Below are 72,089 nucleotides of genomic sequence, written 5' to 3' on the forward strand. Positions count from 1 at the left end.
GTATACTTCCAGACCAGGATCACAGCTCAAACTGCAATCTGTTAGCTCTTCTTATAATATTGGTACTTAAATTAAAGAGTGTGTGTGTTTTTTTTTCTCGTGCCACTTAATATGAAGGAAATATTTGGTCCTGTGAAATCAGAGTCTAATAAGATTACTTGGAATTCTTTTTCCAGCTGCCCGTTTCGATCCATTATGTACTTTGGGGTAAATTGCGTATGCTATATTCTTTCAACTTTTTTTTTTTTTTAGCTGGTAATATTGCCTTTTCTACTTTTCTTACCAACATACAAAAGTGATCACTAAAATGATAAGTTATAATCAGAAGGTTTACAATGGCTGCTATACCAATAGATTACAATGGAAACTAAGGATACCAGCAAGTTAGCAATTGAATTTCTACTTACAGATCAATCCCTAAAGATATATATAAAAAAAACTGATTAGAAGTGAAAATACTGGAAAAAGACATGTAAGATCACAATTAATATAGAGGTGAAAAGATAACAGTAGCAAACACATAAGGAATTTGCCACGTTCCAGACATGGACACTGGACACACATTGGCAGGTGTCAAAAATATCACTTAGTGAAAAAGAGTTGTTTCAAAGAACGCTGGATAATAGAATCTTTTTTTGTTTGTTTGTTTTTTTAAAGTAAGGCTACATAACTGAGAAAAGAGAATCTCGGGGTCCAACTACATGTTGTGACACCAGAAATGTCCTAGAATATTTCTGGAGCATCTTCTCAAGTAGGGAGTAAGACAGAAAGGCAAATAATTCAATACTACGCGATCGGTGCTGTGACAGACTATAAGAGGACAAAGCAGGGAGTAGTTTCATACATGGGGGAGTGTGGAAAGCCTTACAGAGGAAATGAGCCCCAAGAAGACAGTGAATAAACAAGGGACTTGGTTAGCCTGAATTTTGTATAAAGAATCTAAGGCAACAGAATCTTTTGGGGCATTTCTTTGAAATAGGAGTATTTTGAAAACAGTTCCCCTTCAACCCCATTTCCAAATCCAATGACATTCTCCACTATCCACGTAAGACATGCCGACTGGTGGCCATGCCATGCTCCTTGTTCATGTCTATTTGGCTCATCTCTCAGAGCCTGAGCACTTCCAACCCCCCAGCAGGTAAGTCACGTGCTTAACAAAGTCACTTTACTTTGTTCTTAAACTTCATACGGCAGTAATACTTAGCAAATGGTATCATTTGATTAAATATTCATGCCAGTTGTACTTATGTAATTATAACTTTAATTAAATATTAAGTCAATCAATGAAATGTAAGTAAAAAAAAAAAAGAAGTCATTATTCCTCTGAAAACATAATTGAATGCTTTGAAAAAAGACTCTATAAAGACCAGTCACAAAATAAAAATATCCTGATGAATTAATTGTGGATGGCCAACAATTATGACAGTTTGGGGAGGGGATTACAAAACGAAAAAGATTCTGAACTCAAATTGTGCCAAAATTGTGTGCAAAGACCCATAAGTATTTCCACTAAAATTTCTTTTTTTTTTTTTAATTTTTTAACGTTTATTTATTTTTGAGACAGAGAGAGAGCATGAACAGGGGAGGGTCAGAGAGAGAGGGAGACACAGAATCTGAAACAGGCTCCAGGCTCTGAGCTGTCAGCACAGAGCCCGATGCGGGGCTCGAACTCACGGACCGTGAGACCATGACCTGAGCTGAAGTCGGACGCTTAACCCACCGAGCCACCCAGGTGCCCCTCCACTAAAGTTTCTTGTATCATTTTAAAGAAAATGATACACAAGAGTAAGCAGTTGATTGCAAATAGCAGATTATGAATCGTGGCTGTGATTTATAGGAGAAAAATTTGGTGCTCCAGACTTTTCATGCTCAAAGGCCGTCATCCTATATCAAAAGATGGCCAATGAATGTAGACTTAGAAGTAAGCAATTTGTGGTATTTATGTGGTTTTTTGTAATTTCCAATTTAAAACTTTTAAAAAAGTTGTCCAACTAACACGTCCCAACGGTACCTGAAAAGAGACTTCATCCGGTGCCACGAAAACATTTCTTTCTCCTCTTTATCCACAAGTGGCCCCTATGAGTGTGAACAACGTGCACATATGAACAACTTGAGTAGGAGGAGTATGTGTGTTTGCGTCTGCGAGTGACAACTGATAATTAAGAGATCTGCTGAAAATCATAATTCTCTTTCTGTTGTTATCACATTCAAGTCTTACTGTTTTAACGTGAACTTGTTAGAAATTACTTTTGGTTGGTCAGTCATGCTGCTAGAATTCAAGAGGACAGGGGTGTGTGAACCTCGTAGTCTCAGAAACCCTGTACCAGGGGTGCCTGAGGGGCTCAGTTGGTTAAGCGTCCGACTTCAGCTCAGGTCATGATCTCACGGTTCGTGAGCTCGAGCCCCGCGTCCGGCTCTGTGCTCACATCTCGAGCCTGGAGCCTGCTTTGGATTCTGTGTCTTCCTCTCTCTCTGTCCCTCTCCTGCTTGCGCTCTCTTTCTCTCTTAAAAATAAATAAACATTCAAAATAATAATAAAAAAGAAGCCCTGTACTTGGTTCAAAGTTTGCTGTCCCCATCAAAGAATCTGAACGCTGTTATCCTTGAATCAATCTGGGTTCCGTGAGCGAAGTCTGATGGGACAAGGGAGCCGCAGACTAGATACGGGTAAGTATGGAGCTCCACAATTCCTAGCTGCCCCGTGCGTGTCATAGCCGCTCCGTGCGTGTGCAGCGTGTGCAATGCCCATGGGCACAGAATGTCAGTGCACCCGTTATGCACGGGAGTTCAGCACGACTAAAAGTGAGCCCAGAGTAAGTGTGTTATGTCTGTGGCCAAGTGGGCACACGACAGCCTCAAGAGGCCACTCTACTTTCCACTGGAGCCAGAATTTGCTGTGAACATAGCAAGAAGGCAGTGGCATTCTTAGGAACAAGAACCAACAAGGAACCCTGTGGCAGGCAGAGTGATGCCTGTTTCCATGCTGTCCCCTGCCCTCCCGACAAAGATGTCCACATCCTATTATCTGTAAACTAGACTGTATTAGGTTACATGGCAAAGGGCAAATTAAGGTTGCAGGTAGAATTAAGGTTGCTAATCAGCTGACCTTGAGATGGGGACATCATCCTGGATTTTCTGACTATACCCAGTGTAATCGCAAGGGTCCTCATGAGCAAAAGCAGAAGAGAAAGAACCTGATAGGTGGAAACTGGAAGAAAGTCTTGGCCCGATCTTTCTGGCCTGGAAGATGGAAGGAGGAGCTGTGAGCCAAGGAATGAGGGTGATCTCTGAAGCCCAGAAAAGGCAAACGAAGAGATCCCTCCCCAGAGCCTCTGGAAGGAACGTGGTCCTGCCGACATGTTGATTTCAGCCTAGTGAGACCCATTTCAGACCTCGGACCTCCAGAACTGTAAGATAATAACCGTGTTGTTTTAAGTCAGTAAGTTTGTGGTAATTTGTCACAGTAGCCATAGAAAATGAACAAAACCCTGTCGTATCCTTTTACTCCTATGACTCTCCTCCATTAGACCCTGTCTGTGCTAAAAACGATGGCACAGAAGACGGAAGGGCAGGACGCCCCCTAGTACCTTTCCAGTTCAGTCCTTCCTCACTCCGCAGCAGCTGCTGGTGCAGTGATGGTCAAACAAGTACATCAAGAAGCAAAATAAAAACAGTCAAGTGACTTATGTGAAGCATTTCCACTATGCTGCTAAAAGCAAAATACATAGACAAATATACGGGCTACCAAATACGTATTGTGGGTTTTCTGTGATTCTGCATGTGAGCTCAACGCTCCTGTGTCTGCACTTAAGACAAAATCGCAAAATATAAAGAAAAATGGCAACAATTCATGCCAAAATGGCATTTTAAATATTTCTTTCCTTAGAAGCATATAAAATAGCAGGGTTAAAGACACCACCAGAAGTTGAGAGACCACAAGGAAAGGACAATTTTTATATTTTAGTACCTTTGGCAACACTTTTTTTTTTTTTCCTGCCGTTTGCATAAACGGTCGCCGCGTTCACATTTTGCACAGGGCCCTACAATTCACCCAGCTGGGCTTGGCCCCGGGACCAGGTGCGGGGCCCAGGGTTCCGTAGATACCCCACAAGTATTTTATTAAAAAAAAAAAACAAACACAATGACGAATAAAATAATCATAAAGTACACGCTGAGTGAGCTTGGTCTTTCCAACGCCAATCTGGTCAAAAGGCGTTTTTACCCCAGACAGACACCCCACAGCAAGGTCAGAGCCGACTCTCAGGTGACGTCTAGCATTTGATAGGTTTGCCTTTGTACTTGTGGAAATGACCACCCTCGGACTCCGTGCAGTAACACCCCTGGAAAGGGATATTAAAGGGAGACTTGCTTAACGCCCCCTCCAAAGCAGAGCACCCTGTACCCTGAGAAGCTTGCAGAAACCTACCAACGCATTTATATGCCACTTGAAATACTTTTCTTAATATTTATTTATTTTTGAGAGACAGAGCACAAGCGCGGGAGGGGCAGAGAGAGAGAGAGAGGGAGACGCAGAATCTGGAGCAGGCTCCACGCTCTGAGCTGTCAGCACAGAGCTTGAAGTGGGTCAGGTCACGATCTCGCAGTTTTGTGAGTTCCAGCCCTGCGCTGGGCTCCACGCGGACAGTGTGGAGCCTGCTTGGGAGTCTCTGTCTCCCCTCGCTCTCTGCCCCTCCCCCACTCGTGCTGCGTCTTTCTCAAAATAAATAAATACACTTGAAAAGAGTAGGCTTATTTTGGCTCAGGCTACCAGAGTTAATGGAATTTCTAGATGAAAATTCTCAAAGGTCATACGAGCAGGTCGAAATGAAGAGGTCCTGGATGGTGATGGCTATGCCAGGCCCCTCTTGACCTCCCTCCATGCACTTGGCCATGCTTTAGAAATCAGGGCAGACATTCAGGTAAAACTGAAGCTGACCTTTCCTTCTCAAAGCCGAAGCTCCAGGGAAACCCAAGCCTCAACCCATATCAACACAGAACAAAGACCCCATTTTCTTTGTTAGAAGAAACAAATGTGTCTGAGAAGGATACACATCCTTGATTCCAGAAAGCAGAGACTATCCCCGTTGGAGGATGTGCTCCTGTGAGAAGTTGCTGAGGCTGGATGGATGAAACATCTCTTTGAGCAACAGGTTCTTCTCAGGTGGGGTTGGAGGAGAGCTCTCTGGTTGACAATGAAAGACACAACCCCAAAGGAAGAGACGACATCCTGAGGTTGCTGGCCGACCTCACTGGAGGCCAATAGCAAAGCGGGCAGCAAGCCATGACAAAGCTCAGCCCAGGGGCCCGTCTCTGATGGAAATGCTCCAAGTACTGCCACATGGACCAAGTGGGCACCATCCAGTGGCTTTCTAGAACCAGGGTCTAGGTTCTCCCTTTGTCCCTCGAGAATTCATTCCCTGAACCCCTCCTTGAGTGGTTCACCCAGTCACTTGGGTCCTTCTCAGGGGCAGTCCAGTGCCGTCACAAGGTAGCTTTCAGAGCCCCTTCTTATGTGATTTGTTAAGTTCTTCTCTCGGCCATGCCTGAGACCCCCCAACGGCGGTTTACATGAAACTTTTCCCGGCCCCTCACAGGGAATTTTCCTGGGCGACAATTCAATCTCCCCGGGATCCTTGCTGCTCTGGCCTTTACACTCAGATGGCCGCAAAGACCCGTGTCAGCCCTTCGGCTGAGATGTCCCTGATTTCCCCTCAAGACCACACCTGGGCCAGGGACGCTCCAGCCCTATGGTCCAGGCCCCACCAGTGTGGAACACAGCCCTATGGTCCAGGCCCCACCAGTGTGGAACACAGCTTTTGAGAAGGTGGCGCTCTGCTTGCTTGCCAACATTACTGGTTTTTACCAGTTGGTAAAACGTCCTGGAAGATGGAAGCCGGCAAACGGGTCTGGGAGGCAAGGCCCTACTGGGAGAAGACTTAAGGATCCCGGAGAATTTTAGACAACAAGCAATAAAGCCCGTGAACTCTGCAACATCTGTTGCAATAAGAACTATTGAAGATGTCCACTTCGAATGGGAGTGAGAGACCTGTCTCGTTCCATGCTCCAGAAAAGGCTACTCCGTCTGCAGTGGGGGGAGGGGTAGGACAAGCAAGAATAGGATGGAAGCCGGGTGTTGGTCATGCCTGGGCAAGAGGCGGGGGTCAGCCAACCCGTAGAGTGTCCGTGGGCCGGGGTGAGCTCTGGGTCGGGAGGGAGTAGGGATTCCTTAACCTGCGTTAGGACTGAGGACCAAGAGATGGCCCCTGAATGAGACAGAGGAGACTCTATGGGGAAGAGCCACCAAAGGTGAGGGGAGTCCTAGACTCTCTGCAGGCGAAGACCCTCTGGGAGAGCTGGCTCCATGTCTGCTGCACCTGGTGCCTCCAGGCATGGGATGCGTGGCTGCTGTGGCCTGTGCACCTGCTGTCACTTGCCCCCCTTGCTCTTAAAGCGTGGGAAGACTGGTATCCTACGTTTCAATAAGTGACTCTGAGGTGTTCCTAGACTTCGCTGGGTAGCCTGACTTCGGGAGTTGTGGACATGGTTTGTCCTTGTTCCCCTCCCAAATCCAGAAGTCCCCTTTCTCGATGATACGTATCTCCAGGTGGTCCTGGGCCTCAAGGAGGAAGAAGTCTAGTGGCCTCCATGTACTCCTTGCAGAGCCTTCCCTGAGAGAAGCCTGTGTTGAGACCAGGTCAGGGACCAAGTGTGGTTTGTTTGAATAATAGGATCCAGAGCCTGAGTGTGCTTTGGAACTGGAAAGGGAATATCAATTATTTCCTGGCTCGTGTTATGTACTAATATAGCAGTGTGGCACACATAATAGACACTTCTTAAGGAATTTCGCAACAAACCAGCCAACGGATGAATCCTTGAGCTCATAAAATGATCTGGGAGAGCGAATGAATAGTGGCTTAAGATATTTTTTGGTGGATATCACATTACTTGGGAATAAATTCTAACACATTTTCTCTCTTTATATATATATATATAGTATATGTGTGTGTGTGTGTGTGTGTATGTGTGTGTATGTATTCTTTTCTGAATAGTGCTATTCAAATTTCTTTTAAACACTAAACCAGTTCACATTGTTTTTCCTCAGACACCCATCCTTCAACTATTCAATTCTGCCTCTAGCCACGCGAAGTAACAGCTTTTTTTTTTAGTTAGGTCCTTAAGTATTGTCTAGAGTTTTTATTGGAAAAGCAAGCAAATTCAAATATGTTTTCAGATCTTCCCCTCCTTTTATAGAAAGAATGCCATATTTATTGTTTTCATGCTGCTCTTTCCACTTGGTAGCATATATTAAAGATCTTTATTATTTTTGTGTCCTTATTCCTTTTTACCAAGCTGCGTAATATCGATGGGCATTTGTTTATCCCCCCGATCTATTGTATTATAAACAACGCTGCAAGGAATAACTTTGCATTTACGTCATGTCACAAGGGTGCGGGTTTCCTTGTAGAATAAATTCCCATAAATGGAATTGCTGACTGAAAGGGTACATGCATTTATAATTTTTGTGGTTATTGCCAAAAGCCCTCCATATGGGTTGCACAAATTTATATTCACACCAAAAATATGTAAGTGCCCGCTTCCCCACAGCCTTGCCAACAGAGCATAGCATCAGATTTTTTAGATTTTTGCCAGTGCAAGAGGTAAAAAATTGTATATTATGTAATTGTTTATATATCTGTGTCATCCTTCCCCTCGACTCTCCCCTCTCCCCATCCGTGGTTCCTTAAAGATTTCTTTTATTAAAAAATTTTTTAAATGTTTATTTATTTTTGAGAAAGAGAGAGACAGAGCATGAGCGGGGCAGGGGCAGAGAGAGGTGGAGACCCAGAATCTGAAGCAGGCTCCAGGCTCTGAGCTGTTAGCACAGAGCCCGACGCGGGTCTTGAACCCAAGAAGCACGGGATCACGACCTGGACCTAAGTCGGACGCTTAACCGACTGATCCACCCAGACGCCCCTTAAAGATTTCTTCTGAAGCGAATAACCTCATGAAGTAAAGGAGGTTACTAGCCTAAGATAGTGTAGTGTCTTACTCTTTCAGGGACAGAGAAAAGCCTAATTGTGTGAAACCCACTGTTTGGAGACAAGGGGATGAATGACACGATCCATCCAGACCTGAGCATTGTGTCCTACAAATCCAGGAAGAAATAAAACACCCATCTGGTGGTGGCAACTACAAAAAAGCACCAGGTTATAAATCGCCGAGAAAGAGCCATCTCCCGTCCTCAAATCTGCAGCACCGTCCAGTTGCTTTGACGATAAATGTCTGATGTGAATCTGTTTCTATCAACAGAGCCATACATTATAAAATGAGGTTAATCAATGTCATCAAAAAAGGCCACACATTATGGCAATTTGAGGGGATAGAAGCAGTGTAATAAGGCAAACCAGAACAGATTGGTGCATTTTCAGACTGTGAGCATAATTTGCATCTGTAATTTTATTCAGCAACTCCCAGGTGGAGTATAAAGAGATTTCCGTTTTTGTTTATCTTGTCATAGATCGTGCTTTTGGTTAAATTTGCCTTGCAAAAAGTTTTCTTGACTATTTTGGTCCATCAACACCGTCTTTGGCTTACCAATGTGTAAGAAACTGCTGACATTTTACGAATGACACCTCCCTGGAATTACCCTCCCCTTCTCACTGCATTCCACCAATCTAAAGGAAGGAGCATTCATAATTTAAAATTAAATTAAGCAGCTTCCTCTGGTAACCTTAGTCCCAAGTTCCCCAAAGCATTCACGTTCTATCGAAATTATAATAATAGTTAAACTGTACTAAGCAGTTACTAAGTATCAAGCTACTCACTTTGTATAAAATTATTAACCCTTACATAATTTTATGAGATAGGAACGGTTATCATCGCCATTTTAAGGTGGGAAACTGAGGACCCCAGGGCTAAATGACTTGCCCAGTATTCCTTGCTAGATGGGTGGCATCTGGTTTTTAAGGCAGATAGTCTTGCCTCAGAGGCTGGAAAGTGAGGGTGGGGGGAAGAGAGAGATGAACTGCTTGACTTCATCCAAGGTTCGTTTAGCAGACTCAAATCTCTCCCCTCATTTTTAGTAATTTTAAAGTCACTAAAATAAGTATAATGTTGAACGTTGTACCTTTAGTCAGACTACCACGAAGCATTTTTAATCACCTTTGTATGTCCTCTTTGAGTGTTTGAACGCTTATTTTCTGTAGTTGTAATAACAGCAATCATGGTAACTTCATATTCTGCTTTTTCAATTAATAGAACGTCATAAATATTTTCCATGCTGTTACATAGTATTCATAATTATTTTTAATGACTTTATAATATTCTATGCAGTTAAACTACGAAATTGACTTCACTCTTCCCCTATTGTTGGATTCACAAGTTCATTTAAATTCTACGGCCAGAGGTAATAATGGCAGTAAATATTTTAACATTTATAGCTTTATGCTGCCATTTGAATACTACCATAGGATACATTTCTGGAAGTGGATCAGAAAGCATAAATGGCCATCCAACTGCTGCTTCCATGGCTACGAATGAGCCTGCCCTTTTCCCCACAACCTCGCCAGCAATGGAAAGTAACTGTTTTGGAGTAGGTGGGTTAATTTAGCAGATTTCAGTGCTATCTGAGTGTGAGTTATCTATTTTTATTTCATTGATAATAGGAAGCGTAATTCATTTTAGAAATAACAAGGCATACATTAAACAAATCAGCAAACGTATCTTCTGATGCACATCGTTCGGGCTTCCCTGCACCCAATCCCTGACCTTAACGCCCAAGCGAGGTCCTGAGAGGACTGCATTTGATCGGGGGGAAAACGGTTTTCTTAAGCTTTCTGCCGTCATTAGAGAGTGATGCGGCACGTTCTGACCTCGGCCCAATGCCTTCAAAAGACCCAGGTGATGTTTTCATTGCCAAGATCTCAGCGCACATTGAGTGACATCCTCTGTTCCAACCACTGAGTGAGTGGTAAGAACACGGTACAAAGGTGAAACTAGAAACTCGTTATCCTTAAATCATTCTAATACGAGAAGGTGCAAAGACAACTCCAAATTGGCACCAAAGTGAAAGTCTACACTTTCCTCCATGAAAAATCATCTACATTGATTTTGTGTGTGTGTGCCATTAAAGGTCAGAAAGAAAAATACCTCGCCCTGTAAAATTGTTCCATAAATAGGCTAGTTTTTTGCTGAGAGTAAGAATTTTCCCATACAACCCTTACAACTTATTCATTTTCTCTCCTCTGCAAACACTAACAGCTTCAAGCTTTATGAACAAGCCCACTACAAAGAGAAGACCACAGCGGGGGCCTTGAGAATATAATTCACAGGGACGAAACGCCTTGATAAATACTGTGTAGACTACGGGAATTATTGCATGAAGCTGATAGCCTTGTCATTTTGCTCAGCACGCACACCACACTACCCGAATTCCCTGTTTTTATAGGGCATAAATAAGATGTAAAATGACACCACTGAACATCGCAAGGCCCATTTAGGGATTACATTAGATGAGAGAAAATGGACGGATGAGACTTGTACCCGTGATCATTTTTCTTCTTCACACATCAAGTGAAGACGTCTCCAGAGCAGTTACTGTGTGTGCAATGCCATATTTTTTTGTAATTAATGAGCAAAGTGCATGGTCCAGAAAGAATTCTTGGGAATCTGGATGATTTGAGAACGCTTATGTGCCATAACTCACCACCTTAAATTTTCATAGGTCTTTGACATTTCCTAAGTAAATATGTATGCTGGGGTCGAGAGTTGAGTTTTTTTTCCTGTATGAATTCTTGTGTTTGTGGGTTGTAGTTTTTTTTTTAGAGTAGAGTTAGCCCAGAATGGCTGTTGTAGCGATAAAAGGCGATTTTATTGAAGGTCTACTTTATTGCTACTGAACACAATGTATTTATTATCCACTTTTATTTTCTCTGAGGAAAGTCTCAGAGAAAAAAAGGAAATCTTTGCAAATCTCTGCATTCCAAAAGTTTAGTTGAATGCAGTGACAGCACCAAGGATAGCACGTTCGCATCCATAAAGAATTTTGAACCCTACAATTGCCTAGTTAGGGTAGGTAATAGTAATTTCCTTTTCTAGATAAAGAGAGTATCTTTCAGTGATGCAACGGGGTCAGTAAAGGACTTGAGATGCACGGTTCCTTGTTCTCGCCATAGCACCATGGCTCCACTGGAAATAAAAAGGCACCTGAGATTACAAACCAAATTTGGGATAGAGGGTTAGGACCCATTTCGCTCCATGTTCTACATATCACTTGTTGCCTTGAAGCAGGTATGGCTGCAGGGTCAACTCTTCAGACGTCAGTCTATTCCTTTGTGGATCGTTCCCGCTCATTCCAAATCTTTCTAGTTTCTCCTTCTACACACATTGGGATGGTAGGAGGCAAATAAAGCCTGCAGACTAAGTTCTTGGGCAAGTTTTAGTCACTGGTTTTGTAGAACTGAAGGCAGATGGCCAAATAGGTAATATTATAGTCAGTGAAAATATGTGATTTCTAGGAAGAGTTCCCAAGACAAAAGGGCCAGGAAAGATTTGAATTTGCTTATATCCCTGCTGGCTTACGTTCATACATTTGTGTAAAATGAGCATACTTTAAAATCTCATTTTAATACTTCACCCCTAGAACAGAATTCACCATAATCCAGCTTCCTTTTGGACCTGGGTAAGATTTATTTGCTAGATTGCCAAATGGGCTCCATTATAAGAGCATTTCCTAGAGTTTACTCTTTTTTTTTTTTTTTGATTTTCCCCACCCTTTCTCACCCCTAATAATATCACCAGAAAATGTCCAAGCGAATGTGACAAGAAGTTCAGGAAATTTCTCTAAGATATTTTTGTTCATTATTCTTTGCATAAGATGTACCACAAAGGTCATGAGAGAATTGAAATGACAGTGGTTTATATTACCAGACTTCAGTGTACAATGTTTCACCTGTTTTCAGTGGGGCTCCTCTTTATTTTCATCACACTGTGGAGTAAGGCAAAGGACAAAGTTGTGTCATTAGAGGAAACTTATCTTGGCAATTAGCCATCGTAGAAAAGAAAAAGTCAGGGGGAGAAGGGAAGTGCAATAGCATTTAACAACTAACAGCAACTTCTGGCAGTGTGATACCAATTAAGCCTTGAAGGGTCTGTTTCAGTTTTTAGTACCACACGGCTAGCCCGGCCCAGGCAAAAAGAAGGGGGCAAGTTAGGTAATTGTAGGGATAATGTAAAAACTCTCTCCAGCCCCTGATTTCTTCCTTTGGGGGAAAAAAAAAAGAGAGAGAGAAGTTGGTTCTTAACTCTTTCACAAACATCCATAGTGCTTGAGTGTGTCTGAGTGTGCACGTGTGTGCGTCTGTACGTGTGTGTGTATTCCCACATAAACCGAGCATGTCTAGCCCTATTGCTGCCACGATAACAGGTGTAGGATGCATAGTGCGTGCATTGGTGACGGCCAAGCTGAGCATGTCATCTACAAGCCCCACCCCCTCCTTATCACATGCTTTTCCCCTTCTAATATGGGGAACAGGGAGTCAGTGGTGGAATGTTCAATCAGCAGTCATCCGAGAGTTGTAGCTAGCGCAGTTTTAGTCTCTTTTTTTCTGCCAAGACAACAGCGCATCCTTCAAAGATGGCGATTCTGAAGGTTTGATAAGATATATGAATAAAAGTCAGTTGCCTTTTCCAATCACTTTGAATAAATAAGTGATAACAGAGTTCATAGCTCCCTCACTGCTTAAGCTTTTAGAGGCTTTGCACTATAACGGACAGCTCGGGAACATTTTTAGAAGAAAAAAAACACCTCTGCACTTCTTCAACAAAAGAAGGAAGATGGACTGTATCTTCAGCGTATGAGAAATACCAATAGTATTTCGAGCAATGGATTTACTTCATGTGGGTGAGGATATTATTTTCTTGTTCTTATTTTTACCCATTTTTAACTGCTGAGATAAATGCGCGTTTCGGCATTATCACTCAACATACCATAAATCATATTACATTATATGTAACTGGCTGGAATTGTTGAATAATAAGGAGACATGTCCAGAATGCCAGGTGGAAGACGTCCAACCTAGCTTCTTACTTCCTGGAGCTCGTGTAGGCTGGAACAGGCAGAAGAAATGGGGGGAAAAAGCAAGATAAGTGGGATAAATAAACACCCGATGGAGTCATGGCACATTCAAGGAGTCACGATTTGTATCCCTCATGAAAGTTTCAGTATACCAAAAATGAAGGTAGAAGTGATCATATCCTTGAAAAGCCATGACCTTAGTCTATGGAGGATGTGGGCAAAGCTCTCATGGCTTCTCTCCTGTACATAGACCGTTGTGATGTGCCACCGAACAATGTGGTTGACCTGAAAAGTCAAATTAAACATCTCTGAGAGGTTTTCAGGTAGCAGAACTTTTAGAGGGCCACTCTAAGTAGGAGACTCAAATCGTGGACAATGTGTTGAGTCTGAACAACTATGAATATAAACTATTTTGGTCTGACCTGGGCTGTTGTCCATACTATTCGGCGTTGGAGATGACTTTCCACGATTAACTTGCCTCATGGAAAAAGAAAGCACAGTATTAGTGAGCACCTACTCTGTTCTAGGGACTGGGGATAAAGTGGCAAGTAGAAGACTTATCGTCCTTTACCTTTGCATAATACGGCCAGGGTACACAGGATGGGAGTTTCGTCCATTAAGGAGCAGATTTGCTCCTGAGTACGCAAGATATCAGAGTCATAGTGTAGTTTTTCCTGATCGCCTATGAGCTGTTTCCTGTTCTCATCTTTCTCTGGATTCAGTATTAGATATGATCTACATCGGTGATTATCAAAATGATCCCTAGGTCACAGCAGCAGCATCACTTGGGAACTTATTAGCCATGCCGGTTCTAGAGCCCTACCCAGACTCACTGAATCAGAAACGCCGGGGTGGGCACAAGGCAAGCTGTCTTTCACAAGCCTTGCAGGTGATTCTGAAACACGCTGAAGTCTGAGGAACACTGTTCTAGAGTAGTGCTTCTCAAAATTAATGGGCATATGAAACTCCTACGGATCTTGTTAAAATGCAGACTGAGTCACTAAGAGGGGCCTGAGGTTTGGGGGCTTTCCAACCCGTGCTTAGGTGACAGCAGGGTTGCTGGTCTGGGCACCACACTTCGAATAGCGAGGGTTTAGGTGTCTTTGTTGCTATTGATATGTGGAGTTTGGAGAATTTTAGCCTGGTGGTAAATGCCTTCCTTCCTAAAGAAAGAAACATCAATCTTCTTTCTTCTGGGCGCCTGTAGACATCCTACTGTAATTATTTGTTTATTTCTACGTCCCATTGGTCCATCAACTTATCGAGGGCAGGAAGAATACCTATATTTGCAGCAACTTTAAGTGCCTGGCATATAGAAGACCCTTTGCTAATGGGCCATAGAGCAAGATCCCGATATCTATATCCATGCAGCCTGTCGACAAGAGATGTATCAAAACTCTTTGTGAGTAACTTCTGTGTTATTTATTTGGCCACCTCCTGACACTTGTTTACTGCTAGCTTATGATAGACTAGTTAAATCCATGAGGCTGAGATCCTTCAAGCACAGCGAGAGTAAGATGAATTTTTTGTCTTAAGTGGCTATATGTCTCGTGGAGAGCGGGAGTGAAATAAAACTGATTTTGGTCTGGCTCCTGGTGAACTGCAGCTAAGGGGTTGTTAATAGCTTTCCTTTTTGAGCTACAGGTTGTTAGTCTCCAGAGGAAAACCTGGTTCTAATGTGGAGAGCCTAGCATTCTGTCTTGAAAAGACCACTCTCATTTTACCCACGACAGAAGCTGAAATCCTTTCCTCTCTGTGTTCAGAATAAAATGGTGAATATTATGGCTTATCTCATTTGTAGCCTGTTTCCCCTTAGTTAGTCTTCTTTATTTTTCCCCCAGAGGTGTTTTTCTTTATTTATTTATTTTGAGAGGGAGAGAGAGACAGAGACAGAGAACAAACATGAGTGGGGAGGGGAGAGAGAGAGAGAGAGAGAGAGAGAGAGAGAGAGCGCGAGAGCGAGAATCCCAAGCAGGCTCCTCACCGTTAGTGCAGAGCCCGACGTGGAGCTCGATCCCACGAATTGTGAGATTATGACCTGAGGCGAAATCAAGAGCTGGGCACTTAACCAACGGAGTCACCCAGGTGCCCCAGTCAATTCTTGATAAAGATAATTTTTTTTTTTACTAGCCTGTGAAAATACCTACTATTATATTCTAAAGAGCCCTGGCTAGTGGGGTCACCTCTCCATCGTAGCAAGTTGTGAATTAAAAGCAGCCAGTCGGTAAGAATTTAGTTTGAAGGCTATAAAGTAAAGTTAAGTGGTGTGAACTTACAGATCCCAAATTAAATGCGTGTCAAAGGCTCGGAAACACATCTTCACAGATACAGACAGATATTTATTACAATTAGACACTCCAATATGTCTAACAAAGATCTCTAACCTGAGAACAGTACCCAAAGTACTATTTGCCAAAGACCTAGATGAACACGTGTTTCTTCTGCACACTACAGAAAACCATAGGTCATAATGCATTTTCATGAGATGTTTAATTATCATAGGCCTTCACAAAACATTTTATCTACGACTTCTAAATTCATTTCGCTTGGGGTCACAGGAGTTAGTCTATCGGAATGATTTTTAGTAAAGTCTGGCTTTGAATTAGGACCGTCTGGGCTTCACAGATCGAGTAGCAAGTAGGAAATCTATTGTGCCATCCAGACCACCAGGACTATAAATTGATTTGAAACTCTGGCCCCATGGAATGTATTCCTCTCTGGGCAGATATCCAGAGACAGCAATAAAGAGGCCAATTACTTTGTTTTGTAGTCACTCTTTCTCATACCCAAACATGTCTTTTTCAAGTTTATATTTTAAAACAAAATTTTTCTATTAATGTAAAAGAGTCATCTGACAAAATGTTATTACAGTTGTCGAAGGATAGTGTGCTCCTGGGTGAATTATCAGTCAGGGTCTGAACCTGAAAAAACATATCTAAAATCCCTGTTATCACCATTTTTCTATCTTGACCCTCATATCAGGCAACTGATAACCTTCCTGCTGGAGTTTCTAACTAGGGTCTGGAGGGAGGAAGACCGATCTTCCTTGAAAACGCTTGCTAGCATTATATGTCATCAGGAAAATGCAAATCCAAACAACAAAGAGATAGATACCACTTCCAGAATGGTCAAAATCTGAGACACTGATGACACCAAATGCTGGTGAGAATGTGCTCTAAGAAGAGTCTTTAAAAAATAAATAAACCCAGAATTAAAAAAAAAAATCTGTGATAATTTGACTCATGGCTCAGAGAATGAAAAGTTTGTTTGATTATGAAACAAAAGGATACTAGCCTCAGACACTGCCTAATCATCACAGGGTCAAAAAGCAGGGTTGATTAAGTTTTAGTTCTTAAAAATGATGGATCATGAAGAAAGGTTAATAGATGTTCTACCTTTTCCAGAACAGGGTACAGGTCAGACTGCTGATTACCGGAGTGAGGGGAGTACATACATAAATGGCACTCAGTTCTGGAAGACATCATCTGTCCGTCCGTCCATTCATTCATTCATTCATTCATTCTTTCTGAAAGTTTTTGTTGAATAAACAAATGAAGGAATGCCATTTACATGGCGTAACCACATTCTGCAGGCATTTAGCAAACCTCCTGAAGCAGCCTTCCCCATACTAGAGCGCCTCTGCAGAAAGCCTCTCCAGCCATTAGGAAAAACCAGAAAAGCTAGCAGCTGCTTAAATTTGGGCAGGCTCTGATGATTTATTCTGATGCAACAAGCCATGGAATCTAAATGAGGGATGGGAGGCAAAGAAATAAGGCAAGAAAGTTTGGCACCTCTGCGTATCCGGAAGCCTCCTCTCATCGTTAATGTGAGAAAAGGAAATGGTATTTTTATTTTCATTAAAATGCAACAAGCATCAAAGTCAGAAAATAGATCATCTTTGTCTCATGGCAAGAAGCGTATAGAAGCAGATGAGTGGCTGCGTTCTGCTGGGTGTTGCTGGGGGTTCTCTCACACAGACCCACAGCCCTGCTGTGAGCTCGATCTTGCAGGGAGAAGGAGAGGAGGTTGAGAACTGGGTTGGTCACTTTCCAAGCCTGACAGACAAACACTCAGGTAGTTCTGGAAGACACTTCCTTCCTTCATTCTGCAAGTCTGTGCTGAATGTCTTCTATGTACCAGGGACATTTATTAGCCCTGAGGACAAGACGGTGAACAAGATGTGGCCACTACACTCATGTTACTCACAATCCAATGGAAGAGGCAGATAATCAGGTGACTGCACAGAGGGTTGAAGGATCGCCTGGAAGAATTCTAAGAGCAGATTCAGGAGGGATGTTTAGAGAAAGCTTTAGGGAGTTCAGAGAAAGCTTTTACGGGAGGCGACATCTGGGTTGATATTCACAGAGTGAATGGGCCAGGTGACACCCCAGCAGTGTGGACAGAAGGGGGGGTGCAGGGAAGCAGGGAGGAAGCAGTAGATGATGGCATTGGAAGAGCTCATGGCATATTTGGAGGCTTAGGGGAGAGAGAAGACATAGCATATTGGGAAGGAATAAGTAATGCAGCGTGGCTGAAGAATGTTCTGGGAGGAGGGGAAATGAGGTTGAAGAGATAAGAAAAAGACCCTTGGAAATCACGCTAAGGTGTTTGAACTGCATCCAAGAGTCTCGAAGGCTCCACGCTGGACAGGTTTCGAACTTCTGCCTTATGTGGATTCCATGGAAAAAAGGCCACACCGTGCACATGGCACCTCTCACTTCAAGGCACCAAAGTGATCTGTTTATGTTTCTGTTCACCCCAAATTGGTCATCAGTTTCTGAAGGGCCAAGAACAGTTTTTTTTTAGAAATGTCTGGATTTCCCAATAGAAAATAGCCTACTGGGACCTGTTATGTAGAGGCAAAGACTCATAGGCAAAAACCTCAGTCACCCCCAAAAAAGACAGCCACCAACCTGTCCGGCATTTTGTGGTTTCCATGCCATCGGTGGATAATAATCGTGGTAGGCGAACAGTGTAGGAATTGGTGCTTTGGACAAAAATGCGCACTTCTCAAGGCATTTCTCTGCCTTCTCGATACATGAGTGAAAATAATGACGCCAAGGTCAGCGCACTGATGCCAGCCTGTTTATAACAAGGCACACATTTGCCACCAAATGGCAAAATTATGAATCAAACCCTCGCACATTTTTTAAAAGGCAACTGATTACGGTGCCACCCTTGTGGTGAGCACAACATAACGGATAGAGAAACTGAATCGCTGCGTTATACACCTGAAGCTAATGTGACACTGTGTGTCAACTATCCCCAAATAAGAATTAGAAAAAATAAAACTAACTATGTGAGAACAATGATGATTTAGAGATCTTTGGCTATCATATGACCCCCATGTAGGGAAAGGAAGGAAGATGCCCAGCAACAGCCTTAAGAGAGCAAAAAGCTATTTCAGGGACAGGTTTGTTTGTTCATCCAGACATTTGCAGAGACTCCATTTGCATAGGTGATAGAGACTCAAAGACAGATTAGGCACTGATGCTACCCCCCAGGACCCCACAGTAAAGACTGGTGTGATGGGGACAGGGGGCAAGTCGTTATAACACAGGACGGGAAATGCCGTGATAAACGCATGCCAAAGGTACTGAGAAAGCATGGGGACGTAAGTGAAAGAGCCCGGGGTATGTAGTGGGTTGAATGATGCCCCCCCCCACCCCCACCCCCGCCAAGGTTTGTCCACCCAGAACCTGTAAATGTGACCTTAGTTTGAAAAAGGGGCTTTGCAGATGTAATTGAATTGAGGATCTGGGCTGAGACCAGCCTGGATTAGGGCGGGTCTTAATCTAATGGCAGTGTCGTTACAATGGACAGAAGAAGGGAAGACCTAGGCACAGGGAAAAAGGTCGTGTGAAGATGAAGGCAGAGATTAGAGTTTTGTCGCCAAAGCCAAGGAAGGCCTCCGGCCAACAGAAGCTGGAAGAGGCAAGGAAGGACTGTCCTCCGGAGGGAGGACTCCAGAGGGAGTGTGCCTCTCCCCCACAGCACCTCGATTTCAGACTTCTGGTCTCTACAACTCTGAGAGTTGTTGTAAGCCACCGAGTTGTTGGTAACTTGTAGCCTGGGACACTAACAAAGGGTAGAAGCCGTGAGACGTCAAGGAACACTTCTGGAAGAGATCGTGCCTGAATGACGTCCTGAAGACAGAGTTAGAGGGACCAGATGAAATGATTCGGGGGCGGGGCGGGGGGAATCGGAGGAAGACAGGAAAGAGGTAAGAATGGAAGGGCAAATGATAAGGTGTTCAGGGAAGGCTCTAGAAAAATTCAAGGAGTGATCTAAAAAATGTGCTTGTGTCTGATTATTTCATGGTTGAGTTGACGTGGCCACGGAAAAAGGGGTTACAACACGGATATATGCCTCAAAACAGTTTCTATGACAAATAGGTTTGGAAATGATGTATATACTTTTCGCACTTTAGAGGCCCAAAGTTCACATAAGCACACCGACGGCTCAGGGAAGCTCTGCACTCTCGTTCCTCTAGAGTTTCAGCCGCCTTTGTCTTTGTGCCTATGTATGTGAAACACCTACCAACAGCTTGAGGAAAACAGCACTTCCAGAACACGTTTGAGTAACGCAGGTCATGTCTGGAGGACCTTAGCAAAGGCCCTGCACCCCTTCCTCATAGAAAACCAAAGTGTCCTTTTTCCTTTTTTGTAACTGAAAACTAATTTTGCAATTCTGTGATTTTTTTTTTTTTTTTTTTGGTAATTTTAAATAATACTGTTCATTTTTTTTTTTTGTAATTAACTTTGTAATTTGTAATGACAATTCGGGGGGTATTTCTTTTCTTTAAAAAAAAAATTTTTTTTTACTGTTTATGTTTGAGAGAGAGAGAGAGAGAACAGAGCATGAGTGGGGGAGGGGCAGAGGGAAGGAGGGAGATACAGAATCTGAAGCAGGCTTTAGGCTCCGAGCTGTCAGCACAGAGCCCGACACGGGGCTCGAACCCACGGAGTGTGAGATCATGACCTGAGCCGAAGTCAGAGGTTTCACCAACAGAGCCACCCAGGCGCCCTGATTGGGGGCGTATTTCTTTGTAGTTGTTAAAAGACTAATAGTTTGACTTTAGGAATTAACCCTTTAGGCTGGGATTCATCACTGACACCTTAGGAAGTGGGAAAAGCTGATCCTTTCTGCAAAATGGGTTTAAATCAGGACTAGTATGTGTCCAGAGAAGAGGGAAGGGTCAACCTCAAGGTGGCCATATGGTGGATGGGAGGGGAGAACGCAGGCAGGGAAGTCCCAGGAGAGCAACAATTCTTGAGTCTCCAGGGTCTGGCCTGGCTCCCAAACGTCCAAACATTCCCTAAGCGCAGTTCTTTGTGGTAGCTGTTTCTCTTCTGCCATTTTCTTTCTTCCTGTCCCTAAACTTCTGTTTTTGGGCCACGCAGGCAGCCCCCTTAGCATATCTGAGAGAGCCACGTTCGTGATTAAGTCCTGGGATCATGGCATGTGCCTACGTCCAGGCCATCTGCCCTGGCTTTTCCTGGGATGGTGCATTTTCGCCTCAGGGTGGGCAGAGGAACAGGAATGACTTTCAGGGGATGCCCTTTACACGTGAGTTCTGTTTGACCAAAGCAAATTGCAAGCTTGCGTTGATGAAACTGGAGATGACTGAATTAAAAAAAAAAAAAAAAAAAAAGCGGTTTTATTTAAATAACAACAGCAAAACCCCAAACCTGCATTTTGTGGTGGTAACTTAAGTGGCAGATCAATGATGTCTCGCACCTCAGAGCTACTCACAAGCCCTCCCAGATCGGGGTCCCCAGTTTAGTTCCCACTGGGGCTTTTGGAATCTTAACCAAAAGCAATTTACAGAAAGAAATTTCTTCTGTGACAAACATTCAAAGCTATTACAATCTGATCTGTTCTTTCTCTCTCTCTCAATTCTCTCTCTCTCTCTCTCTCTCTCTGGCTTAGCTCTAGCTCTGTGCTTGTTTGTTTTATAGATTAGGCCTGATTTTAAAGTATCTGTAAATCTTTCCCTAAGTAAAGGACAGCTTGCTGATCTGTATGCAAATGATATACTTGCCTGCCTTAAAAATTTAAGATTGACTTTGAATTGACCCCGTGCTTTATCCCTCAGTGGGAAAAAAAATGAGAGGATATTTATAATACCTATGGACATTGTGTACGATGCCAGTGGGAGTTTTCTTCAACAGTAGATGAATAACAGAAACATGGGCAGACTGAAATGGGGCAGATATATGCAAAAGGCAGACTGAAACTGAGTTACATAGCTGGCTGTTACTTACTGTAGCTTTCTGTGGTTTCTCCCTCTCAGAGACCTAAAATGCTGTAATTTTCTCTAAAAATAAAGAATATAAAACTGAAAAAGAACACACGAATAACATACCGGTTGAGCCCACAGAAGTTTATGGTACGAATTTCCCTTTCCTCCTTCTAAATATATCATAATTTTGAGGACAACTTACACAACCTTTACCATGACATTCTTCCCCCCTGGGGGCGAGCCACGAAAATCTCACTCGGGTTAGGAGTGCACGTGGTTCGAAGTACATCGCGCACCCCACGTCCATTTTCACCGTTGGCCTCCATTTCACCATTGGCACCTTTGTTTTACTCTTTGCACCCTTCCCCCCCCCCCGCCCCCGCATTGCCTTAAAAATTAAAATAGAGCAGAACATTGACCTGGGATGAAATAATGGATTTTTTTACGCTTCTCTCAAACTCAAATTTTATTAAGGTTATTGAAAATAAGATCACTTCACTTAAAAATGCCAGAGAAACCCAAGGGACAAAATTGCATGAGATTAACATACCTATTCTTATCCTACAACAAACATATTTCATTCCAAACCTCAACGATTTCTTGGACCATACTATTTCAGAGCTACATTTTTTTTTTTATAGTGTTTAGTTTTTATTTCCACGGTAGCACAGTAACTGTCCTGGGCTCCCAAAGGAGAGTTGAAATTCTCCCAAGTCACTGCCCCAGTGGCCAGAGCCACTCATATCCTCATATCCTGAGGGTCTCGAGTTAAATCTTTTCCCTAGAAGTTTTGCATCCATTGACTCCCGGTGGAGGGATCATAAATGCTGAGAGTGAGCATTCCACTAGGACCCCAGGTTCACCGAGGGAGTGATGAGAGACAGTACTCTCCTTTCTTTGCCCTTTGTCTCCCCCTATGAGACACCAGCACCCCGTCCTGAGGGCTCCCGGGCTTTTTTCTGTTCTCTTTATTTATCAGGAAGCTCTCTGATATCAGTGCCCTTCACCGATGGTAGGCTCTTAAGTGTTTTGTATTGAATGAGTAAATGAATGAATCACTTTTATTCCAGTTTGGAGAGACTCATTGGAAAGAAAGAATAAAGAAGGTGAAACTGGCCATTCAGCATGAACAGGTCTTTCTGGCAATACAAGAAAGATAATAAATCACACTTGCATTTCGGAACCCCGGTCCTTTCTTCTTCATTGGGCAGGTGGGAAAAAAGTGGCTAAGTGAAGCTGACACCTGTTTTAGAAGCAGGAGATGATGACAGGTGGCAGGATAGAAAGAACTTTCTGGCGGACATCAAATTCTTTCAATACTTCTCACCTGTTCTGGCCTGACGTCATTATTGAGGGCCCAGGAAAATGACTAGGGCATGATGACGTATCCTGGAGCAGGAAGAAAAGAAGTCCAGGAAATTAAAAAGATCAGTTTGTAGTGTAGGTAAAGGACAGGCCCCTACATTTTGTGGGAGAAAGATTCTGGGTTTGGCAAGCCTGTTACACTTCCTTGAGTGGGAAGCTCAGCCTCCTGGTTCCTAGGTGAGCTAATTTGGACCCAGCAGAGCCATTCCTCTGTCTTTGGGTGGTTTCTTTCTGTGGTGGATGGTAGAGAACAGAGAATCATCAAGGGGAGCTACGTGGCCCTCTGTGTCTGGGAAAGAACCTAGGATTCCTCCATTAATGCTGTGCCCAGTCAAGCAACAGAATTCCTTTGTGCTTCCTTCTGGAGACAGGATGACAACACTCTCTGCCCTGTGGGTCACCTGTCCTTATCGGGAGAGGTAAGAGTTGAATAATGTGTTGCCTTTCCTTGGGGAATTTGAATTCTATGCCATTTCTTTCATGAGGAAGTACAAGCCTTTGATCTCTGTTCAGGGGAGTCTGGCAGCGTGATTCAGCTGCGGAATAATTAAGGGGTTTTACCAGAGCTTTCTGAGCCCTTCCCAACCAGAATCAGGAGAACACCTTCCTACTCTGCCTGTGCATGGAGTGGCTGCTAGGAATGGAAGAGCCAGGTTCAACCCAAAAGGGGTCTGGAGCCCTCTCGCTGTGACTCCACATCTCAACCTCCAAGAGGGAAAGAGAGAAAGCACAACAAAACGCCAGCCTCTGGCATCCGGGCACCAGCGTGATGCTCACAGCCGGGCCCCAGAGTTGTTAGAAGCTGGCCTGGTGCTCACAGCGGCACCTTGTTCTCCTGTTGGACGTAGATAATCTCGGTGAATGTCAGCATCGGGCCAGATCGCTTTGAGCCTCGGATCAAGTGAGAACGCTCAGGACTCTGTGATTTTGTCGGGCACAGAGAAAAATACAATCGCTGTGCGACCCACAAAACGCCAAGCATCCCCTCTCTTCGCTAATAGGAGGAGGTGCTACTTCCGTACCGATTATAGCCTAATCCCATCCTAGTCCGCCCTCCCTGTAGACAAGAGTTATTGAGAACAGCCGACTCTAAAATTGTGGCCACTTTCAGAGAGGCTTGAATCCTGAGAGCCCCAGCTTCCTTAGTGTCTCCTTCAAAGTACCACGAGTCCTTTCTAACAGGTTCTTGTTGAGACACCCACGTTCCTCATGGTATGTCCTCTCCCTTGCTAATAGAGCCCTCAGCTTACTCATCCACAGGTATGTTCTTGGTGGCCTTTGGCTGGAGCGAATTGACATTCCACTCTTCCTGAAGTATAATAATTTTGCCTTTTGTTGAATACTTCAGGACTTTGGGTAGAGCTTTCCACGCAGCTAGTGCTCAATACAAAAATCAGAAGACCAACACAGGTTTTATACACACACACACACACACACACACGGACTCTGATTTGAAAATGAAAGAAAACCCGACCCAAAAGCTCAAAAGAGCGGTGCCTGGGTGGCTCGGTAGGTTAAGCGTCTGACTCTTCTTGGTTTTGGTTTTGGCTCTCATGATCTCACAGTTTGTGATTTTGCGCCCTGTGTTGGGCTCCGTGTTGGCAGTGTGGAGCCTGCTTGGGATTTTCTCTCTCTTCCTGTCTCTCTGCCCCTTTCCTGCTCTCACTCTCGCTCTTTAAATAAATGAAGAAACTAAAAAAAAAAAACTCACTAAGAAAATAACATAAGGTGGGGAAAGTCATTATCTCAGCTAATGAAAAATGCTAAGGATACGTCTGGCTTCAAGAAAGTCTGTGCCAAAGAAGGACATCCTGTCATTTGCAACAACATGGATGGACCTTGAGGCTATTATGCTAAGTGAGATAAGTCAGACAGAGAAAGAAAATACTAAGAGTGCCTGGGTGGCTTAGTTGGTTAAGCGTCCGACTTCGGCTCAGTCATGATCTCACAGTTCGTGAGTTGGAGCCCTGCACTGGGCTCTCTGCTATCTGCACGGAGCCTGCTTTGGGTCCTCTGTTCCTCTGTCCCTCCCCTACTGGTTCCCTGTCTCTCTCAAAATAAGTGACGTAAAAAAAGAAAATATGATATCATTTCTATGTGGAATTTGAAAGAGCCAAACTTGTAAAAAGTGAGAGTAAAATGAGGATTACCGATGGATGGGAGGGGGGATAAGAGAGATGTTTAGGGGTACAGTCTTGCAGCAAATAGTAAACCCTAGAGATCCAATGCCCAGTATAGTGAATATAAACAAAAATATTGCATTATAACCATCAAACTTGCTATAGACTAAAATTTAATTATCCAACCACTAAAAAGAAATGATAATTATGTGATATGATAGAGGTGCTAGTAATTATTATAATGGCAATCATATTGCAATATACATATTTATTTCATATAAATTTATACAAACCTGTACACCTTCAATTTTCACCATGTTATATGTCAAATATATGTCAATGAAAAAGAAAATCTGTAGTCAGGATTATAACAACATAATGACAAATTGTTTCTTTCCACCTAGTCTTTTTTTCTACTACATCGGAGATATTTATCTTTTTTGTGGGTCCTCATAAGCCGATCACAATGGATCCGGAAAGTGCGTTGCTTACTTGGCTGAGCCTAGACCGTATGGTCCACCCCCGTGTTTAGGAATGATGGGGCAAGAGCTGGGGAGATAGACACTGCCAGGCTAATGTTCAGTGCATATTAAGAGTCTCCCTGGGGGGATTTGAGAGGCAGCAACTGAAAGGTAAGGCAAGAGGATTTGTGGAAACACAAGTCTTAGATGATGCACACGGTAAAGAAATACCCAAGTCATGCCCAGATTTGTTTGTATAGAACTGATGGAAAGTACAAGTCTAGAGCTGAGTGGATGTTAAGGGGGGAAATAGCAAAAACGTCTTCAGAGAAGATGCAGAATCTAAGAGCAAGGTTTTAATGATTAAAGCATAATTATAGGGAGCCAGGGTTTTGCATTGAGGAATGAATACATACCCAATAAAATAGGTTCCATGGCAGTAAAAAGTGACCTAGTTTTTCTCTGCCTGGACCGCTTACCCTGCTACTCTCCACTGCTTTCCTAGTCATCCTTGGGTCCCCTGGGCAAGTCTTTCCTAATCCTTTAGACTAGGTTTGAGTCCCTCTGCAGTAAACTTCATCCTTTCCTTTTCTTGCATAGCACTCATCACAGTTTTGATCTTCAACGTGTTTATGTAATTGCTTGCTTGGTGCTGTCTTCCCTGCCAGACTGCAAGCCCTGTGAGGGCAAGGTTTTCTCACTTGGTGTCTTATCTGGTACATACAAATTGGATATTGATCGATAAATAAATTTATAAGCATAAACTCCCCAGTAGGGTGCTTTTAAATACTACTGTACTCTTCTAACAAAGATTGTGTTGTCTTCTTCTTAGAGGTAATAAAGGGTGAACAGATATTCATCCACATCAAAGGAGAGATCTGAAGCCTACATCATGACTTAAGAATGGAACAAAGCCTTCCGCCTTATAGTTTTGAGAATTGTTACTGAAAGACTGTTTGGAGTTTCTGTTCTTGGCAACACTGTGATGCCTAAGACACCTGAGGCCAACGTTGGCGTGTTCCATTTCAGGCCAGTTGAGCAAGAACCAAGTGAGTATCATTGACCCGACAGCATATTCCAACAGCTTCTCATATGCACTAAGGGCTTTTCGGGTTCGTTTGTCATCTCTATTGCTAGTGACACAGTTCTTTGTAAAAAGTAAAGTTAGACGCTTGTCTATGATATAATTTTCCAACCATTTCTGGGGAAGCGTGTGTTCTCGAACTTCCAAATTGTCGAAGAGTATCTTTTAAAGTACAATAAATTACTCTCGTAAACTGAAATAAACAAAATATATAAAATAGAAGCCCAAATTTTTTTTAGGTGTAACAAACATAAAATTGTTTTGTCTGGTTGATTAAAAAAAAGTTTCTGGACACTCTCAATTGTGTATTTTTTCGGTTTTTCAGGCAACCTTACTTGGTCTACAACTGATATCTTACTTTTTGCATTGGCCGACAAGTCTCAAGATGTGAATGAAGCTTCTAGCAAACGGTTGTCTCTCTCACCGAATGAGTCTGTAAAGGTAAGAAAATCAGTATTGGCAGATCAGCTTCCCATTCATACAATGCAATTTGAAAAGATAACAGAATTGTTACAGTTTAGGGCTCCATGAGACTGTTTTTAAATATTTTCTATCAAATACTGAATATTCAAAAATTCAATGAAAAATACTGAGAGACATAAAAAGGAGTGTGAAATGGGTGACACGTTCCAATGTGATCAATGTTTCCAAAAGCTATACCCATTTTAAAAAAACAAAAGATGTCTTTCTTTTAAATCCAAGCCATCCAGATTCATTACCCTAGAATTTAAGTAAAAAGAAATGGGTTGGCCAAAGCACTATCACACGTTGCACTCTTGCAATAAATATCCGGTCATAAGAATGGTAGATGTGATGATTTTAAAATGATTTTGTTAACTTGTGGCCATTATGACAGGATACTTCATTTCACATCATTTGGTTTTATAGACAAAATACACCACTGGGATGAAATCAGATTTCCTCTGACAATCCGCAGAGAAGGAAGGATCTATTGAAAAATTACATTATCATAATTGTAAGATTCAAACACACACACGCGCACACACACACACACACACACACACACACACACAGCATCCAAGTCATCCGGCGCTGGGAGACTGTAAAACTTGATTATTGCAAAGGTGCGTTGGCATATTAATTAAAAAGAAGACTGACATTTGAAGCATATTTCAGATTTCATGGCAAATTTCACCATTCTAAATATAGTTTCGGATAATTATGACACATTTGGTGCTAAGCTATTTTAGAATTCAAAACACTTCCATCTTGGAAGGGTTGCAGCAGATCAGGGTGTTTGATCAAGGCTGCAGAGAAAAGAGAGCAAGATTTAATATTCCAGGTCTCCTCATAGTCTGCTTTTAGCTTTTATTTTCTGTGCAGGTTAAATTGGTAGAGCTCTGCAAGGTGATGGCATTTTGAGTGCAAATGGATTTGACATTTTGAGTGTAAATAAGAATGGTTTGTCCTCTTGCATTGTAAGTCAGTCTCCGCCAGCAGTTAAAATAAAGTGAAAACCGCAGAAATGTAGGGTTATTCATTTTCTTGCATACACACCAAGGAATTTTATATTCAGTATTGCCATGAACATTATTTTACCCTCTTCTTTTCCAATTTATTGCCTGATTACAGGGACTGATAATGATATTTCTTCTGAATGACTCTTACAGACATACTTTTTCACCTATGGCTAGGAGCTAGAGATAAATTTTGCCTTTCCTTCAGGCGGTTCTCAGGTGGCACTCTTGTTCTTCCCAAGGTACATAAAGATCGGGAAAGTTGGTGATTTTTTGTTTTACTTTTTTTTTTTTTCCTCTTGTCTTATTGGAGTAGAGAACAAAGCATGTGTCATGCCATGTAACTTTCCCTTGAATCTTAAAATAAGGCAGAAATGGTGGGGGAGGAGCAGGAGCAAATTGAGAAAAGAAGGGTCAGAAGTTCTGAGCTGCAAAGAACACGGAAATCCAGGAGTACTGCCATAATGCCGTCGAGTCCCCCCAGCCCTGTGTATAGGTATGGAGGGTGCAGGACGGAGAAGGAAATTTAACAAAGTTTGTCAGGTTAACCAGTCAGAGACCTGGTCCTACAATATCGGTCAAAGCCAGATGAGTTGAGTATGTCATTTCACTATCCTGACCTTCATTTGTTCCATTTGTAGAACTGAGCTGTCAGATAAAATAAAACCCAAAGTCCCTTCCGGCACCGATATTTTCAGAATTGAGTTGTCAGACACGCAGGTGTAAGTCCTGGCTCTGCCTCTTTCCTGCCTGAGTGCTCAGGAGGAGGTTGCTTAAGGTTGCTACACCTCAGTTTCCTTGGCTGGAAGATAGGGGTTACGTAATTAATTCAACACATATTTATTGAGCTTTTCTTTTATGCTGGGCAATGAGAACACTGGAGAAGACAAAGCAGAAATGGCCCCTGCTCTTGCGGTGTTTACATTCATCCATTAATTCATCCGCGTATTCAACGTTTTTTATTTATTTTTGGGACAGAGAGAGACAGAGCATGAACGGGGGAGGGGCAGAGAGAGAGGGAGACACAGAATCGGAAACAGGCTCCAGGCTCCGAGCCATCAGCCCAGCGCCTGACGCGGGGCTCAAACTCACGGACCGCGAGATCGTGACCTGGCTGAAGTCGGACGCTTAACTGACTGCGCCACCCAGGCGCCCCTCATCCGCGTATTCAAAAAGTGTTACTGGGTTCCTATCATTTGCGGCCAACGTAGTAGGTCCTGGGGATACATCAGCAAATATTTATAGAGTGGAGGCAGGTGGCCAAAAAGCCCCAGCAAACAGCGATGAGTATTCTGAATGAAACAAACATGAAAATGAGAATAATAAGGTAGTAGCTAGGTCGTTTAGAAGGAGCTCAGAGAAGGCTTTCTTATAGAAGTGACATTTATGCTGAATCTCAAGGACAAAAAGAAACTACATAGTGTAGGAAGACAAGAGCCCAGGTGCATCTGAGTAACAGAAAGGAAGTAAATACAACTGATAGCGGTAGGACGAGATGCCCGTTGGATAAATATTCAAAGGCCAGGCATGCAAGGGCCTTAAGAGTTTGGTTATTCTGAGTCCGAGCAAGAGCTGCTGAACTTGACCTGGTTTATGTCTAGGACATCTCTTCAGCCATTTGATGAGCATGGATGGAGGGGAAGGTCAGTCAATAGCATGATGCAGTGGTTTAGCCAAGAGATCACGACACATGGCCTACAGCGGAGGCAAGGAAAGTGGGGACACCCCACTGAGTGGGAAACATCTTCGAGACAGAACCATCGGAATTTGCTAGTGAACTGAAGGAAAGGGCAAAATTAAGGATGGCCCCAAGCGTGGGGGACATAGATTTAGGGACAGGAATTGTGAGTTCCATTTTGGGCACGCTGTACTGAGATGTTGGTAAAGCGACAAGGCAGATCTGTCAAGTCATGAGTCTAGAACTCAAGGAAGAGGGCTGGCTGGAGAAAAGGAAATATGGGCATCATTAGGAAAGGCCACGAGAACAGATGAGATCACTAGAGACAGAAGAGACAACAAAATGGTGAAGTTCTAAGTCCTAGGGAACTCCGTTATTGGGAAGTCACGAGAGCAGGTCCCACTGGAAAAACCTTCAGCAAAAATCAGGAAGGGAAGAGGAAGCAGCGATGCCGTGATTTTAGAAGCTACCCATGAACGGTTCAAGGAGGGGAATTAACGGTGTCAAAAGTTGCCCAAGCATCATGGAGGTGAGAGGAAAACACTCACGAGCATAGGCGGTATGGTGTTTGCTCGTCATTCGAAACAACAGAGGATTGGAATCGGAGGAGAAAGGCAATTCCGGAATGGATCGAGTTATGCCATGGGAGATGAGGACATGCGAATAACACTTCTGAAAAGCTGGGCTCAGAAGGAAACAAAAACTAAGCAGTAACTTGAGACAGATGAGGGCTTGAGGAGGGTTTCTTTCTAAAAATGGGAGGTGTGAATAAAGTATTGGTATGCTGATAGATAATAGATGGTGGGCACGGGGGAGAGGGTGGTGGTGTGGACGCAGGTGTTCTAAAACATAGAGGAGGGACCTGAGAGAAAGGAAGTCCTTTTTTTTTTCCAGGCAGAAATGAGTTTATTGCATTAGAAAAAACACCAAAGAAAACCAGCAAACGCCTCCATACGAGACACAGTTATTAGCTTGACTTCAAGGGCAAAAAGGTACAATCTCAAAGGTACGAGCTTTATTTTAGGGAGGGGGTGAGAGTCTCATCCCTCCTCCTTCCCTGTCCCCCTGTCCCTTTAAACCAATGGACCTCGATGGTGTCTACTGTATGATACAATTACACACGGGGCTCATTTCTCGCTCTGCTTGCCTCGCACACCTGTGTGGAGCTAGCTGGTCGTAACGAGCACACTCCTGAGGTTCTGGGATTGACAGAGAAACGTGAGCATTGGGTTGGCGGTCGTAGCCTAAGCCCCGACTTCCAAAGTGAGTGACAGGGGAACTTGGGTGGGGGGAGAGAGCTTGCCTTCCTGGAGGTCTCCAAGAAGGCTGCTGGCTGGCTGATCCCTCCATCTTTCCCCACAAGCTCTGGGGCCCAGGTATTGGCACAAATACATGCTGGGCATGAAGGGGGGTGGGGCGGGTTCAATGAACCATGTGACTCAGTCTCTCAGGGTAGCCATTTTGGGTAACTTCTCCTGGGTCTGGAGTGACTGCTGTCAGGAATGAAGCCAGCTGAGCCTGGATATGGGGGAGAAGAGAGAAGGAGCCTGTGATGTTGCACCCTCTGGCTAGAGCTGAGAGCCCTGGGAGAAGAAGTCTAGAACAGCAGCCTGGAAGGGGGGGGGGGCAAGGCAGGCTGGAAAAGGAGAGAAACCTGGGTGGGAAGCAAAGGGCTCACTAGCAAGCCGTCTTCCTGGGAGAAACCCAGCCCCAAACCTACTCTCCATGAGCCCAATGCTGCCAGTAGGTCCACGTTCAATAACGGTGCCTGTTGGTTTCTGCTCTCCAAAATGTCACTTGACATCACAGCTGGTCACTATGGGGGGTGCCCCTGGGCAGGCCACAGGCAAATACGAAGGAAGAAAACCATCTTTTCCTCTAGCCGAGCCCCTGATGATGCCAACCGCTATGGCTAATAGTAGAGACGGGAGGAGGGGGGGATGAGGCCAGAGGTGAACAGCGCCTTTTTCAAGAGCAAAGTCTCCTGCTGCAGGCCAGACCCCAGGAAAGAGAACATAATTCAAGTCTGAGAAGCGGCAGGAGCTGTGGCGGGAGGGACCCACAGATGCCAGGGCTGGGACTCAGGTAGCTGGACAGCTCTGAGCCCCTTCTCCACACTCACTCCCCCAAATCCTAACTGAAGGGAGGCATGCGAAGAAAAGGAATCTGAAAGCCTCTCCGGGAAAGAAACGTCCAGACTGGTCCTCCCTCTAAGCTCCCAGCAGCAGCTCATTAGGAAAATGCCCAGTCAGGATCTCAACGATGCGTCCTTCAAGTCAGAATGACAAGGTGACAAAGGGTGGCATTTGGAGCCCAGAGGAGCTTAGCATGGCGGACGGTCCATAAACACAGGTGCTATGGATGGCGAAGGCTCTTAGGAGCTTTTCCCCATGTCTGGGTTGGCCTACCCTGGGAAAGGATGTAGGGAGACAGAAGACCCTTGGGAGTGGACAACAGCGTTGGGATCACCACTTGCTTGGGTCCGGCTCTCAATGGCTTCCTGAAATGTGCAACAGCAAACGTAGGGGAAAACATTCTTGGCAAGAGATTGCATCACAGAGCAGGGCTGCCCAGGGCAAAGGGGTTTGTAAAGGACCTCAGAAAAGAGTTCTCCTCCAGTCTCTGTCCCCGTCCCCCTCCCTCCCAGACACTCTGCCACTCGAAACCATTCCTTCTCTTGAGTGCAAAGTGGTGCGATCCCGTGGTGAACAATTTGGCAACATCTAACCCAACTGCGTATGCATTCGCCCTTTTCCACAGCACCTTCTCCTTTGGGAATTTGAGCCAGAAAATACACTCCACAAACATGAAAAACAGAAACACATGCAGAAGATTCATCACTGTGGCGTTATTTATACAAACAAAATATTGGAAACAATATAAAGGTCCATTTGTGAGAGATTTATTAGCTACATGATGGCACATTCACACAGTGTCGTTCTCTGCGGTTGTGAGAAAGGACAAAGAAGATCTCTGTGAATTGGTAGAGTGATTTCCAGGATATATTGATGAGTGAAATATAAATATAATTTTTTTTCTTGGTACGAAGTTATCCAAGAGTATAAACCAGAGGCAGATAAAAATAATTACAAGAGATGGGTGGGCATAGAGAGAGAGAGTTGGAATAGAAGTGAGATCTCTTTGAGATCTTTTCACTTTTTACTCAGTTTTGACTTTCTAATTATGTAAATGCTTAAAACCTCTTAGGAAGAAGAAATGAAAGAAAGGAAGAAAGGAAGGGGGGTTGGTTGGGTGGGGGGCACTGTGAAGTTTGTGGAGTATGATGCAGTGGCACTTTTTGTCAATTCTGATTGTGGGTTCTTTTTCTTGTGAATCATTTCTGTTTCATTCCCATAGCAAGTGCCCCAGCTTTGTCTCTAATTTTCTTAGCTTAAAAAGACTAGATCAGTATTGTTCTTTTTTTGTGTGTTTCGAGTTTATTTCTCTTGAGAGAGAGAGAGTGCATGCGAGTGCAGGGAGCAGGGGGCGGGGGGTGGGGAGAGGCAGAGAGAGAGAGAAAGTCGGGGAGACAGAGAGAGCAGGCTCTGTGCTGTCAGCGCAGGGACCAACCTGGGGCTCGAACTCAGGAACAGTGAGATCAGGACCTGAGCCAAAGTCAAGAGGTGGACGCTTACCTGACTGAGCCAGCCAGGCACTCTTGGATTGATATTGTTCTGCATTATCTGATGCAATAAGCAGTTAGGTTATACCCAAATTGCAGGCTGTCATTTATTGCCATATTTTACTCTAAGTTAGTGGCGTTACTATCTTAAAACATACTGCGTTAAGCAGTTCTCAACACTCTCACTTAAGTGGCACTTGGTCCCCTGGACCCAAGCCAAGCAGTGACATGGTCCTTCTGGCTCTGGTTTTCAGGGTAGCCTGTAAGAATGACCCTTGGAAAGGCTTCCAGCTATTAGGGGGACATGTAATTCTCTTAATCTAGAAGATCAAACTATCTCCCTTTTCTGAGCACTGGAAACAGTCAATCAACGTGACAGCCTCCTCATTCATCCCAGAGGTAATTGTATCAACCTGCCTGGGAAGTGGGGGCCATGGGAGAGTAATAGGAATTAAACTCCAATTCTTCTCGGCAGCTGGCTAGGATTAGTGAATGGAGATAAACAGAAGCCCATGGCTATTTTTATAAATCACAGCCTTGATAAAGGTTTAGATTTGAAACATCCGAAATTTCTCCGGAGATGACACATGAAAACTACTAGTGGAAAGGTACAGAAAACCTAGATTTGGTTAAGGAATCTGGTTCAGTTTCTCTCTCAGACAGCATTTGGGGGAATAATCTCCATAAGGTTTTATTATTACTGATCAGTCTGTCCTTCTTCGTGGGCACTCGTCAACAAATTGCTCTAATAAAAGTCCTTGTAATAAATCTCATGTGTCCTGTGGATTCATCACCTTATAAGTACCACCCTTCTTGGAGATACTGCAGTTTGGTAATTTGCAATGACTTTGTAACTTACACTGTAACCAGTGGAAGGAAGGAGGCAGCCTCATCTTCTGAAAGGAATGATTTACAGCTACTTTTCTGACGGCCTGGGAGCTCCATGGCTCTGTGGTTTCTATCTTGTTTCTGTGTTTATTAGAGTGTGCTCAAACTGGAGAGGGGATAGTTAAGTCTGAGAACCATCATCTCAAATCAAGAACTGCTGAAGCAAATGTATTTATTCACGTTGGAGAAATAAAAACAGAGGGGACACATGCTAAAAGTATTCAAGTATTGGAAGGGAATGTCATTGAGAAGGAACAGATCATATTTTCAAAAATGCTGAACTGTAAGTATTTGTGTGGGAAGTTACACGGGGGCAGGTTTGAACTGAATAGAAAAATGAGTTTTCTAACATTATCCAACACGTAGAACAGGTTTTCCAATATCAAAAATATCCAAGTAGAGGCTAGAATACTTCCTGTTGAGGTTAGGATTTGTTAATCTTTAACATCTCTTGTCAATTTTGAGCCAATTAATTCATTAATATATTTATTCTAGTATTAATTATTATTAAGAAATGATTATGTACTGCCCAGATAATTGTAGAAACAGTGATAGTCATATATGGCACATAACATCGCAGTCTGTAGGGAGAGAGACACTTACCGGATAATCACACGAGTACATGGGGTGAGGGTCATGAAGGAAGGGAACGTGGTCCTATGAGAGTATATGACAAAGGAAGCTTCCTGAACTTGGTGGGGGATGGTTGGGGGCTCTGAAGAGAGGCTTTTCTGCTGATGTGCTGCGTGACTAGAAAGTTGGAAGTCGAGTAAGAATTAATCTGGTGTGGTGGGAAGAGGGACAGGGGGAGAAAAGGAGGAAGAAAATTCCAGGACCGTGAAAAGCATTTGAAAAGCCCTGTGGAAGGTGAGATTATTGTTTTCCCCCCATATTTCCTGATAGTAAGAATGACCTGAAGCTCTTTTTAAGTCTGGTACGCTTTCTAGCCTCTTTGCCTTAAGGTATTATCTAGTGGGTTTAGAGATTTTAACTTCTCAAATAACTTGAATGATTCTTGTCATCAGGGAAGTTCAGACATGACATTAGGGAGCCTAAAAGAAAGCCACTGTGGCTGAAGCATGAGGCTGTGGGGTGATGGGTTGAAGGGCAGGCAGTTTTGGTGTGTTGGTCATTATCCTGAGAACATTCGGGAGGTTTGTAGACTTGGTGGCTAAAATTTGAGGGAATTTTCTCTTAAGGCTTCCATTTTCTCTGTGAAGGAAGGAGGAAAGATGGTTGGTTATACACAGGAGGGTCAGGCTGTGCAGGCATCATCCCAGTTTTGAGGAGAATGGAGAGGTGAGGCCAGCTGGCTGGGAGAAACGGGTAGGATTGATGGGCAGTATTGAGGGCTCATTTGAGGTCAGTGATTATGGATGTGTAGTAATAACAATTTGCTTTGTGGTATTCTTCTCTAGCAATTATCGGATGGCTTAAGCGTTACCAGACAGAAAGCCCAACAGCAGGGTTGATCCCAGGTTGGATGTGACAAAATGCAAAGGCACAAGGGAGTTTGGGATATCAGTGGGAGTGGTCTGGAAATAAGGATGATGGCATGCAAGCTGGATAAGGAAGGAAGTGAAGAAATTAACAGGCAGGAAGATTGCTTAGCACAGAGGGGTCAACAGACTAGAGCTTCTGATGAATCCAAAGTGGGAATAGTTGGAACTAGAAGGTCATGGTCAAAGGGTCACATGCTGAGATGCATGATGTAACACGGAGTGGTCTTACATAACATTGATGTCCACAGCATGATGGGGTGGAGATGGGTTTCTTGGGGTTGAGTGGAGGAAAAGTTATTGGAAAAGAGGCCGCCAAATAAATGAGACCTTAAATCCTCCCATCCCTGCCGCCATGATACAGGAGAATTAGGAATGGAGGAGGGCATTTTGCTTCAGGACATCACTTGCTTGCTTTGACTCCACTAGGTAAGGTGTGGGGGGCTATTGGTCAGGAAACTGGGTAAGATGATGAGGGTTGGGTCTTCCCAACCTACAAGAAACTTAGGGGTCGAGACAGCGATATATCAGGCCCGAGAGCCAACAGAAGTCAGCAGGGTATAAGTCCTAGAGAACAAAGCATGGCAAGTGGCCAGAAGTTGATAGAGATGATAAGCCACTGGAAGATCCGTAGACACTGAGAGAGGAAAAATCAAAAGAAAGGTTGGAAAAGAAGCAGAAGGTCAAACAAAACCAGGAATTGAGGTGAAGACAAGATAGACAGAAGGGCAGATGAGGCACCCCTGCACTGAAGAAATCGCCCTGCTGTGGCTCAGTTGGAGCTCTGTTCTTTCCTTGTGACCCTGACAAAAACCAATTCAAGACGCGTCTGGCCTGCAGATGGTCGTAAATGAAAACAGGTAGTTGACAGGAAAATGTCTGGTTGAAAGAAGTGCTTGAAAACACATGGTCCTTTGTCTTTGAAGATGGCCCTATTATACTTAGACTTGGGGATTTGCAGCCAGAAAGAAGAATTTCTTCCTCCTCTCTCTTCCCTGGTGGTAGCTTATTGGTCTATGTCGCCATTGGAAAATAGAATTGTAATGCTTCACGAGTCCAGAAATAACACATCTTTGAGGATCCATCAGGCGGGGACTAAAAATCAAATCGGCACACTCGTTCCACCCTTACACAAAATCAGCGCATCCACAGCTGGAAGGCTGCAGGCATTTTTGGATGATTCATCTTGAGAAAACACGATGAAGCAGCTTAAGCGATATTTCATTTTGACCCAAGCAAGGCAGTGACCATATGCCGGAAAACCTCATAGTAGCCCTCCCCTGGTCGTGCCTCATACTGCAGGCTAGAGTCCCTGGCACCAATGGGGTAGGCCAGTCCAAAGATGCACCGCCTCCCCACCACCCCCACCCTGCCCCCCGCACCTTCTAGACCACCCTCTGATATTTAGGAATCTGGAATATCTGTCTAAATGGCCTTGACCCTACTTGGAGCCTGTGGAGGGTCTGTTCCTTTGGGCTTTGCTCCTAATGAAAAAATGGCACCCCTGGTGGGTACAGCCTGGACAAAGTGGTGACCAAGGACGGCTGCTTGTGGAGGTTGAGGATGGAACTTATGCACGTGGCCTGGGTGTCCAAAAGCGTGGGAGCAAGTATGAAAAGGAATCGGGGGGGATAAAAAGGTGGAAAGAAAGCCAAGGGTCTCACCCTGGGAGCCACGGTCTCAGAACTCTGAGAAATCCAAACTCAGACCTGGCCTTAAGGCTTTATGAAGTTCTTTTGGTCACATGAGAAGAGCAGAGCATATTTTCTTAAGCAATCTATTAGCTTGATTTCTATATTTTAAATATTGAGAGATAGGATACCTGGGACTCCACTGGTATGCTTCCTAGGCCCCAAATATTTGGGATAGGCTTGGGCTTCTGTGCACAAATCACTCCAACTTTTTAGAGTCCTCCATTGTAGCACTGTGTCCTGCCTGTTTATGTATCTATCTTTCCTCCTGGACATTTGCTTCTCAGATCATGCCCTCTTTACCTTTGAATTCCCTAGCACGTAGCCGATTGCCTCTTGGCACACGGTAAGCACCCAATAAATATTTGTGGAATTAATCAACAAAGGATATGCAGCTATGCAAGTTCTCTGGCTAAGGCAAGTCTCTGGTAGATCCTGTCCCTGCTCTCAAAATCGCAGAGTCTGTTCCTCTTGATTAGTCCCTATGGACACTGCACAGTATATATTTCCTTCATAAAGCTTAGTATCCTGCTCTATGTTACATGCGAACCCGAGAGGTGCAGAAAATTTGTTCCTAACAGGTGATACCAGAACTCCTCACAGCAAGAGGCACTGTCTTCTTTTGGAAAAACATGATGAGGATTGACTTTGGTCTATACAAGAAAGTGTATAAGACCCAGTGGCTAGAGCATAAACGTGCTAGGGAAAGGAGATTACTTTGTACAGAATAAGATGAAACATTTGGAATTATGAGGGGGCAATCTGGCAAGGAGAGGGGGATGAAAAGAGAAGAGCCACTAAGATGATAGACCCAAGATGATGTGACCCATTTTGGCACCCACCTTCACCCATCTGACTAAAGATTGCTGGTTTCCCAAAAGCAGGTTCCATGTGACCATACCCCCCCAACTGGCCCCACCTCCCCTACCCTGGAAACTGAAGAGAACACTGCATTCTACGTTGGGATTACATGGTATAGAGCAGAGGCAATCTGTGGAAACGCAGAATCCTAGAGACCAGGATTACTCTGAGAATACAAAGTCGGCTTTCTTGAAAATTTACAGAACTCCCAGGGAGGATTTTGAACTTCTACGGGTTGTGGTACGGGCAGGAGCTCAAGTCTCATCTAGATTGTAAAGTATATTAACCATGTCTTTTATTTTCTGAAGTCCAATGCTTTGCTATCCAAGCTGGGCCATCCCTCTGGGCCATGCTGAGCCCAGAGGGATGGCGCCTCCCAGAGTTAGCCAATTCCTAAAGGTAGTCAACAGTTTGCCCATAAGTGTGTCTTTCAAAGGTGAGCCACGATAAGGGCTCTTGCCCACAGTGCCCCCACTCCCTCTGCCTCCTGTCCACCCCAGTTCTTCCCCATGTCGCCCCCCTCCATTGGAATGGTGTGTCCGCTCTTCTATGATTATAAAAACTTTCTTTTCAATGTCAGTTGTCTCTTGATCCGATGGCTTTTTCATGCTTAACTAATAATCAAACATGGAGTAACTGGCACTCTTGAACTTCCCCATTGCCTTCCTTTCTCCCCTAATCAGTGCTGCTCTCCGCTTCCCTCTGGGGTGTCATAACACTTTGCTATAAACGCTGCCCCCACCTTCCCATTGAAAACTGTTAACTACCTAGAAAAGAGGATTCCGGAGAAATTGATTTCCATCTCAGAGGACACTCCCAGTGACCTAGATTTCTTTTTAAAATTATCAGTGCTTTTTACTTACAAAAATGATACACATGACAAAAAAAATTTTCATGTGAAATTTATAAAGTAAATAATTTTATATATTTATAATAATAATATTGAGGGGTTTTAAAAGTTTTTTTCTATTTATTTAGGTAATCGCTACACCCAACGTGGGGCTCAAACTCACGGCCCCAAGATCAAGAGTTGTATGCTCTCCCAACTGAGCCAACCAGACACCCCAAATATTGAGTCTTTTATTCCAGGAACCTGGCATATCTTTCCATTTATTTCAGGGTTTAATGTCTACCAGCAATGTTTTTATATTTATTTTTATTATATTTATATATATATATATATATATACACATATACACATATACATATGTGTGTGTATATATATATATATATATATACACATTTATAATATATAAATGTTTATTACTTTGTCACTATATTTTAGGATCTCTTATATAAAAGCCATAGAAGTCTACTCTGGCTACCTTAAAAGGAAAAGTAGTTTATTGGAAACAATTTTAAGAGATCAGATCCATATGTAGGGGACATAAAAGAAAGCTCATTAATGTACTAAAGCATATTTCTTCCTTTTTTTGAGAGAGAGAGAGAGAAAGAGTGTTGCGTGCGTGCATGCACACACATGTGAGCGGAGGAGGGGGCAGAGAAGAGAGAATAAATCTTCAGCAGGCTCATGCCCAGTGCTGAGCCCAATGTAGGGCTCAATCTCAGGACTGTAGGATCATGACCTGAGCCGAAATCAAGAGTTGACGCTTCACCGACTGAGATATCCAGGCGACCCATCATATTTCTTCCTTAAGGAAGAAGTGAAACACAGGTTGAAGAGTTAGGTAAAGATCTTTGGAAAGGACAGGAACCAGTAGTTCAGGGCATTGTGGTAGCAGGAGCCCATGGAGTCTCTTCAGGGCTCTGTCATTGGCACGTATCAGCTCTGTCCCTTTTCATGCTTGTGTAAATATCATTTGAGATTCAAACTCCCAGGAAAGTGTCAGATGGTTTAGCTTGAGTCTTGAACCTACCTCTTGGCCAAAGCATCTTGACTGAAACAGGGGAATGATGGTCTCCACACAACATATATTTCCATCACCAGAAGCTGAGGGAATGGATTTGTAAAACAAAAGCAAATTCTTCACACATCAGTATGTCACGGACATTTATTTATGGCAGCACATACACATCTATCCTTTAAATAAGGTGCAGTGTGGGCGCCCCGGTGGCTCAAGTCAATTAAACATCCAACTTTGGCTCAGGTCACAATCTCATGGTTTGTGGATTCGGGCCCCACATCAGGCTCTGTGCGGACAGCTCAGAGCCTGGAGCCTACTTCCAATTCTGTGTCTCCCTCTCTCTCTGCCCCTCCTGTGGTTGCACTCTGTCTCTCTCTCAAAAATAAACATTAAAAAAAATTTAAAACTATGGGGTTTTTAGTTGGCTCTTTGTTTTCACATGTTTGCTAACCTCCAAGTCTCTAACATGGCCTATACTGCTTACACAGCATTGAAAGTAGACCCCTGCCCTAAAAACTACGTTCTAATTTGGAGCCAACCTCTTGAAATAAAAGGAGATTTGCATTTGGGTCCAGGCCTGTTGATTTTGCATTCCAGGTACAGTTGCAGTGAGCTCGATTTGCAAACTTCCACCTGCTGGCTATTTCCATAATAATAACTCCTATTTATTAAGCCCCTACCACGAGCTAGGCACATTGCCTACTTGATCTCTATTTTTTTGTAGCCACCCCAGGAACTAGGTGCTGCTGTCCTTTAGAGACATAGAAACTGAGGCTCAGCAAATGTTAACCACTTCCTCAAGGTCACAGAAAAGCTGAGCTGGGATGTGAAATCAGGTGCATTTGCCCCTAAAGCCTTGGCTCTTTCCATGCTGGCGTGCGTAGGAAGCCTAGACTCAGCTGTTTCAGTCCAGCCTCTTTTGCCAGCTTCCTCTTAGTGTCTGTGGACATATCTGCCTCCAAATTTATATGGAAAGCACCTCTGAAAGTACAGAGTGCGTTGTAATTATCATTGTGTATCCCAGGGCAGTCATCATGGTGCTTTACCAGAGGTAGATGTTCTTTCTCTCTCTCCTCTCTGTTTTATAAACACGTGTACAGGTGCATGCGTGCACACACATACACACACACACACACACACACACAGATTGTTGGGGAGGAGTGAGTTGTTTTAGATGAGATGAATGGCCTCTGAGTCTTTCCATTTTCTGATGAGCCAATTTAAAAATGAATTATTCTGCCATCTCTTCCTAGGGCAACTATCTAAATGAAAGGATTGAAAAGCTGAGTGGCTTCTCTCTAAAAAGTGCAGGGAACCAGACTTAAAAATCTCTACATCTCCGCAAATGCTCCCTCCATAGTTGATCTACTTCGCTCAGATTCAGATGGGGAATAAATGAAGCTATGAAGTCTTGAAAGGACAAACACTTAGGAGTACAGACAACGGGTTTCAAGGAGCCTGCAAAAAATTCTAATCTCTGTAAATAGAATAGGTTTGTGCAAATTAAAAATGAGGTGAGTGACCTTGGGCAGGAAGATAAGTGCTGGGAAAAGCCAAAAATTGAGAAAGAGCTGAAACGCTCATGATTTCACTCGGTCGGGTACAGAGGTACAGAGGTCGAGAAGAGCCAAGAAAGGCTGAGGAGACAGGAGACAAAGAGGATCATTTGAACAGAAGTATTCAGAGGGAAACAAAATGCCCTTAAATGTACTTGAACCCTGATTTGCAATGCAAAACCTTTCACTTCTCACCAAGAAGGAGTCTGAAATAATTTTCTTTTTTTTTAACGTTTATTTAGTTTTGAGAGAGAGACAGATAGACAGACAGTGAGTGGGGAGGGGCAGGGAGCGAGGGAGACAGAGGATCCAAAGCAGGCCTTGCCTTGACAGCTGAAAGTGATGTCATGAACCTGAGCTGAAGTTGGATGCTGAACCGACTGAGCCACCCAGGTACCCCCTGTTTTTTTTTTTCTTTTTTGATCCAAAGTGTACATAAAGAAATGGAAAGTCAGAATTAAGGGAATTTTTTTTTGGATGACTCAGACCCAAGCTTTCTGATAGAATAGTGGGATTTGAATTTGGGACAGAGAAAGAGAGAGAAGGAGATGGAATTATCCAACTTTTCTCCACTCTCCATTTGAATTTGTCAGTAAAGGTAGGTCATCGATAAATCCTCTAGAAACAAGCCCATTTCAGTACTTCAAAGGACAATTGTTGAACGGCCTTTATTTATCTAATTTTGAGTTCACACACACACTTCAATATATACCCTTTTTAAAATCTTCAACTTAAATCCCCAGTATTCTTTATTTATTAGGCTGAGGATACTTTACCTTGATTTTTAAAGACAGCCCCCAAACTGTCTCATGTGTAAAAACTAGCTGGGGGAGTTTTTTTTAAATTACAGATTCTCAGGCCTTCTCTCCCCCTCAGAGAGTGTAAATCATTTGGGTTGTGGTTTGATCCTGGACTCTGCACTTTGAAAATAATCTCTTGTGCTTCAGATGTAGGACTCTAAAACTATACTTTAAAAAATATTCATTTATGTAAAAGCACCAATAATATGATTAGCAAAACATCCAGATGTTAAGTATCTTTATAATAAATTGATATGTTTTCAAATTCATTTTTAGCCTCTATACTTTATGATTGTTAAATGGGCTATATCCATGGATATGGTATAACAGAGCAGAGGATGTTCTAGTACCGTATGGTTATAACTATCAGGGAGAGGCATCTGGATCTTAAAACATAGTGTTCATGGCTTGAATGGCTTCCCAGAGTTGGGAAGGTCAGAGAGATGTGGCTTACCTCACTTGAAAAAGAGGAAAGGAGGATCTAATTATATCTCTTTCAATCTCTTCCGCATTTTTACTTAATGATGACGTGGTTAAATGATTCTCAGAGTGTTGATGGAAATATATTTTCACTGGTAGACAATGCTTCAATCTATTTACAAATAAGTTCACTTAGTTATTTTTTAAAATCTTTATTTATTGAAAGAGAGTGGGAGAGAGAATATGAGTGGAGGAGGGGCAGACAGAGACAGAGAGAGACAATCCTAAGGAGGCTCTGCTCAGGGCTTGATCTCACGAACTGTGAGATCACAATCTGAGCCAGAATCAAGAGTCTGCCGCTTAGCTGACTGAGCCATACAGGTGCCCCATACAAACAAGTTTATTTAGTTGTAAGGAAGGTATTTTTCGCCTACATAAAGGTAATCACAAATATATAGGCTTACAGCTGAGAATATCATCAAATGGACAAATTGAGTATTCAGAAATGATATATAAGGTTTATGACATACAGTCTGAGTAGAGGGTCTCTCCTACTAAGAAAAATGGTCAAGCCTTGTAGAGATAAATTCAAACCACAGGACAACTTTCATATTTTGTAAAAGAAGAAAGCATTACGGATTCTTATGATTTTTATTATCTTGATAATGGATCGACCCACTTGGTGAAACCATTTTGTGTTTTCTTCAAAAGGATTCTTGGGGTGCATGGGTGATTCAGTCAGGTAAACATCCAACTTTGGCTCAGGTCACAATCTCATGGTTTGTGGGTTCAAGCCCCACATGGGGCTCTGTGCTCACAGCTTAGAGCCTGGAGCCTGCTTTGGATTCTGTGTCTCCCTCTCTCTCTCTGTCCCCCCCACCCCCCAGTTGTGCATGCGCGCGCTCTCTCTCTCTCTCAAAAGTGAATAAATAAACATTTTTTAAAAATTTAGAAAACAGTATTCTCCAACTTGGTGGGAGTATTCTTTACTTTAGCGTGGGTTTTCTAAATAAAGTCAAAGTCACTATAAATGTAATCTAATCTTCCAACTTACTAATAAAAGTAAAAACAACCCAATACTTCATACTAACATACTGCATACTTTAACATAATTATTTTTAAATTAGGCAAAACAGGTGCAGATTTAGTTCATGGTGGATAAAACCAATGAGGTATACAATTACAAAGGGTTAGATCTATTGGTTCAGCATGGATCAAACTGGGTTAAACTGAAAACCTGGTCCGACTCTTTTAAAGTTAATACTGAAACCAGTTCTAACCAGTCCACAAAATTACACTTTTAACCACTTAGTTACTTAACTGCCTCATCTCCCATGGCTTGTCATCCAACGAGCTCATCCTAAATCTTGCCACCATCGTAAGCTGCATAGCCTCTGAAGTTTCCATGTCAAACGAATCATTCTTGGACACTGTAACTTATTCTAACAGTTATTTCTAGTAGTTTCCTAAACTGTTAACAGTTCTTGTCCATGCCTTTGCCCCATAACTCTGCCTCCTTTTCTCTATTCCTCCTGCTGTCTCTATTTTCCCCTTCACAGCACTTGGATTCCATTCCTAATCACTCACTGTAGTTACTTTCTTGAAAACACCTTCAGCTCACTTGTCCTCACTCCCTTCTTATGTATTCATATAGCAAAATCTGAACATTGGTCAAAGCCAACGTACTTCTTTTTGCTTCTGTGTCTATACTGGAGGAGCAGAATATTTTGTGGGGGTGGGGAGAGCAGTGGAAATCACAATATGGCCGACTGGCATCACTTGAAAGCCGTGACTAGAAGCCCAAAATGGGTGCTGTCTGGAAGTTCTGTCACAATACCTTCACTGAGTATGACAGGTTTAATGAATAGGCTTTTACTTCCAGGGACAAAGCAGGAAGTTCCTTACTTTTCTCTAGCCACTGCTTTCCAGCTCAGTGACAAGGATTTCTCTTCCTTGCCCACGGATGGCATCTTAGGCATATTCTATGCTGCCTGACCACTTTCAGCCATAAACAGACACATTCTGATGTCAAAGAAAAAAGTGTAGTCCAGTCTAAATTACAACTCAAGCTTATCACCCAGTTCAAAGTTTCTCCTATTCCCCAACTCAGGACTAACCCATAGTAGGAGGATGTTCAGTGGGTTAAGAGGAGCAGAGTGCACATTTTCAATGTTTCTTCACTTTGCTTCTCTATTTCTCTCCTCTCTACCCCCACCCCAACCCAAACCCTTGTTAGGTGTCTTTGGGCTCCTGGAAGCCTCAAGATCAAGAGAGGATGAATGAATTGGAGATCAGGAAAGAACTTTTCACTCAGCTAAGGCTGACGGAAGTTGTCACTTGTCTGTCAGTTGACCTCTGTCAGGTCAGATATTCAAATTGCTGGCTTTTCTGTTGTCTGTAGTGACCCCCTCCCCCAGTGGAGAGAAACCTACCACCTCAGGTTCCGTACCCCACCACCTTCTCCACCACCTTCCCAAGAGATAAGTAAACAGCCTTTTAAACCTTGGGTTCATTGTGCCTTAAAGGGAGAGAACTCTTGGGGCGCCTGGGTGGCTCAGTCGGTTGAGCGTCCGACTTCAGCTCAGGTCACGATCTCGCGGTCCGTGAGTTCGAGCCCCGCGTCGGGCTCTGTGCTGATGGCTCAGAGCCTGGAGGCTGCTTCCGATTCTGTGTCTCCCTCTCTCTCTGCCCCTCCCCCGTTCATGCTCTGTCTCTCTCTGTCTCAAAAATAAATAAATGTTAAAAAAAAAAAAGGGAGAGAACTCTTTCAGCAAAAATGCTGTAAGAATCTTCATATCTGACTCCCCGCTTTGATGACCACTCACCCTGCAGCAAACGGCACAACGCTTGGTCTGTTGGATCAGCCCATTTCAGGATGATTCCACTAACTGAGCTCTTTTCTTGTGCTCTCATCATGAACAGGTGAAAGCAAGAAGCAAGCAACCGTAGCTCTGCATTTTATTTACTGAAGATGCCCTCTGATTGCTCCCTTGGGGCCCTCCAAACCTTCTACTGTCTATAGAGAAGGCAGTACAGGTAACCTAAATTGATTCATTCTAAACCCCTTTTCTCTAGATTCCTTTCCAAACAACCCTCCTTTGTGAATTCTCAGACCATGGTTATATAGGCTGTATAACATCGTGATTACTAGGCCATTTTGCTACCTTTTTGCAGACTCTTCATACAAGTATCCAGCAGACCCTTCAATTTCTCTCAGCTTTGGGGCTCTAAGTGAAGTTCTGAAATAATAGGAAATATCCCATTCAAACTCCTTCTACATCTGTAGTTTATTTCCTTTCGTCCTCGAGATGACTCATTTACGTCTTTTCCTTTTGCTTCGTATCTTGCGCTCATTATGTTCCATTCCCTCTCAGCTGTTGACTTTGTCTCACACTTTGTTGAAAGAACAAATGCCATGATAAGAAAACTAAATAGGCAAATGTAGCCATGTTCTCTACTTTCCTTTATGCTTCCAGGAAGAGGTCTCCCCTTTCAACTAGAGTTTATTGTGAAATTTCTGAGGTTATCAGACTGGAGGAGAAGAGCTTTTGTAAAATTTGTCTTGGAAAACAAGAATCAGAGTGAAAATAGAGGAGAGGACGACTGGGGCTGGAAAACCTGGCCACCAAAGTTGGGAGGACATGACAATTTAAACACAGATCTTTAAAAATACTCTTCTATTGTAATAGGATGAAATTATGCAGTTTCATTTTATCTTTTATTTTCATAAACATTAACACAGGCATATGTTTACTGTTACCAAAAAATGCTGAGAGACTTTTATCTGTTGTTATGCCTTGGGAACAAATGACAGTAGCTCCCAACTCAACTAGTTGGAACAAAAAGGAAATTTTATTATCTTGCATATAAATCATGTTGAGAGATGGTTGAACTGTGAGCTCGCTGACATTCCGTAAGGACTCAGGTTCTTTCCATGCCCTGCCATTGTGTGGACGTTGGCTTTTTTTCCCCTCAGACTAGCTCCCTCTTGGTGTTGAGATAGTTTTGTCAGGCCAGGCATCAAATTCAGGATAACTTTGAGAGAAAGAAGAGGCAAGTAGTCTCCCAAGAATCCTCCCTTAATATCTCATTGGACAAAACTGAGCCACGTGACATCCTCTAATTCAATCACTGGCTGGTGGCATAGAATTACCATGGGTAATGAACAGATCAATGAAACCAAGAGTTAGTTTCTTGAAAAAATAAACCAAATTGACAAACCTCTAGCCAGGCTTCTCAAAAAGAAAAGGGAGAGGACCCAAATAAATAAAGTCATGAATGAAAATGGAATTATTACAACCAATCCCTCAGAAATACAAGCAATTATCAGGGAACACTATGAAAAATTATATGCCAACAAACTGGACAACCTGGAAGAAATGGACAAATTCCTAAGCACCCACACACTTCCAAAACTCAAACAGGAAGAAATAGAAAACTCGAACAGACCCATAACCAGCGAAGAAATTAGATCAGTTGTCAAAAATCTCCCAACAAATAAGAGTCCAGGACCAGATGGCTTCCCTGGAGAATTCTACCAGACATTTAAAGCAGAGATAATACCTATCTTTCATTGGACTAATCAGGACTTACCCCTTAGTTAGAGATGGGATCGCGTTCCCTGAGGAGTAGAAATACGAGTTCTGTTTGCAAGGAAAGAGGCACCTAAACGAAACCCCTCAGGCTTATAAAGCACGTAAGCATCAGTATCAAATTCCCTCTTCCCTTCCTCATTATTGCCCATTATTCAGCCAATTCATTTGTTCAGCAGATGTTTATTGAGTATATACAGTAAACCAGTCACTGTTCTAGGTACTGGGGACACGGTGGAAAAGTTCTTCAGTTTTTACTTCTTCTAGTGGTTACTCTATATGCTAAATTATATGCTTATGATACAGTTCCTGGATTTATCAAATTTAGGCATTGCCTATTGACTTCCTGCCATGAATCATGAGGATTTAATTATTTTATCATCTCTCCTACCTCTCTCCGTATTATATAGTCCCTCCATGAATTTTCAAAGGGGATTTTTAAACCTATTTTTTTTGGTTCTTATTTAATAGACCACAGACTCTCTCTCTCTCTCTCACTCTCAACCTCTCTCTCAGCATTTAGCATTTATTGAATTCCTAATAGCAATTTGGCAACAGAAATATGAAATCTTTCTCATGTCTTCATTTCTTGGGAGCTTTCCAATGCCATTTTTAGTTGCTTTTAATTTTCACCCTTTGGTGCCTTGGAGGTAGCACTGATTTTCACATTCCTTCTCTCTCAGTCAAGGACATCCCAAGGGTGAAAGCCTGATATTTCATTTCCTTGAGAACCCAGTAACTGAAGTAGATGGCAGACATCTGAGGGAAGGCTCGCCCTTTAACGGACAATACATCTTAGCTTCCGAATTCATAAAATAAAGTCGTTAGTCCTCTTTCCATGATCCTCAGCCTCTTTCATCCCTCAACCTCCATTAGCTGGCTTTTCTTAAAAATACAGTCAATATTAAGAATATTTACATTTTACACCCTCTCCTTGACAATGGTAATGTTATTGATTCTAAAAAGGTGAAAATCAGCAAGTACCATATTATGACTGTAAATATTTTTTGCTGAAGACTCGAAGAGTGTGCTCAGATTACATGTTTTTCCTCCATGGGTCAATGTCACTACAAAATAATTATTCCAGCCCAAAATTTGACTGGATTCTCTCTCTCTTTGAAAATAAGCCACCCATTATCTTATTTTATTACCAAGTCATACCAAGATTTTAATCACGTTGTGTAATTTATAGCTTCCCAGCAACTGATTGCAAGAATGGATTCCAGGTCAGCCAGGTTCTTGATCCCTTAGCCCTCAGGTCAGCCAGGCGGGCCCAAGGCTCAAGGCACATAGATCGGTTGGCCTTCAGGGGCATACACCCTCTTCATTTACTTCAGTGTACTAGATATATATTATATAGTATCATTTTTGTGTGTGTGCCATGATATGAGAAAGGTCGAGAGGTACTGGAAACCTTTCAACATTTTACCCGTCCCACCCCCAAAGAGATCTCCTAGAATCTGAGGTTTACTCTATTTCTGTTCAAAGTCACCATGTCAGGACTTTCTTCCTTTCTCTGCTCTCCTGGATTCGATTTGTCGTGTTCCTGGATGTCATGTTTTCTTCTTTCTGGTTTTACTCTCTCAGTTACCCAGAGTGTAAAAGACGTTCTGAGACAATTTCCATCGTGTGTGTGTGTGTGTGTGTGTGTGTGTGTGTGTGTGGCGGACAAAGGGGGGGATAGCTTCTCACACATCACCAACAAACAATTCTCTGACACATGCTGGGTGTCCTACTATTGAACTCAATTCTGATACTGTTTATCAAGAGAGAGCATCAGATCCCACAGGTTAAGGGCTCAGGCCCACAGGCCTCCCCACCGACCCCCGCTGCCAACTTCAGAACTCAATTGCAAGTTCGGGTTGTCCCCTGTGCTTCTGACCAAGTGGCCATAGATCAGAGTTTCCAACAACCTCCTCCTGGAATTGGATTCATTTGCTAGAACAGCTCCAAGAATGCAGAGAATCATTTCTCTTACTAGATTCCCAGATAATTATAAAAGGATACAACTCGGGAATAACTAGATAAAAGAGTTGCACAGAGAAAGGTGTGGGAGAAAGGTGTGGAGCCTCCGTGGCCTCTCCAGGTATGCCGATTTCCCCAAATCTCCACATGCTCATCAACCCAGGAGTTGTCCAAACGTCTTTTTTTTTTTTCTTTTGCTTTCTATGGGACACTTCATTACACAATCTTGATTGATTAAATCATTGGCCATTGGCAAGTGATTTGACCTCCAGCCCCTCTTCATTCTCAGGGGGGCGAAACTGAAAGTTATAACCCTCTAACCACATGGTTGGTTCTCCTGCCAACCATTCCCCTTCCTTAAGTGCTTTCCAGAAGTCACCTCATTTACATAAGGAGATACCTTTATCCTCTCCTCACTTAGGAAATGTCAGGGGTTTTGGAAATCTGTGCCAGAAACAAGGACAAAGACCATATATATATTTCTTATTATAAATTACAATGTCACAACATGTCTTCAAATTACTTTCTAGGAAGCATACTAGGAGGGAAGATTTCTGGATCTTCTATTTTTCAAAATATGTTTACTCTGCCTTTGCACAGAATTGATAGTTTGGCTGAATATAATCCTCTCAGAACATTGACAACAGCCTGTTTAGTTTTCTAGCATTTAGTCGTTGATGGGACACATTGTTTTTTGGTTGTGGGGGCCTGGGTTTGAGCTGGAAGCTTCTAGGATCTTTTGTTTATTTTTGATCCTTTGAAATATCATGATGGTGCATCTGGGGGGCTGTGCGCATTCATTCAGCTGGGCACCCAAGAGGCCCATTCGGTGTGGATATCCATGTTCTTCTTTAGCTGTAGAAAATTGCTTCTGTTTCTTTGAAATTTTCCCTTCTGTTTTCTCTATTCAGTCTTTCTAGAACTTATATCAGATAGACATTGGGCCTCCTAGATAAATCCTTATTGTCATTTTTCTTTACTCTCATATTTTTCTTTGTTCTATATTCTTAGCCATTTTCTCAATTTACCTTCTAAACATGAGTTTTAAGACCCTAGAGCAAAGTCCTTCTTATCTGAAACTTGGGGCTGTCCAAATGTAATAGCTGGTTCCTTATCTGTTCAGCCTAAAGCAAAACCTTCTAACTGGCAAGCCCCATTCACATACTCAGAGGTCCTTCTAATTTTTTGGAGCTCCTCTTGAGCTATTTGTCACAAGTTCCGTGATATATTTTGAAAAATTATTGTTAATGATCTACAGTCCAACAACAGAGTTTTGCCTTTTCAATTTTTCAAAAGCATGACTTGGAAACTACCTGGTAGGCACATACATTTGTTACTCGGTCATTAGGGTCATTCACTTTCCCAGACCTGGACCAGTGTTTTGAATTCACTTGGTGTCTTATGGGTTTTTAATGCCCTGGCGCAGTGCACCATATTAAGACGCAGTGGACTGTATGCCTCTTTTGTAAAGTGGAAGAGGGCATTTGCACATGGGATGGCTTGACTAATATATTCCCAGTCTATTCAGTTTTAGGAAGGAAAATATGTGAAGGGTGAAGATCCAATCTGATTCCCTTCAAACTATTCTATCCACTGGGAAGGCTTTGTGAACTCCCAGGGATAGTGGCAGTCCAGAACACTATTGAACTATGGGAATTCAGTTCCTTTTGAGTCTTTGATTTTAAGAGCCATTGATCTTTCCTTTCTCCTAAAAAGGACACAGCAGCTTCAAAAAAAAAAATAAAAAGTAAATAAAAATAAAAATAAAAAACTTTAAAGAGGGCCTCGAAGTGTTTGGGGAAAAATAAATGTAAACCGAAGAAAAGAAAAAGGTCTTTGCTTAGGAAGCCTGATAGACCAGGAGGAGACTGCACAAAAGTGAACCAAATAAAATCCAATGTTCCAATATGATTAAAAATGGAAATTAGAGGTGCGCCTGGGTGGCGCAGTCGGTTAGGCGTCCGACTTCAGCCAGGTCACGACCTCGCGGTCCGTGAATTCGAGCCCCGCGTCAGGCTCTGGGCTGATGGCTCGGAGCCTGGAGCCTGTTTCCGATTCTGTGTCTCCCTGTCTCTCTGCCCCTCCCCCATTCATGCTCTGTCTCTCTGTCCCAAAAATAAATAAAAAACGTTGAAAAAAAAATTAAAAAAAAAAATGGAAATTAGAGGTTTTCATCTTGAGAGGGCTCTTTTTGTGCAGATTGTCTTTTTTGTGCCAAAACAGCAGACTGACGTCTTATCTGAAGATCTTAAAATCATAATAAATTATCATTAGGTTATAATAGTTTGGGGAAGATTGTGAATAAAGGTGGGCTGACAGATGATCGCTTTGGGACAGTGGCTTTCAATCTTTTTAAACACAGCTCACAGTAATACAATTTGTAGTTATATAATTGAAATGGGAGTTCTGTCAAAAAAAAAAAAAAAAAGAAAGAAAGAAAAAGATTACCCTTACACTTCGAATGTGAGATATTCTCTGATATTTTGCCTTCTCTTCTCCATTCTTCCCATCTATTAAAAACAGTGCTGGTCAAGAATCACCAAATTTATTTCACAACCCACTAATGAGGAATATGTGTAGTCTGGAAAACATTGCTGAAAGGTCCTCTGAGAAAAAACCTTAGATCTTTGTATTAAATATTTTAAAACAATCTTGTAAAGAAAACCACACTTGTCTTTCACTCATCTCTGCTTAGGGGAAACCAAGCTGTTCACACTCCAAGGCCAAAACCAAAATCCTTTTGGTGGCAGCCCACCCCAGATGTAGGTAGGCATAGTGTCTAGGATAAAATTGCCTCTGGAATGCTACAGCACAACAGCAAATAAGAAAAAAAGATCAGCCTAATAGAGAATCAAAGTCCTCAGAAGCCGACCTTTCAAATGATGTAAACGTTCTGTTCTGGGATGATAGAAAGTAGGGGTGGAATGGGGTTGGAGGAGGCGGGGGAGGGGGGGTTGGGAAGGAGCAAGATTTAAGAGAATGGATGATGGAAGTGGAAAGTTACTGGATCTTCTTCACACAGCCGATTTTCTCAATAGAGTGCTAGATTATCTATGTGTTCCACACATCTCGTAACCGATAGCTGTCCTCATCTGCCCTCTTGCTCTAAGAGGAGAAGTATGCGGAATTAAACAAAGACATCAACTTCCTAAGAATGTGCTGTTGGAGTTGGCTGGAGCCTATGAGGGTAATGAGAGAACAAACACATCATTAGGACACAATCCAAGCAGCCCGAGTAAATGAACACAACAGAAGAGGGCTGTAGGAAGACTGCTGAAGGCAAGAAATGGTTTGTAAGAGAATGGGAACATACAAATTTTCCATCTACCTATTACTCTGAGAAAATACTTTGAAAGGTTCTTTTTACAGTGAGGTCAAAAAAAGTAAACAAACAAAAAAAAAATCTCTGAGTTACACAATGTTATCACTTCTGAACAAAGAATTAAACAAGATGTATTACCCTGAAATGTTTCATGATTAAAAAAAACACCCAGAGTGCCTAGCCCTTTGAATACTTACAACCCCTGGGACTATGAATAGAGAACTTATTGGGAGGATTAAAAACTAAAAGAGATAAAGAAGAGCATTGTGCTAATATCCATGGGAGAACTGAAGTGGCTCTAAATGGATTCCTAAAAGGAATTTCCCAGGGGAGCTCTTAGACCACCCAAACACAAAGCCCCAGTCCAAACCAATGGAGTCCGAGTTTCTGGGAATGGGATCCAGGCGTCAGCATTGTTTAAAGCTAACGAGCAGCCAGAGTTGTTCTAGACCCTTCCTACTCTCAGTGTGGCCTGTGGAGCAGCGGCAGCAGTAGCCCCTGGAAACTTCTCAAACACACAGAACTTCAAGCCCTCCCCTAGGCCTACGGCATCAGAATCTGACATTTAACAAGGTCCTCAGATGATTCTTATGCAAGTTACATTTTGAAAATCACTGATTTAAAAGATAAACAGTATTAAATTCGGATGTCTGCTGCTTCCTTAATATTTAACTGTTTCTTCCTCGATGCTGATCTACATCACAGCACTTGGAACGAGCTAAGTAGCAGCACCTGCTTTGTTTTGCTGTCCCTGACTTCTCTAACTGCTCAGAGTTGGTGCCGTAATGCCCATGACCTATAATGCCAATTCCTGTCTTGGTAATAATTATGAATATCCTTGGCCCTCCTCAAGCGGGATCTGAATGTTCCAAGGATGCTACATAGAATCCAGTGTCATTTGCTGACATCCATATCCTGGGACAAATTTTGGTATGTTAATCCTGTTTATTTGTGCTTTAGATTAAGCAGCATCAGTATGAACACTAAGACCTTGCTCCTGCCTTCTGCCTCTTGTGGTTTTCTCTTTGGGTTTCTATTGCTAGTTCTAGTTAGAACCCTATTCTGAATCCAAAAAAAGTGATTGTGGGGGCAGTCGGCCTTCCTTGCTTCTGGCATTTATCCTTCAAAAAGTTGGCAAGAGTCCTGAATCCATACACAGACCTAGATGATGATGCCACCCAGTTGGTTCTGTTGATATTGGCTTTCCCACACATCTGAGTTTCCTATGCTTTTTTACCTCATTTGTCTACCAAGCTACTGGAATGGACTGATAGCCATTAAAATAACGTTTAGGGTAGAATTAATCCTACATTCTACTGCAGATGACCTCTCCAGCAGCATCTCTTCAGTTCCTGGCCCTGGAACAGGACTTTATAAATTCCCTGCTCTAGTCTTCCTTTCTTTCTGGATGTATTCGATTGTATGTGATCCATAAAACTTCACGTCTCCTGCCCAAGTGAGCTCTAACATTACTCGTATTGTAGATGGTCCATGTAGAGACATCTCAAGTTCATAAGACTTGTAAGGAAACCTCAGATGACTTCTGTATATAGGGACAAAGAAGCAGAAAGTGAAAGAAGAAACGCAAAAATAACCTTTGCTAAACCAGAAAAATCTTTTCCATTCTATTTTTGGTGAACCTCAGCTTATTCCCGGACATATTGTTGGATTGTCCTTGTGCAGACATATTCTGAGATCCTGGGGAAAACGTCTCTGCAGGCACTAGAAATGGAAGCCTTAAAGGGTCATCATTCCATGACTTGCTCCTGTAGTCATAGAGTGCATTTGGGGACATGCACAACTCTGGCTCATTGAGGAAGAGTCAACTCATTGAAGAAGAGTTTCAGTCCCTTCTGAAAGGGAAGATATGAAATTCCCCCGAAAAAGTACATAACGATTCATGTGGCATTCAAATCATAAGAATAAGATATGAAGTTGGTTTAGAGTCAGGAGCTTTTAAACTGAACAGCTGTAACCCATTTGGGCAGTCGTGCAAAACAGAAAGTTGGCAAACCAGATAGTCTTTTCAGACATTAAACACAAGACGCTTGGGGCCAAATCTTGTGATTAAGAAATCAAATGTTTTCTTTTTCCCCTTCCAACCTGTTCTCAGAGTGTGGAAAGTTATATGATTTTTCTTCTCTGACTCTCTGGTTTTGGTTATTGGGAACTGCCTGTCTCTTCAGCCACTGGAGGTCAACTCAATTCAATTCCATCCAGTCTAGTCCAATCCACTCTAATCTAATCCAATTTGGCCTCATCCACCTTTTTTGATGGGGGGGGTTGGGAGACGTATAGGAACATCAAGAATTTAAGTGCACTGGGGGCTCATACACCAGGTTGTCCACAGCTCAGCTCATAAAATATCATGGCTCTGGTGTAATACCTGTACCTCTTCACTCCCACTTAACACCTAGAAACGTGGTTTCTAGATACTTTCCTGCATCCCGGATTCTGCTTTATAATTACCAGATTGTATACATTATTGATTTTTTCTAATCCACTCAGGCATGACCTGTTTCCTATACCAACTCTCTAACTGTAACCAACATACTCGCTTTCTATCTCTTATCCTAACTCTTCCCTCGGGCACCTTCCCATACCTGTGTCTTTCATTTCAACCTTTCAGACTTTATTTTCTCCTCCCATGGCTTGACCTGGTAGAGAATGCTTCCTTTAGAAGGTTTTCCTTTCAAGTACACAAGCAGAGATATGCACGAACATCTGGGGTAAGCCTTTTGTTCAACTTCAGCCCCTAGTGAATATGAAGACAGGTATTCTGAGCAAAAGAGAAAAAGGCAAGATTAATGAGAACAAACATCAGAGAAATGCCTTCATGTCTAGAAAACATTAAGAACCTACTTTGGACACATTTGAACATTTGTGTGTTTTGATTCTAACCTCTTTCTATCTAGTCTAACCTGGGGTAGACCAGACTCCCAAGAGGCCTGGCAGCAGGAAGTAAGGTATTGCAATGAAAAGTAGCTGCTGGTTCCTGGCTCTCATGAGGAAAAGGGTAGAGCCAAAGCCTCCAATCAGCAGGAAAACACCCAGAATGGTCTTACGGTGCATTAAAATATAGGACCACTGCCCTACCAATTGGCAAACAACCATTGCCCCACCTCTTCCACCCACTTCTTATTGCCCTGGTGGCTTGACTGCCTTCACAGGTTACTCTTGTGCCTCCGGCAACTAGAAGTCTAACATTTTGATTTGTGGGTCTTGGGCTCAATCCCTGGTTAAATATGGTAAAAAACACTTTTGGATGATCACTCTTGACTCTGGTGGGAAATGAATGCTTAGAGCGTCTTTAGGAACTACTAGGAAAGGAAATAACCTTTTAGGATTATCTTAGGAAGAGAAGTGCTTATAACTTGCCTCCTGAGTTAAATTCCTTAGGGGCTGTCCAGAGTCATCCTACTTCTTTTTCTTTATCCACTCTCCTCACTAATTTGGTATGAAACCATCTATCTGATGACCTAGTCTCACTGCTCCTCTGTTCTCCATGTCTGTCTTCATAGGCACCAGTTTAAAGTCCTTCTTTCATGTAGTGACCTCAGTCACTTTTCTGGACAGAGGATGATTGGTTCTAAATCTGATAAGCAGATTCTTCCCCCGGGTTGACTTTATACCACCATGCCGCCACATGACAATTTCTCTGCTTCCGCCACCAGGGACAATCAGCTACTAGTGAAGTTTAGCACCTCTTGCCATCGCCCTCCTGGACAGTATCATGGTGAAAGAGAGAGGGAGTTTGGGAACCAGATGGTCCTGAGTTTGAAATCCAACTTTTCTTGACTACTTGGGTTGCTAGAGCAAATGACTGAACTTTTGTGAGGCTGTTTCTGTTTTTGTTTTATCTACAAAAATAAAAGTAGATCTTACTTTATAGGGACGAGAATAACAATAAGTGAAATGATACTGTTGCAGTGATCCATTTATTTCCTTGGTCTACCCAGCATCTCTTTAGGGAATCACCCTCCCTATTCTTATTCTCCGTGACTTAACAATAGGAATGGCCTCATTACCTAGGGGGCCAGAGTTCTGTGTATGGCTAGCCCATTAAAATCTTCCCGGAGAATCTGATGAAACAATCCCCCAAAATGTATTTTCTTTGCATTAGTGCATTTGAAATAGGCCCATGGACAAAAAGAATGATCTTTTTATGATTCTTATCCAATGTGTTACATACTTTGGGAATAATGGTTATAATGGTGTCCTGGCACTCATAACGTGGAATTTGGACATGCCTACGAAGCTGCAAGTTTGCAATCTCTGATACAGAGCACGAAATTAGATTTTGATAACAATGGCAGCCATGTCAATTGATCCATAAGTTAGCTTAAGAAAAAGTCGAACATACCGGTTCGTGTGTCGTGGAACTAGGATGGTGTGTCGAGGCAAAGAACTGGCCTTCGAGATGCCAGGAAGTCTGAGAGTGTCACCCCTGCTCTCTGAATGTCCATTTGCTTTATGATCGATCCCCACTGCAAATGAGTGACTAGATGGGGATGGACATGACTGGAGGTAACTGTAAGTCTTCATAATCTCAGTTTAGCAACCCCAGGAGAAAGAGAGAACATATTTTCCTCTCAGTGTCTGTGAAGTGTCTTCCAGTGTCCTTGAAGGCAAAACCGTAAGTTCCTAAAACGCAGGTTGTTCTGATTTGAGTCATTTGATCATGGCCGGGCCAGTCTCTGAGGTATATGAATACACGCATGCGCGTGAATTTCTTGCACGGCGTAATTGGCACACTCACTAAATCTGTATGAGGAGAGAGACAGCCATTCCCAAAGGATAGAAGGTGCAATTACCTAAAGAATGGTGGGAAGGGAGGCTTGAGTAGACCAAAATAGGGAGGCTTGAGTAGACCAAAATCGAGTAGACCAATAGACGCTATCGATATCATCATCATCATCCCCTTCATTCTTATATTATTTTTTTATTATTATTTGCTATCACAAGTATAACTCTCATTACCCTTGCAGGAAGAATATACCTAACTGTGGTTGGCTGTCACACCGACTTTCAGGGCATGGGGACATTCAAAAGCAAAGGGAAATGGGCTTCATAAAAGGTAGGTGTTTGGCCCCTTTGACAGTAAAAATTGAACTACCTTCTCTGGCAACAGCATATACAACTGGTATCTCCTTATTAAGAGGAAAAAACCATCATTGCTAACCGATGGCACGCGTTGTGATCCATCTAAAAATAGTAGGGTGAGTTGGGGTTGAAGCTTCACAAAAAAATGTTTTAGATACGCAGAAATATCACGGGCCAAGGGCTCCTGGAAACAGTGTCCTCACCTGAAAGACACTCACGTCCCATATGACACAGCCTGGTGCACTTTGTGGCTATTTAATGAATGTGAATTCAATATAATTCTTGAACCAGGGGAGCAAAGGCAATATCTTTTAAAAGCTCATAGTCTATATGTCATATCTTCGGTAATAAGACGCCAGAAGGGATATTTCTGGCTGTGGTTGGTTAGTATTAATCCATGTACATTAGAAGACACACAAAATATCCCTATTTGTCCATTTACTGCAGCAATGTTTCTTTGACTTTATTGCGTAATTGGCTTTCTTAAAAATAAAAAATAAAATAGTCACTCGGTAAAATACATCAACGTTGACATGACAACCAATTCTCCTAGGATATTGTGGATTTGGAAATTCAATAAATGCCGATGTATACTTAGGCAAATTCACAAAGACACATCATAGAATTTCTACTTTATATAAATTAGAAAGTGATTTGGAGCTTTTATGGCTCTTGGTGATAAACTGTATTAAATCAGCTTTTGAAAAACTAGATTTTTGTTCTTCCAAATTGTATGCATTCGGGCCTTCATCATTTCATATTAACATGTCATCCTTCTTACCAGACGCCTAGTACTTAGTAACATTCATCGTCCCTACTTTAAAGATCTAATTTTTTCAAACCAGAGAAAGAACTGGTAACACTACCAGAATTACGTTCTGAATTTTGTAAACAGAGAAGACAGATAATGCCCATTGGGCATCCTTCCTGTCTGTCTTTGACAGGTCTGTCTTTGATTCTACCTTGTGGTAGGAGCACTAGATTTAGCAAAGAAAAATATATAATGTTCAGTTAAATTTGAATTTCAGATAAACAACACAATTTTTTAAAATTATTTATTTTTGAGAGAAAGAGAGAGAGAGAGAGGGAGAGGGGTAGAGAGAGAGAGGGAGAGAGACCATCTCCAGCAGGTGCCATGCTGTCAGGACAGAGCCTGACACAGGGCTCTGTCTCACAAACCATGAGATCATGACCTGAGCGCAAACCAAGAGTCACACACCTAAGTGCTGAGCCACCCAGGTGCCCCACAAAATTTTTTTTAGTCTAAGTACGTCCCACGCAATAATTGGGTCAGACCTTTGCAGGAAACTATTTGTTGTTTTCTGGAATTCAAATTTAACTGGACATCTTATATGTTTACTTGACTCAGACCCAGCCTTTAAGGGAGGAAAATCCTTCCCAGCAGTCCCTTGAGTTTACATACCACATCACACAGTTAACCTTCTCCAAGAATGTCTTCTTTCCCCTGTATCTCCCCAAAGTCGTACTCTGCAGAATTTCTGCCCAAACTTGCTTTCCTTCTCCCAGCTCCTCCCAACCCCTCTACCCGCCCCAGTTATGTTCAGTTATCTCATCTGTTCCAGGCGTCTGCCATTTACATCCTCACACATATCGCAGAAGATCTGGAGGAAGGAGGAAGTAAGAGGAGGAAATTCTGTGGGTACAGGTTTAAATTAACATACCCTCACCCTTTATACACACATCAAACGCTACTACAAATGAAATACGTGTAATTATTCTATTGACTAGGAAGTAGGATGAAATTTAAACTTTTTTTTTTCAACTCTCCTTCCAACACTAAGATGGTCTGACTTTCTTAAAATATACCCCCCTCAACATCGTTTGCAATTATGTTGTCCTTCAATGTCTTAGGTGATGACTTCTAGCTTAAAATATGAAAGCAGAAAGCTCTCCTGTTTCTTTTTCACTAGCAAGGTCATACCAGAAACCCAGAAATGATTCCACGCAGGCAGAATTCCACATTCTGCCCTCCCTCTGGATAAATTGAGCCTGTCTACAGTAATTTCTCTGCATTGCTGTACCCACGCGCTTATTATAGCTGCCATAGTCCAGCAATATTTTCCCCCACTCATCATCATAACAGCTTATAAGTATTTGATGGGATTAAACAGAGCCAACCCAATTCTGTCATTCCGGCAGCCAAATTCATGAGTCCAGGCATCAGTATATAGTGATACAATATCCAGAAGCCCACTCTTGCTGGCTTTCATCTGTATGTTGTGTGGGTGGGTCAGCCTAGTTTTTAGTTTTAAGTTTTAAGTTTTGGAGGCAGATAGACACCCTATATAGCAAAGCAGATGAACTATGATATTAGTAGTTGAATTCCTTTGCTCAAACCTGCCCCTGACATTTTTTTTTTCAATTTTGTACAGTCAAGTACAGGCTTGAAAATGGCTGTTTACCTTTTCATTTGCCCCGAATAAACGTTTGTTTACTTAATGTTCCTAACATTAAAATGCCCACACTGTACCCACACCACAACAAGGAAAGGGAGGCTGGAAACATTTGTTGGGATGGATGATAACAGCAATAATGATAATAATTTACTATTAGCAGTAGTATATCCCATATTTTAAATGATTACCCTAATGTAATTTTTAAAAAAATTGTACAGGGGCTCCTGGAGAGCTCAGTCAGGAGAGCGTGTGACTCTCGATCTTGGGGTCGTAAGTTCAAGTCCCACATTGGGGGTAGAGATTACTTCAAATAAAATCCTTTTTTTTAAATGTTCATTTATTTATTTTGAGAGAGAGAGAGAAAGAGAGAGAGAGCGAGCATGAGCAGGGGAGGGACAAAGTGAGAGGGAGAGACTGATGTGGGGCTCAAACTCATGAACTGTGAGATCATGACCTGAGCTGAAATCAGGAGTCAGGCACTTAACCAACTGAGCCACCCAGGCGCCCCATTCAGACAAAATCTTTAAAAAAAAAAAAAACAAAAAAAAAAACAATTGTACAGAGGAAAAATTTTAAATATGATTTTTTAAAAATATTGAACTTCTAACGGCTAGACTATATCCATTTGAAGAATAAAAAAAAATTATTGACTGTAATTAAAAGTAGAAAGAGAGTTACCTGCTCCTTTCTATGCAATTTCTCGTTTTGTGAATTATGTGGCTCTAACTCTGTAAATGAAATACGTAGCATCTACAGAGTAGAAAAGCATACAGTTGAAAAATTGTTAATTTAGCCAAATGATATTTAAAAACACAGGATAGCACCGGGGCACCTGGGTGTCTCAGTTCGTTGGGCAGCCAGCTTCAGCTCAGGTCATGATCTTGCAGTCGGTGAGTTTGAGCCCCGCATCAGGCTCTGTGGTGACAGCTCGGAACCTGGAGCCTGCTTCGGATTCTGGGTCTCTCTCTCTCTCTCTGCTCCTCCCCCACTCGTGCTCTGTCTCACTCTGTCTCTCAAAAATAAATGTTAAAAAAAAAATAAAAATGAAAAACAGGATAGCATCAAAAAATGAATTCATTTTATTTCATGAGCCTCTTCCACATTCTCAATCAACTGTTTCCCTGAAATAGTTTCGTAGTTTAATAGATTTATCATAATTGGCTCTTCCTATGGTGAAAAATGACCTCGTAGGCTGGAATATATATTTGCATGATTCAAAGATATTTGACTATGATTATTTCATCTTTCTGAAGTATTCTAAGAAGATTAACATGATAGAAGACTGAGCTATATATGGACTATATTGATGAGGCTCATGCCCATTTGAAAAAAATGTTAAGCCCAAAATTTAAAAAGCCAGACCCAAAATAAAATGTGCACATCGATTACAACTACATAAAAGTAATATACACAGGAACAAAGAATACAAATGGAACTGGAGGGTAATAATCTGATGTTCGTTAGGAGCGTATGTATGTGTATAAAGTTTGGTTTACAATAATTTTAAAAAGAAAACAATTCTAGGAGGAAAAGAACCAAGACAACACTTATTTTAAAATGAAGTTCTGTACTACAAAAAACATGCATATGTAGCCAGAAAAATTTATTATTAGGGACGTATTCGGGATCTCGTGGTTTTATTCTTCATGATTTAAAGCAACAGCATAAGATTAATATTTTAAATATTTGCTTAGAAACAAAACACCAGTGGCCTCCAGGATACCATGTGCCAATTTTCCCCTCTGAACCATTTTTACAGACAACTTACAACCTCCCTAAATTATAGGTTTACGCCGATAAATAAGGGGTTGTTGGATAATAAGGAAGCTGACAAATCTTTAACAGTACTAGTTACTGCTGCTGTAATTTATGCATAGATACTGATTCTAATTAAGTAATAGCAGAGGTTGCCTTTGAATTTATGAGGCTATAATCGGCTCCCTCGTGCTCAATAAATGCCACAGCTCCAGTCTGTGGTGTTAATTTCACACTACAGTGGGAACTATGGTTGTTGCCAAATATACCCATAAGTCACAGGCAATTTGGATTATTACTATAGTGTGTGCTGCATCGAGAAAGCAACCAGTTCCTAATCGCTTTGTAAAGTCATTATTGACCGTTTGTGTATGATAAGCCTTCTGACATTGATGAGGCATGGTGCGGTAACTCGTCTTCTCCTCGAAATCATTTCCAGATAAAATCAAGACGCTGAATCCTCTGGAAAAATAATAGTCTGAGAGGGTCCCCCTTCCTCACCTCCCTGGCTGTTTCTGGGACACGAGAGCGGGAAACTTAGGACTTTTCCTGCAAACTCGCCCACGTGCGCGTGTGGCGTCCCCCAAAGGAAAGCACCTGACGTGGGGTCGTTTCCCTTTGCGAATTTCACCAGTTAACGGGATAGGATTTTCTAAATGCCACGAGCGTGCCGACCACACTGCGCGCCGTTCTCTTCGCATTTCCTGAAGCTGGGTGTGAACTGGTGCGTTCTCACTGCGAGGTTTAATGCTAGGATTACTTTCCTCCAAATGTCACCAAAAAAGATGAGACCTGAACATAACGGCTCGTATAAACACTGTGTCTCCTTCCTCCTGTTACCTTCTCCCTTCTAGTTCAGAAGAGTTATTCCCGGCGGTTGGATCTTAAGAAATTCCACCCAGGGCCACCTCATATTCCACACCCGATTCTTAAACCCACAACACCGGAGCCGCTCCTTGCGGTCCAGAGTGAATGCGCCCAAACACTGGCTAGTGACGATAGGGTCTTTTTGTGCCTGAGCGCGGGCTGCGTTAATCCCAGAGACAGCATGCTCTGACTGGTCGCAGTGAGCACAGATTTCGGTTTTGGGTACGTGTGCATCCTTTCCTAAGGGACCCACTGGGCTCCAGTGCAGTCAACAGCATGATAGGAGAACGATGTTTTCTTCTTGAGGGGCGAGCACCGAAGGCAGATGGCTCCCCACGTGATGGTGTTTTCGGCCTGCCAAAATCAAGGTGCCAAGAGAGGAGTCGAGGTGCCAAAACGAGTGGAGGAGCTTTACTGCCTCATTGTATCCTTCCAAATAAAATGACATCAAATATCAGATATTTCCTGTACTGCTTTCCATTATTTGCCGAGAGAGGATTCTTCAAACATCTGAAAGATCCTGAATCCTGGCAGAAAGGTGGTATATATATATATATTTTTTTTTTTAATTTTTTAAAAATTTTTATTCATTCTGAAAGAGAGAGAGAGAGAGAGAGAGAGAGCGAGCATGAGTGGGGGAGGGGCAGAGAGGGAGACACAGAATCTAAAGCAGGCTCTGGGCTCTGAGCTATCAGCATAGAGCCTGACATGGGGCTCGAACTCACGAACCGCGAGATCATGACCTGAGCCGAAGTTGGATGCTTAACTGACTGAGCCCCCCAGGTGCCCCAGAAAGGTGGTTTCTGAAACCAATAGGCAATGCACTGTGGAGATAATAGATATTATAAAAAATGCGTGTGTGTGTGTGTGTGTGTATGTGTGTGCTGACCTTGCTTCATTTAATTTGTGACACAGAAGGACAAGTCTCTTGCTAGTATTGTACAGGTACACATAACGAAAGATCAGGCCGGCAGCTTTAAGAACAAAAAGGCTTTAGGAAGAAAATTTAGAGTCGTCGTGCACTCTCCTCATTCAGGGCGGGTGTGCGGCCTAGCTTTCTGGAAGGAAGATGGAGACCTATAATGAATCTGGCTTAGCAACCAAAACAGCGTCACCGTCTATGTGGGCTGGCCGTGGAGGTGCACACTCAGTCCCTCCTGGGGAGCACCTCCTGGGAGGAGCATTGTTAGCTGACAGCTTCTGCGGCCAGACTTCTGGATCCACCGTGGCCTTTGGGCCAAGGCCATGGTCTTCCCAGACACTCTCAGCCAGCGAGCGTGGTAGGCACAACTAGAGAAGGGCCTGATTCTAGGACTGCTCTGAAGGGCAGCAGGTGCTCGTGGACTCCTCAGCCTGACCATGACCTTTACAGGGCCACACTGTGGTCCGTGGCTCATCCTGATCAATCCCCCTTTCCTTCCCTCTCTCCCTTCGCGGTTGACAGACCTATAACACCACCTGAAGTCTCTCTTTCTCCTCCTGCTGTCTTGTCCTTTACCATCCATGTCTTCAGACATGGCCAAGTGCCTATTGAGAGGCCAGATCTCCCCCGGATGAGGACCCCTGGGAGAAGGTGAGAAAGCCTCCCTATGGTGAGCAAGGTACTTGGTCCTCTGGGCTCCTGCGGCACTCAGTTTCATTAAAGCACTTTTATGCCTAATTGTCATCGTTCAGCTATCAGGCTCCCACTCTTTGCAAGGTCCTCCAAAGGAACTATGGTTTTCATATTGACTGTACTTCGCCACCCCCCTTTTGGATCTGGGTAAAAGGTGCTCATGTAAGTGTTGACTCAGGGAAGAGAGGGAGAGAGGCGAGGAGAGAGGGTTGGAGAGGGAGGGAGGACACAGACAAGCAGGAGAGAGTGACTCCGGGCTCCATTTTCCCTCTGCTGACCAGAGAGGCTTGCAATAGGCTTGTACCTTTGAGCCTGGTCGTGCTGAGTTCATCGCTCCCCACCTTAGCTCTCCTGCATTCTTTCTTTCTGTATTATTTGTTTGTTGAGAAACCGTTCACTTATCACAGTCCAAGTGTTGAAATCCTCTTCGGTTTTTGGATCCCCTCATGGCCTCCTCTGCCCACGTGGAGGCCGTTTGCAGGCAGCTGCTGGCAGCTTGTGGTCCGTCCCCAGGAGTTGACAAGAGTTAGCCATCAATAATGTGATCTCACACACCAGGGCACTGCACCAGAGGGTGAGCACTTCTTGTTTTGGAGTAACGGAAAACAAAACAAAACAAACAAACAAACAAACAAACAAAATATATATATATATTATGAATAACACATGATCCCCAAGTAGAAAGGTAGATAAGACAGCAACGCAGTCCATGAACATGGATGACGGGATAGTCCACATGAGTGGCCAAAGAGCTAGAATGCCAGGCTTTCCCTTGCTCTGCTCTTCCGCGGGAGGGGAGCGGCGTTCCAAGGACGTCAGCAGGCCCTCGTGTTATATTTCTCGAACAATAAAATAGGCCTTGGAGATTTGGAAAGGGATGCATTTGCTTATTACAATTATTTAAAACTCAGACTCCCAGGAATGAGAACGATGCTGGTAAGCATAGCAAAATGACACCAGTGCCCGTTTTGGCTCCTCTGGCTCCCACAGCCTGCATTCTTGTGAATTGCAAAAGGGAGCAGACGTAGCCAGAGGCAAAGGGACTCTCTGCCCAGGCCTGGGTCACTTAACCCCCACGTGAAATCCTGCCTCTAAATCTGCTTCTAAATCTGATCGCCAGATAGAGGTTTGCCGAGCTTAAAACACTTTTTTTTTTTTAACTTCCAGAGTTCTTAGTCTTTCAGATTATTCACAGTCCACATTAACAGCTAAAATTATCCTGTGCCGTACCTCTTTGACACGAGGGAGCGTTTTGTCACTGTCACCCAGACTGGAATTTTATGGAATCCTAAATTCGTAAGGGCCAAATAAATTATTAAGTTCAGTGGCTCCCGAATTTTAGTGAATAAAACATCCACTGAGGGAGCTTGTTAAAAATTCAGATTCCGATGAGGCCCAGGAATTTGAAATTTCGGGGATGAGTTGTAACTCCCGTTTGGTAACATTCAGTCCTCTGAGGCGTACAGTGTGATGAATTTCAGTGATCATTTACAAGCGTAAATGATTGCGTAACCTCTACTGCAATCACAACGTACAACCGTTGCGTTGCCCCACAACGTTTCTCCGCGCCCCTTTGCAATCTATCTCCTTCTCCCTCCCTTACCTATAGCCCCCACTCGACTAGCAGTCTGCTTTCTTTCCTGTAATTCTGCCTCCTGCGGGATCCCCTATAAATGTAGTCACACAGCCTGTAGCCTTTTGTGTTTAACTGTCCTCCTTTAGTACGGTGTTTTTGAGATTGCAATTTAAATAGAAATTCTGGGTAATTCTGTGCAGGGAGTTCATGGCCACACTTTGAGAAGCACTAATCTGGTCCACACTTCTTGTTTCATAGATGAGGAAACAGAAGTGCAAATGTCCATGGCTTGCCTGAAGTGAGATATTACTGAGAAATCGTTAGAAGTTATGGCCTTGGAGAGGCTTCCTTGGATCATTTAGTTTTCCTCTGCCTTCCTAGGAGGAGAGATTGCATCCCTGAGAAAGCACAGGAATAATCACATCCTAAAATACTCACCTTAGTTTGGATTCATTTGACCAGTGATAGGAGGTCCAATGCATGAATACGCTTTCAATTTTCTTCTGGGTTACAAGAATTATTGCCAGGACTTCCCTGAGATCCAAAGCATGAATTTCCTTTCCATTTTCTTCTGGAAATTATTTCCAGGTCTTTCCTTGAATTAAGAAATATTTACTGAGAGACAGATTATGATTCAGCAACAAAATAGCTCTTCAACATTCTTGAGAATAGCATATTTGCTTTGGTGCATAGAAATAGACTTCTTTCTCATCCACCTACTCTCGTACCTCCAGGTTGGAAACCTGTTGTGTTGATGCGAAAGGCTAGTTTTCTGGCTCCCAGGCCCCTTTGAGGATATGATAAAAGCTATGGAGCCTCCAGGGGGAAGGAGATCGAAGGACATGCCGACAAGTGATGTGTCAGCTAAGCAGAGGATCCAGGATCGGGCAAACGGTAGCCAGAGAGCAGACTGGGAAGGTGCTTGCGGGACGAGGTACAGCTCCAGGGGATGTTCTGAGAGTGTCAAAGCTCTGTAAGGGTGTCCCTGTTGACTGAGTCCTTTGATCTTGGGGATTCCAGATTCTGCCTCATCAGAACTATGCTCTGGCCTAATTTCATAGCAGAGGAAACCAAATTTCGGGGAAGACAAAAATTTGCCAATAGCCAGTACCTAGTTTAGCCGTGCGGCCGGTACCTAGCTCAGGACTTTGTCCCAGCTGTACTCTGTCACCCGTCCTATGCTGCCTCCACTGTTTTCTCTAAAACTGAATGTGGGAGAGCGATGTTGGGTAGCACAGCAGCTAGCGATCGTTCGAACGCAGGAGAAAAGTCTTCGAAGCCCTTATCATCTGATCATTTATCCACAGGACCAGTTTCAAGGGCTAATGATAGTTTACGAGGCTATTTCCCTTTTGTGTTGCTTTTCTAAAAATTGGAAGTGCAACCAGTGCCATAAAAATAAAACGAGTTAATCTTCCTTCAAAAGTAGTAAAAGAAAGGGGAAACAACCGGAATATATCCTTAAAAGTAAGCAGACAATTCTAAAGAGAATACTCCTGATTTTCATTTACGACTTTATTTTGCTCGTCTTCAGTCCTCTAGAGTGGGCATCTATAGTTTATTGATCCTGGACCAGAGTGCTCAGTCTTTGTCTTGACGAGACCTGTGATCTCCTGTCACACCCCCTGGGTTGGAGGCAAGATGGATGATCCTGTAATGGCTTTCCTCCTATAAAATCTTCTGCAATCTCCTGGGAGCTGAAAAATGTGAATGCTGAGAAAATAAACAAACGTAGGTGTGAATTATTTTTGTAATTAAGTTACAAACGCGTAGGTATATGTACCTCTATATATGCATATATGCATTTGTACATTGGAGTCAAAATTAAAAACTTGGAGGAATTTCTACACAAGATGCAACAAAAGGCTTAATGTACTTTAAAAGGCCTCAAAATAATCCAGTTCATCTATGGTTCTTAGCGTCTTTCTGCTGAATATCTCAGTGAGTGGCCATGACTACATTCTTTCCTCTACTTTGAATTCCTTTCCTTCTCTTTTCACTTACAAAGCTCTAAATCAGTTTTCAAAATTTAACTCCGGCATCAGCTACCATGACTTCCTAAGCATGGTGTGTATAGCTTCATTAAAACACATACCTTATTTGATATGTCCTTTGCAAATATCTTCCCATTCTGTCAGCTGCCCTTTAGTTTTGTTGCTTGTTTGCTTTGCCGTGCAGAAACTTTTTACCTTGATGAGGTCCCAATCGTTCGTTTTTGCTTTTATTTCCCTTGCCTCTGGAGACATCTCGAGTAAGAAGTTGCTGTGGCCAAGGTCAAAGAGGTTGCTGCCTGTTTTCTCCTGTAGGATTTTGATGGCTTCCTGTCTCACATTTAGGTCTTTCGTCCATTTTGAGTTTGTTTTTGGTATGGTGTAAGAAGGTGGTCTAGTTTCATTCTTCTGCGTGTTGCTGTCCAATTCTCCCAGCACCATTTGCTGGAGAGACTTTTTTTCATGGGGTACTATTTCCTGCTTTGTCAAAGATTAGTTGGCTATATATTTGTGGAATTTGAGAAACTCAACAGATGAACATAGGGCAAAGGAAGGAAAAGTAAAAAAAGAAAACAGAGTGGGAGGCAAACCATAAGAGACTCTAAAATACAGAAAACAAACTGAGGGTTGCTGGAGGGGTGATGGGTGGGGGGATGGGTTCAATGGGGGATGGAGTTTAAGGAGGGCACTTTTTGGGATGAACACTGGATGTCGTATGTAAGAGATGAGTCATTGGGTTCTACTCCTGGAGCCAAGACTACAATGTATGTAAACTAACTTGAATTTAAATTAAAAAAAATAGTAAATGACAACAACAAAAACACACACCTTATTGTGTTATCATATCGGTTTTCCTGTATGTCTCCTTATTAGACTGTGGGACTATCTTGTTATCTTTGTGTTCCCAGAACTTATGGAAGTGCCCAGCAAGCTATTGATATTCAGTACCCCAGACCATGGAATTAATGAATTCTCCCTCCCATTCTTTCTTGTCACTGGTTTTACCAACCTCTAGTTCACTTTTCTACGTTCATTGATTTTGGCATCTTGTATCTTTTCTTCACTTCACATCCTCAGATACTTCCTAGAGCTGATCCATCCACCCTCCTTGACATGAAGTCCAATGGAGTTCTCATTCTAATTCTGCCTGATGAATTCATTCCCATGACTCAAGAATGGTTGTTCATTTTGCCAAAATATCTCCCTTCCAAAACAGCAAATTCCAATATGCTATTCTATGATCTCAGTTTCATATCCTTCCACATTTATTCTTTCGTTCCCACTAAACCAGATTTCAGTTATGTTAGGAACTCCAGTCCTTTTCTCTCTCCCTCTCTCTCTCTCTCTCTATCTTTTTTTCCTGTCCTTAAATATGATTCCTTCTTCACCATGTCCAAAACTATTATTGGTCACTTCATTACTTACCTACAACCTTACCTCTTTTTACCTTCTAATCCTATCCCAGAAATCTTCAGTCTAAACTTTATAATGTAATTGTATTTCTCTCCTATTGGGGCCATTGAATGTTGTTCAAGAAAATAACATAGCCTTGCAAAAATTATTGCCAGTATGTGTTTGGTATCCAATGTGCCTTCAATGCTACTCAAAAATTCTTGCTCTTAAGGAGCTCTTGACTTAAAAAAAAAATTTAATGTTTATTTTTAAGAGAGAGAGAGACAGACAGAGTGGAAGCAGGGGAGGGGCGGAGAGAAAGGGAGACACAGAATCTGAAGCAGGCTCCAGTCTCTGAGCTGTCAACACAGAGCCCAAAGTGGGGCTCGAACTCACGAACCATGAGATCATGACTTGAGCAGAAGTCGGACACTTAACTGACTGAGCCACCCAGCGGTCCCAGGAGCTATTGACTTTTAAAGACTTACCATTATGGTAACTTCCTATTTCAGACACATTATATATTACATTTAATCCCAGAACTTCTTGGCCTTGCCTTTCTCGTGGTCCCTCAGCCATGAGTTTTGCCCCGGATGGCACTGCAAAAACCTGCTTTGTACGGACTCTTTCCAAGTAATCCTTCATCTACCATCTTCACGTGGGCAGAGTGACCCACATCCCACCCTGGGGCCTCTTGGGAGACCTGCTAGGCATCCAAATATTCACAAACCAGTAGCGCAGGGGAGTTCACACTCTCCGGGGCAAAACTGACCAATGGAGATAGGAGCTACCGGAAACATTCGTATCTCTTCATTCTCGTTGCTTCCCTGGGCTGTCCTGCAAGGTTTAGCACGACCTTCTGCAGATGGACCTTTGGTGTCCCATAATCAGTTGCACTTGATAACAAGCAGTAGTCATCTCAGTAATGTGCCTTCTCATACTTGCTCTTACCCCATCTCTGTCTCTCCTCCCTTTTCCCTCCCTCCCACATCCTTGGAGCTAACTGTGCCACCACCGTCCCCCCACCCCCACCCCCAGTAAAGTGTTAGAAAAGAAGCTTTTGCCCTAGGCTCTGTTGGCCGGATAATTTGGCAAGAATACTTTCTATGCCTAATTACTTTCACTCTCAAAAGAAAACTTGCTTTTTTTGTCATAGAGTAGAGGATACTGGGTGTGAAATTTTTCATCTTTTTTTATACATATAAGCTTAATTATCTATTCCCATATTTGTCTCCAGTCTCAGGGAAAAGGTACCATTTCTCTAATAGAACTCTAATTTCTTTCTCTGTGCTTTAGACCCTATCCTCTCACTTCCTCCAAGATTGAGATGTCACCCTTTCGTTAGAATTTCCTCCTTTCTTTCATTTCACAGCCTCCTTTTCTAGAGATCCTTCTCTATATGTTCTCTCCTTATCACTTACATGGAACCATCCAAGCAAAGGGCTCCAAACATTTCATCATTATCAATTCAAATGGACAGCTTTCAATATTGATTTTCCTCGGATTCTTTTTTTCTAATTTAATTTGTTTTAATTATTTTAAGTCTTTTATTTTATTTCAAGTTAGTCAATATATAGTATAATATTAGTTTCAGGAGTACAATATAGTGATTCAACATTTCCATATATAACCTGGCGTCCATCACAAGTGTCCTCCTTAATCCCCATCACGTATTTCCCCCATCCCCTACCCACCTCCCTTCTGGTGACTGGTATCAGTTTGTTTTCTATAGTTTACAGTCTGTTTTTTGGTTTGTCTCTGTCTCTTGTTTTCCCTTTGTTCATGTGTTTTGTTTCTTAAATTCCACATGTGAGTGAAATCATACGGTGTTTGTCTTTCTCTGATTGACTTATTTTGCTTAGCATAATACTCTCTAGTTCCACCTATGTCGTTGCAAATGGCAAGATTCTATTCTCTTTGTGGCTGAGCAATATTCCATTTTATATTCATTCATATACATATATTCATTCATATATATGTATATATATAATCTCACATCTTCTTCATCAGTCAGTGGATACTTGGGCTGCTTCCATATCTTGGCTATTCTAAATAATGCTGCTGTAAACATAGGGTGCATGTATCTTATGTGTATTTACCTATTTGGGTAAATACCTAGTAGTGTGATTGCTTGATCGTAGGGCAGTTCTCTTTTTAACTTTTTGAGGAAACTCTATACTGTTTACCACAGTGGCTGCACCAGGTTGCATTCCCACTAATAGTGCATGCGTGTTCCTTTTCCTCCACATCCTCACCAACATATGTCGTTTCTTATGTTGTTGATTTTAGCCATTCCTACAGTAGTGAGGTGATACTGCATTGTAGTCTTGATTTGCATTTCCCTGATGATGAGTGATGTTGAGCATCTTTTTCTGTGTCTGTTCGCCATCTGAGTGTCTTCTTTGGAGAAATGTCTGTTCATGTCTTCTGCCCATTTTTAAATTGGAGTGTTTGTTTTGGGGGTGTTAAGTTTAATAGTGTTTTATATATTTTGGATACTAAACCTTTATTGGATACGTCACTTGCAAATATCTTCTCCCATTCTGTAGGTTGCCTTTTAGCTCTGTTGATTGTTTCCTTTGCTGTGCAGAAGCTTTTCGTTTTGATGTTGTCCCAGTAGTTTATTTTTGCTTTTGTTTCCCTGGATTCAGGGGATCTATCTAGAAAAAAGTGGCTACACCCTCAGATTCTTAATACTTTGAGACACTCTTTTATTCCTTAAACTCTTTCCAGAATACTACTCTCCTAAATCCCAAACCTGACATCTGGTTATTCATTGTCAGATA

General features: G+C 42.7%; 1 long non-coding RNA gene across 1 annotated transcript; it reads left to right on the forward strand.

Moving 5' to 3' along the window:
* Nucleotides 1-26,678: 26,678 nt before the first annotated feature.
* On the forward strand, nucleotides 26,679-57,665 carry LOC128778675 (uncharacterized). Its single transcript, XR_008424413.1, has 2 exons — nucleotides 26,679-26,791; nucleotides 57,576-57,665. It is a non-coding gene; the product is annotated as an uncharacterized LOC128778675 (long non-coding RNA).
* Nucleotides 57,666-72,089: the final 14,424 nt, after the last annotated feature.

This window comes from Panthera pardus, unplaced genomic scaffold, assembly GCF_024362965.1.
Source record: "Panthera pardus isolate Hobbes unplaced genomic scaffold, ASM2436296v1 HiC_scaffold_20, whole genome shotgun sequence".
Taxonomy (NCBI): Eukaryota; Metazoa; Chordata; class Mammalia; order Carnivora; family Felidae; genus Panthera; species Panthera pardus.